Below are 60,948 nucleotides of genomic sequence, written 5' to 3' on the forward strand. Positions count from 1 at the left end.
GAAGGCACAGGACTTGCCCTCCTGTGAATCCCTTGAATTCTACACTAAAAATTCCTTTTGTCCATTTTCTGTGTCAGAATTGGGGTATAAATCCAGATCTTCTGAGTTCCAGTGCCTTAACTCTAACGCCATTCTTCCATCTCCACCCCCTTTTCACTGCCCAGCTTGTAGGAGAAGTGCTATGATTAACATGTTTACACAGATTCCTGGGAGTCCGCCAGGTTTTGTGGAGGCCCTGAGACCTCTCCTGTAGGGAATGGGGGAACCCCACCACCAAAGGCATAATGTATGAGAATCTTTGCAAAGGGATCCTAATTCAGGCTTCCTTCTTCTCAGACCGCTCCCACAGGCTTTTCTGTGGGAGGGAGTAATGTGGGCAAAAGGTGTCCATGCCAATGTATTTACTCTGCAGCATCTTTGACAGCATGAGGTTTGCATGAGTTTTCAGGGGTTAAATTGGACATTAGGGGGTGCCTGAACAGCTGTATGTATATAGTAGAAGACTACTGAAAATAATAAAGGAAAAAAATAATTGAAAAGGCTACAGAATTTAAAACAAGTGCATTCCCAAGTTCTACATACATGCAGTATATGAATGAAAGTCTGATAGACTGTACTACGACTCATCATATTTTGCTTCTTCAGCCAGGAGAATAAAAAGTAGAAGTAAATAGACAATTTCCCCTCATTCAGACTGCGTATATTTCTATAACAAGAACAAGTATTTAATATTTTTTTCATGTGAATTTGGTGTGCACCGATCTCTACGACACACACACACACAAAACATAGACCTGTCATTTGGAATTGTCATGGCAGCACCATAGATTTCCTTTAAAATCTCCTCTCTTACAGCAGCAACGTTAACAATCTGTCACTAACTGAAGACCACCATAGTGTGATACAAAACGTGAGGATGGCTGTCAAGCACCTGAATAGATAGTGAGCCAGATTCGGATCTCATTAGTAGCATTGTAACTTCTGATTCACATTGGTGGAACTGAGATGAGAACATAACCCCTTGTTTAGAACGTTTTATATTCCACCAAGCTGGCAGTTTTCTCTCTTACATAACTGTTCTTATTATAAACAACACCTTGTGGAATACAGAGCACCTTATCCATTCAATGTGAATTGAAGGTGCTCAGGCCTAGATCCTCAAAGGGATTTAGATGCCTCCCCATGAGATTTAGATGCCTTTGGGGATCTGGGCCTCAGAGCCATGTGGGAAGTTCTCAGCATCTCATAGGATCAGACTTTATTTTTGTCTTTACTCATGGTAAAACAGAGAATAAAACAATAAATATTTCTTGGCCAAATCCTGCTCCAAATTAATTAAATCAATGACAAAACTTCTGCTGACTTCAACAGAAGCAGGAACCAGCCCCATATTGAATAAAATCTTAACAGTAACAGATTCTCCAATATTAATCCAAAGGCATAAATTGTCTAATACAATGTGATATTTTTAACTTCCAAAAATGCTACTCTTGAAAGCAACCCACTCCATTTTTAGTTATTTTAGTTGAGGTATCATTTAATGTAATAAAGTCAAGAATCTTGAGCAACTTTCTTTAATGCTTGCATTTCTATGCCATTCAGAAGGCATCTATTTTTAAAAATAGCCTAGCTGTCACAAGCTAACTGAAACAGTGTGAGAAAATGTGCACAATTAATAAAGATACATAATAAGTAACCTGTCAGAGCAGATCTACTTGTGACAATATGTAAATCATATCCTCTTGAGGGGGATATTTCTCTCTGCCATTATTGCTCTCTGAAGTAGACTTCACCCACTCTGCTGCCAGGAAGATTTTGTGTGTGGATAGCAAATTAGAGTGAGACCTATTGTCATTTTTTAAATACAAGTGTTTCTTTTCTTTTAGCAAGGTAGCTTACTTTCCCTTAAAAAATGTTTATATAAATGTAGGACCCCGGGTTTCCCTCTGCAGATTATACCAGAGCAGGGGCGGTTCTAGTAATTTCACTGCCCCAAGCACAGCAGCACGCCGCGGGGGGCGCTCTGGTGTTCACCGGTCCCGCGACTCCAGTGGACCTCCTGCAGACGTGCCTGTGGAAGGTCCGCTGGTCCCGCGACTCCAGTGGAGCATCCACAGGCGTGCCTGTGGGAGGTCCACCGGAGCCGCGGGGCCAGCGGACCCTCCGCAGGCACGCCTGCGGGAGGTCCACCAGAGCCGCCTGCCGCCCTCCCGGCGACCGGCAGAGCGCCCCCCGCGGCATGCCGCTCCAAGAGTGTGATTGGCGCACTGGGGTCTGGAGCCGGCCCTGTACCAGAGTCAAGGAGTAGATACTCCAAGTTGAAACTCAGTTTCCTTCTAGTTCTTCTCTCAGGTAGGAGGAGATGGAGGGTTCTTCTTCCTGGAAGTTGCTTTGTGAAATGGTATTGAAAATGATTTTGTCCTGTCTAAAGTATTTCTCAAATTGTTGCTTAAAACCATTGCCTGTAATGATTCTGTCCCTGCAGTAGTTTCCAGAGGGGGGAAACAAGTGGGGCAATTTGCCCCGGGCCCCGCAGGGGCGCCCACGAGAGTTTTTCGGGGGCCCTGGAGAGGGGTCCTTCACTCACTGTGGGAGCCCCGGAAAACTCTCGCAGGGCCTGGGACCCCGGAGCTTCTTCCGCTCCAGGTCTTTAGCGGCAATTCGGCGGCGGGGGGGTCCTTCCACCCTGGGACCCACCGCCGAAGTACCAGGTGTTCGATGGCAGTTCGGTGGTGGGGCCCCCCCGCCTCCGAAGACCCCAGGCCTCCTGAATCCTCTGGGCGGCCCTGGACTGTGCTGTAGTTTAGAGGGAACGTTAGAACTGTAGAAAATATAGAGTTTGTATTTGTCATACTGCACAATTCAAAAACTTTGTACCAGAGATGAATTGCTTAATGGTCTAAACACAGCTTTGCAGTACTTCGACTCTTTGAAACCATAGGGTCAAATACTAGTAAGGCTGATTCAGTCTTTTAGCCTTCTAAGGTAGTTAAAAGCTGAAGGGCTGAGTCAACCTTGATAAAGAACTGAGTGCCATGAAGATAAGTGTGGGTACGTGTTTTCCAGATGAGACTTGTAAACCTGAGTTTCTTGGTGGACATTAAAGATCGCTGAAGAACATAAGAACGGCCATACTGGATCAGACCAAAGGTCCATCTAGCCCAGTATCCTATCTTCTGACAGTGACCAATGCCAGGTGCCCCAGAGGGAATGAACAAAAGAGGTAATCATCAAGTGATGCATCCCCTGTCGCCCAATCCCAACTTCTGGCAAACAGAGGCCAGGAACACCATCCCTCCCCATCCTGGCTAATAGTCATTGATGGACCTATCCTCCATGAATTTATCTAGTTCTTTTTTTGAACCCTGTTATAATCTTGGCCTTCACAACATCCTCTGGCAAGGAGTTCCACAGGTTGACTGTGCATTGTGGGAAAAAATACTTCCTTTTGTTTGTTTTAAACCTGTTGCCTATTAATTTCATTTTCTGACCTCTAGTTCTTGTGTTATGAGAAGGAGTAAATAATACTTCTTTATTTACTTTCTCCATGGCAGTCATGATTTTATAGACCTCTATCATATCCCCCCTTTAGTCATCTGTTTTCCAAGCTGAAGAGCCCCAGTCTTATTAATCTCTCCTAATAGGGAAGCCGTCCCATGCCCCAATCATTTTTGTTGCCCGTTTCTGAACCTTTTCCAATTCCAATACATCTTTTTTGAGATGGGGCGACCACATCTGCACACAGTATTCAAGATGTGAGCGTACCATGGATTTATAGAGAGGCAACATGATATTTTCTGTCTTACTATCTATCCTTTTCTTAATGATTCCCAGCATTCTGTTCACTCTTTTGACTCGATATTTTTCACAAGAGTAAAGGTTTGCCCTGGTGTGTGGGACAAAATTTTCCCTCCTTTACCACTTCTATGCACCAGTTTGCTTGTTTCTCTCCATGCTGCAGGCAGTTGCATTTCATTGATGTTGTATGTATTATGGCTTCAGGACATTTGGGTTAAAAGGTGAACATGTAAAATATATTTAGAAAGAACAAAAATAAATGCCACGTTGTACATCTGAATCCATGATCTAGTGCCAGTTATTCATTTATTTGGGGGATTTAGAATGTCAGTTGGTTGCTCTTCCATAGTTAGATTTTTCCAGAATAATAAAAAGACTACTACAGAAGCTTATAGTTAATATTGGTGGTTTCTTGGGTTTTTTGTTTTTGTTTTTCTATTATAGTCTGAACTGCTTCCAGTGTGTCTAGCCTGTGACATTTCCCCACCAATAAAAATAGCAAAAGTATAAAGAAAATAATTTTGATGGCGAGAGTGTCTAATGTATTGCATTGTCAATTGTAACCTTTTACAGAATGACCCCATTTTAACCCCCAGTTCTGTATCAAGAAAATAACAACGCTGGACTAAATATTTTGCTTGTTTATAAGTGTGAGTGATTTCTCTTCATTTTTGCTCTCTTTGCAAAATGGATTTGTTTAAAAATTCCTTTTGTCCATTTTCTGCCTTGAAAGACCACATGGCAGAATAATCCTAAATCTTTCTGTGTTAACCCCATAGGTTGTTGTTATTATTTATATGACAGTAGCACTTAAGAGGCTGTAATTTAGATCAGGGCCTTGTTGTGTTAGGTGCTATATAAGAGACAGTTCCTGCCCCCAAACTCTTTACTAACTAGACAAAGACAGAATTATTATCTCCGCACAGAGAGATTAAGTGACTTGCCCCAGGTCATAAGGAATCTGTGTCAGAATTGGGGTATAAATCCAGATCTTCTGAGTTCCAGTGCCTTAACTCTAACGCCATTCTTCCACCTCCACCCCCTTTTCACAGCCCAGCTTGTAGGAGAAGTGCTATGATTAACATGTTTTGGCTATGTGAGTGTGTGAATATGAGTTAAGAAATTACTGTGTTAATGCTAAATAAGATAAAGGTTCATTTAGTTCTGAAAGTGGTTAGTCATGTTTCTCTCTCATCGAAGTAAGTTCCATAACCTAAGTCCAACACTTGTGAAAGTTCTGTCTCTTTTACTCATGAGCTTTCACATATTGGTCCACAATTTCATGGCTCCAGTAGTTGTTGCTGGAGGTACTGGTTAAATGGAGGTCCTGGCTGTGGATCCCTCAGGTAACCAACCCCAGTCCCACGAAAGGCTTTGAATATCAGGACAAAGACTGTGAACTGGACTCTTTATTCAATGACATCCAGATATTATTGTGATGGAGACCACATGAGCACCTTGGTAGATAAGGACCCAGTGCAAAGGACAGAGTCCCAAGATGATGTGTTCTTGTCAATCTGCACTGCTAAGCAAATAGGCCACTGTGTTTTGTAGTAGCTGAGACATTTTCAGGGTGTACTCTGTATTTTAATGCAACTCCCAGTCAGGTTAGGCAGTGGGAGCCAGTTCCAGAGGTGGTGTGAGTGACAGAGTGTCCCCTTCCTCTCTCATGTGAGTAGCTGTCTTTTGAAGCAAGAGCCACTTGGAGAAGGCGATGCCCCCACGTGCAGATCCATCTTAGGGGCTGTCGGATTCAAATGGGAGCTGATTCCCCTGAGCAGCTGCCACTGACATTCTGGCAAGTTCTAAGGCAGGTGCAGTAGAGTCCATGACACTAATACTTATAAGAAATATCAGAATCCCTATGGAAATAATAACTACAGCCATATGACTCATATAGACACTCAGGGGACTGGTTTTAAGTTACATAAAAATATAGTGATTAAGAAAAAAGTGCAAATACAGGTGTAAAATGTCAGACCAGTACAGGCTTGATGCAGATAATTCTTCCAGTTAAAAAACAAAAATGATCAGACCATTTTACAGAACCAAAGATAAAGAATTGTCAGCAAATTATTATTCCCTAAGAGCTGATGGGAATAGTGAGATTCATGTACAGATTCTTGTAGGGGGTAACAGTTTTTCAGACACAGGTATCTGAAATATGTGTATCTCTTTTTACAACTTTTAATCCAATATTATGGGAACAATTAACCATTAAATATAGGTTTTAAAAAAATTATCTGAAATATTTTTAGTGCATATTTCAACCACCCCCGCCCCCCCCTGCCTCACGGACAAGGAAACATGCACACACATACATCATGCCAAACTGGGCCATGAGTGGTAAACATCACTGTCATTTCAATCTATCCTTGGTGCAGTAAGGATTTCATGCCCTGCCCTCCCCTCCCCTCCCCTGCCCCTGCCCCTGCCCCGCCCCCACCCCCATTCCCCTCCACACAGGGGTGAAAGTAACTTACAGGACTTACCTGTACTGCTGGACTCCTGAGGGGGGCGTGGCCTCATCCAGAAGAGGCGTGGCCTCTCAAGATTTAAAGGCCCTGGTGCACCAGCTGTGGCTGGGAGCCCCAGGGCCTTTAAATCAAACTGGGACTCCCAGCTGCAGAGGTGGCTGGGAGCCCCCAGGGCTCAGGGGCAAATTAAAGGGCCCAGGGCTCCGGCCACTGCGGAGTTCCAGGCCCTTTAAATCCCCACTACAGCTCCGGAGCTGCAGGTGGGATTTAAAGGGCCCAGAGCTCCCGCGGCTGCAGGGAACCCTGAGCCTTGCCGGGCTGGGGCCGGGATTTAAAGGGCCTGGAGCTCCTGCTGCTGCAGGGAGCTCTGAGCCCTTTAAATCCATCCCCAGCCCAGCTGCCGGACTCCCCGCAGCCGCGGGAGCTCTGAGCCCTTTAAATCTGATCCCAGCTCGGCCGCCAGAGCCAAGGGTGGGATTCAAAGGGCTCTGGGCTGCCCAATACGGCGGGGAGCCCAGAGACCTTTAAATCCCCGCCACAGAAGCCGGTGCGGTCCTGAATGGTGTACTGACTCTTGCCGGTACGCCATACCGGGCCATACTGGCTTACTTTCACCTCTGCCTCCACATCTGCATGTTTGGCATTTTCATCCCCTGTGACTATCCCCTCCTGATTTGATCCCTCCTGATGTAACCAGTAATGAAACTTGGACTGCTCCAAAAGCCACTGGGAACATCTTGCACATTCCACAAGCAAGCGCCACTGCCGGTTAGAGGGCATAGAAATGAATTAGAAGCAGTGGGCGCTGGTGACACACTATGACAAACCACAGAAGCTCCTCATTAGGAAGAGAATGGGAGCCTGGTGCACCAGACACCAAAACATGTACTGGGGCCATGTATCACTGGATTGGGGACTACTGAACTGACTACATCTGACTTGAAGGATGCATTTGGCAGAGATCTGCCTTGAAGGATGCATTTGGCAGAGGCAGTGCATTCTTCTAGGCAGACAGCACTAGCTTATTCCCCAGCACGGGTGGGGGGGGGCATCTTCTGCAGGGCTATTTAAGGAGTATATGCTGTGTGAGGAAGGAGCAAGTACTTGCAGGAAGGGAATAGTATTAAAGTGTTAAGTCCTTAAATGCTTCATGCAGCAGCAAATCCCAGCCAGCTACAGCCTGTGAGGCCAGCCTCCACTCCCATCTCCCAGCCCCTCTGAGGGACCTGCCTTTCCTGTGCAGCTGGGAAGGGGGATTGGGTGACAGAGTAGGCAGCCCCCACCCATCCCAGCTTTTGCATTGGCTGGAAGCGCGTGATGGGCAGCTGTGATGCTCCTTGTCAGTCAGCTAGGAAGGGGGATGCGTTCAGCAGAGGGGCCAGCTGAGCCGTGGCGTGGGGAAGGCAGGGTAGTGCCCAGCTGAACGCAGAGGGTGACCCAGGCAGCAGCAGCAAGAATTGCTCAGTGTTGCCGCAGACCAGCAGTGCGATAATGGGAGTGGAAATTGAGACCATCTCCCCCGGAGACGGTAGGGTCTGTCTCTCTCCTGATTTGCTTTTAAGCGGTACTGGGGTGACTGTGATCACAAGAGAGGGAGCCCCCGGCATCGGGCGTGGGGGCGGGATCCGGGATCAAGGGGCCGTGCAGAGGAAGGGTTTCTGGAGGGGGAGTGGGACTCTCGGTTCGGACGAAGAGGGAGCCCAGGGGGTCTCTTGCATCAGGAGAGTGAGAGAAATCTGAGATCAGAGGCAGCTCCTTGCCGGGATACTCTGGAATCAGAAGAGGAAGGAGTCCAGGGGTCTCTGGCTTCAGGAGTGGGGGTGGGAGGTGGATCAGAGAAAGGATGGATGTGTGGTCAGAGCAGAGGGGGCAGAAGTACAAGGGTGCTTTGCATTGGGGGTGGGGATATGGAATCAGAGGAAGCTCGGGAGTCTCTGGGTTTAGGAGCGGGATCTAGCATTAGAGAAGACAGTGAGCCCAGGGTCTCCGGAATCAGGAAGGGTTATCTGGAATCACTGCAGCCTCAGGGGCTCTGGCATCAAAAGGTGACATGAGACCAGATGAAGGGGAGCCTAGGGGTGTCCAACAACTGAAGAAGAAATAAAAGACTGCAGGGTAGAAAGGGGTGTGGGTGACATCCCTAGTATCAGGGAGGGTTAAAGCCTGAGGGTTCTGGGATTAGATGTTTGGGGGGGAAGGTCCCTGGGATCAGAGGAACAGAAGGAAAGCCGACTAGGTACTCTGGGATGAGTAGGCTGCAGTGTCTGCTGCTCCTTTGGTGGCAACAGCAGAGGCAGTGAGTGGTTTGGGATATTTAAATGGCATTTGCTGACAGCTGCATAAATCGAAGTGCAGTGAAGTAATTTAGTAACGAGAGCAAATTATACTCCAGTGCACACCCATTTTAAAATGTGAGCCTTAGCAGTCAGCAGCGAAAGCAGGTTCACTTCCGAATCGCACACTGGATCAGGCATTATTGGGGTAGCAGCAGCAAGACAGTTAATTTCTGTAGAGGATGGAAATCAACAAAATAAATGATTACTGATTAGTGTGGGTGGCTGTGGCAAAAGTTGGCACTTAAGGTGCACAGTAACAAAGCTTCCCAAATTTATTTCCAAACCTTTTCATGAACCATAGGCCATTTATGTCAGAATCACTTCGGATAGCACCAGCATTTTGACTGGACTAGCTGTTTTCTCCGCTTTTAAAATACTATTATTGCACCTATAACACTTTATAATGGCTCCAGATTAAAGAGTGTATTAATCTTTGATTTTTATGGGATCATTTTTTCAGAGTGGCTGCTCCAATCTGGTGTTAGAACATCATACCATAACTCTTGAAGACAAATGTCATTACCAGGAACTCTACTTTTCTGTGATAATAACTCCAAAATTCTCTAATAAAAAGATAAAAATCCATGTTTTTCCATCATTAAAATTAAATGCTGAACTTTAGTTTCCCGAGCCACAATATATATAGCTATCAGTTGAACACAATGTTTTATAAATATATTTACAGCTTTTAAACTGTCAGACAGAGCCCTGCCACCCAGGGCAGAGAGCCGGAGCCGCGCCCATTCTCCTGATTAGCTGATCTGACCCCAGTCTCAATTAGATTGGATAATCAGGGTTCTGCTATACCTGTTTTTATCTTTTCACAAAATGTAAAAACTAACGATTCTCTGTAAAAATGTAAATCTCTAATTTTTCCATGGCAAACGGATTTCTAGAATCTCTTGCCATTACTAATATAGAGCCATACGTATCTATAGAATAGGCCAAATTCATCCTCGGCTTAACTCTGTTGGCCCATCATTTCCTGCCTTGCTTAGGCCTTTTAACTGTCTTCTCCATCTACCTTGTTTAACTCTGTGGGCCAAATTCTGCTCCAATTTATAATGCTGTAAATTCAGAGTAACTCCACTGATGTACGTACTGTTATTCTATTGTAAGTGTAAGTAAGGGCAGAATTTAGCCTTGTCATTTTATTATTAATCTCTAGAGTGTATTGGGATATGGTTTGTCTGAAAGATGCTCTTCAAAATCAAGTTATAAATGTGATTTCTTCTGGTTGCAAATCTTAATCCAATCCAGTTGATTTAAACAGTGTCATTAAAACCAAAACCAGTAAGCACTATTGCCTTCAGATCCACTCAGAAGTCAATTTGCTGTAGTGACTCGTTGATGGTCTTAACATCTTTGGGCCTAATTCAGCCTTGGTATAAGATGATGCATCTCCATTGGTACAGTATTACACCAATTTATGCCAGGGTGGAATATGGGCCACTGATCACTTGTATCACACTCTTTCTGATCTACTTCCACGTTGAATGGTGTATCGTACCTGGTGCTGTTATTAGTTGTGATTTTACAGTAGTGCCTATTGTGATCGGGGCTGCATTGTGCTAGGCTTTGTACAGACAGGTAGAGTACATTTACACTGCAATGTAAGCCCAGGGTTAGTGGGACTCGAATTCATGGACCCTGGCTTTAAAAGCTCAGGGTTTGAGCATCCACACTCATTGGTGACTTTAGGGAAGAATTTTTGACCCTGGGCCCCACACCAGGGCTCCAATCATATCCCAGATTACCTATATCCCCGAGTCCAACCAATCATATCCCAGACTACCTAGCACACTCCTGAAATATGATCACTCTCTAGCCCTTGGTGCTGCAGCATGGGACAACTTGACTGTCCACCCCGCACATCACAAGAAGTTGCTGCAGCTCACCAACACATTCTGCTGAGCTGTCCTTTTGGTCTGCACACTCCCAGCAGTCAGAACACGAACATGGAGTCATCGTTTGAAGAACCTTTCTTGCTTGGGCTTTTGCTCCTGTTTCAGGAAATGGGCAGAGCTTTCATGAGATGCTGGTGGACATTTTGGTGGCATTTTCTGACCCATTGAAGGCACCTGCCAGAGCTAATGATGGAGAAGGAGGAGGAGGATACAGACAGGGAAAACTCGAACCGGCTGATGCTCCTCATGACTTTTGGTATAGCTGCTGATGCCCTCTATGTACACCAGTGCTTCTGGAGCTGGGCCACAAGCCCAGATTGGTAGGATCACATCATCATGCAGACCTGGGATGATCAGCAGTGGGTCCAGAACTTTTTCATGAAGAAAGCTACATTTCTGGTGCTTTGTGAGCAGCTTGTCCTGACCCTCCAGCATCTCAACATGCTCATGAAGGTGGCCATATTGGACCTGACGCAGGTTGTTATAGCTATCTGGAAGCTGGCTGCCCCAGACTGCTATAGGTCTGTTGCGAACTGTTTGGTGTTGGAAAGTCAACTCTGGGTAAAGTGGAGGCAGAAGTTTTTGAGGCAGTCAGGCATGTGGTTTACCCAAAGGTGATGGGCATAAACAATGGGCAGCAGCTGTGGCGGAGATCCCTCGATTTGAAGATGATTGCTACCACGGATGTACATATGGGTCCTGAGATGACTCAGGAGTCCGATCTTGGAACCACAGATCCGCCCACAGTAGGTGCAGACATTTCCTGTCGGGCCAGCTGCCTTCTGGGAGAAAGTTCTTTCTTTTTGCTTCCTTCTCTCCCTCTTTCCAGCTTTGAGGGTAAAGTGCTTCTTCTTGAAGCGGGCCACTGCCTGATGGAGGATGTGGCACCATTGGGGTTGGTTGGTGGCTTGCTCCTCCCAGCTTGTGATGTCCACATCAGTTTTCTTGAGATACGGTTTTAATGTGTTTTTGTAATGATCTCTGACTGTAGGTCAGCTGAGAGTAGAGGGCTTGTTTTGGCAGGTGAGAATCTGGCATCCACACACAATGTCCAACCCAACGGAGTTGGTGCATAAGGATCATTCCTTCAGTGATAGTGACATTGGCTTCAGTGAGGATGCTGGCGTTAGTGCAGCGAGCTTCCCACTTGATGTGAAGGGTTTTCCACTGGTCGATAGTCTACCTTCATGGACAGACTGGGACACTATTCCCACCAAATGGCATTGTCATAAATGGAGTTACTGTCCCTCACTACTATTCTGGGGAAACCCTGCATACCCCCTTTTTGCCCTGGCCTAGGAAACCATATACTGATTTCAGAGGTCCTGGCAAAAGAAAGTTTAATTACACTCTCCGAAGGTGCAGAATGGTGGTTGAATGTGCGTTTGGCAGCTTGAAATCCTGGTGGCATGGTCTATAGACCCATTTGGATTCCAGTGTCATCAGTGATGTCTGATTTATTGTGCCTTGCTGGGCTCTTCACAGTCTTTGTGAGGTCAAAGGGGAGCCATTTGCCCCTGAATGGACCTATGACGGTAATGGACTGCTGAGCCAGTACACTCAACCAGAAAGTGCACTGGTCTCACAGCTGGAACAGGCAACGGAAATCAGGGATGCCCTGTGATCCCACATTATGGACTTGCATGGACCAGTGGAAGAAGGAGAATAGTACATTTATGAATGTTTTTTAATGTTTACAGTAAATGAGGCACTATCACACCATTCAATGAAAGGGGGTGCACTGTCACTGTACACAGTGAATGGGGGAGGTATTGATTGTCATGAATTTTTATTTCGGATGACATGACTGTTAATGTAATGTGTGTGGGGGAGCAGTGCATTTACTGCTGATTGCTGTACATAGCTGTATGGAGAAATTGTTTGGATACAACTTTTGCCTTACCTTTGGTTATCTTTATGATTCAAAATACACATTATAAGATGTGATGTATTGAGCGCAATAAACTTTCCTAATAAAATACAAGCCTATATTTGTATTATAAAAATAACAATATTAGAGCATTGCCAGGCAGGCCTGCATACCAAAACAACAGTAAGAAACCAACACCACCCAACCATGGAATTGTCCAAAGTGCTCCTGGTATGCAGCTCATGGTACTGTAGACTGGACTCACGCCACGGTGTGGGCACAGCAGGAGCCTGCAGTCTTGTGACCATTAGCGAAAACAGCCACTCAAACAGGTTTTTCTGCTGCGCTCTCACATCCTCCTTCAGCCGATGTTCTTGTTCCTGGGACTGAAATGCAGGAACCGTGCTGCAATTCTGTCGTGGGCATGTGTGCTGCTGAAGTATGCAAACTTATGGTAACTGAACAGCACATCTATGAGGGGAGTGGCTGGTCAGCTACCGAGCTGACCCTGGAAAATACATCCTTCCTCAAAATCTGACTACCTATCTGGAGTTCCTGCTATTGGAAAAATTTGCAGCTATCATCACCCAGATTGCCCCATGCAGGACCCTTTCACCCCACACCTGGATCCCCCCACACTAAGCCCCTCCACACTTTGATCCTGCCAGGCTGAGCCTGCCTGCCCACACCTGGATCAGGAAAGAGGGCTGGGCGTGCGTGTGAGACTCTGTCCTTCTCGCTCGCTGTGCCCAGTAAGGAATCTGTTTGTCACAAAAACATTTCCTGAATCTTTTTTGTTGTCTGTATTGTTACAGACATACTTGCTGACAGGTATTTTGAAAGAAATTATCAAAATAATTGCAAATGGTGTGATTATACTTTGTTATTTTGACAAATAAAATATTCAGAATTTTGCAGAATTTTAAAATATTGTGCACATAATTATTTTTTTGGTTTAGAATTTGTAATTTTTTTGGTGTAGGATTCCCCCAGGAGTAATCTGCCAATCTAAATAGGCCAGACAATAGGTTGTCAGGAGCACCACCACTACCATTTTGTATTGTGATTCTCTGGTGAACCTACCTGTCTCAATGCTTTGCCTATCATAGGCTTTGTCCTCCTGCCATTTGCTGTTCATGGTGTTTGGCTTTGGCACACTACCTTGTTATGCATTATTGGGTATCTCAGCTCATAGCCTATATAATGCACAACACATTAGCACACTACATTCAGTCAGAAGAGGCAACAGAAGACAGGCGGGATCAGCTCATGCTCCTACCTGAATCCCCAGTTCATGGTTTCCTGACCTTGCTATTCTGTAGTGGTGGGGCCTTCTGATGGATTATGGATCAAAGTTCTTTTGAATCTGGGGCCTCTGTCTGCCAGTTCAGATACACAAATCAATGGTGCCATTACTAGGAGGGATTTGGGTGCATCCTGAAAAATTGCCCTGTAGCTGTATTTTAGCAGTATATAGAGTGGGAGGATGGAGCGGGTAACTCTTATCAGTGGCAGGGAAATCATTCAGACCTCTTTCCCACGGTGTCAAAATATTAACAAGGGGCTACCAAGATCTCTCTTCACCCATCACTGCTTTACTATCTCATGTGACTGCAGATCTGAAAATGCATTTGCAGTGTATGAGATAGGATTTTTTTTTAAACCATTGCCGCTTGCTAATTATATGTGTTCTTATTAAAGTAGACTTAAGTAAAAGGTATTGGAATTATGAATACAAACACATTACCACATCTTCATAGTGTAATCTTATTCATTTGTGAACAATAGCAAAATATAAATTCAGTGAAGTTAAAGATTATTATAATTAAGGCTAAGATTTATTCACGGGTATTTTTGGTAAAAGTCATGGACAGGTCACGGGCAATAAATAAAAATTCACAGGCCGGCCTGTTCATGACTTTTACCAAAAATACCCCAGACTAAATCTCTACTTCTGGGGCCCCATTGCTGTGGGAGGCCCCTGCTGGGGAAGGGCCCTACTCCAGTGCTGGGCGTTGACTGCTCGGGTGGTCCGCGGGGCCAGCTGCAACGGCCGCTGCTTGGGCAGTCCCCAGAGCCAGATGCCCAGGGTTTCCTGAGCAGTGGCCAGTGCGACTGGCTCCAGAGACCACCAGAGCAGCTGGTCCTGGGGCACTCCAGCAGCGGCCAGTGTGGCTGGCTGTGGGGCACCTGAGAAGCTGTCCCAGGAGCCAGCTGCTTGGGCAGCCCTGAAGTCAGCTGCACCAACCGCTGCAGAAGTCATAGAGGTCGTGGAAAGTCATGGAATCCGTGACTTCCCCAACCTCTGTGAAAGAATCGCAGCCTTAATTATAATTCATTATGTCTTTCCAAAGGCCATTCCCCTGCAGTTGTAGGATGTAATCTGCTGTCAGAGGACAAATCAGATGTTAAAGCTAATAAGAAAAGATATTAGACTTGACAGAAAGGAGAAACCACATTAATATAAGAAAACACGTCTTCCTAATCTAAATAGGGGACCTTTTATCTTAAACCATTTCACTCCCATCCTGAATATTGGTGACTAAGATTAAATGACACCCAGACTCAAAGCAGCCCTAGAGTCAAACCTCAGTTAACCTCCTGAGCCCACCTCTCCTAAAAGCTAAACTTTCCCACACAGGATGGTTAATCAAAGACATATTAAAAATATACTTTTCTATTTTTAACAGGACGGACATTTCCAAAGAAGGGTCAGACGTGCGTGGTACACTACACAGGTGAGGCGTGTTCTGAATGTTCTGTCCAGACGGCTTTGCACTTTGGGAGCCGTTTGTCATTTCAGATTTCATGATCATATTTTTTCCCCTTCCTTTGCCCCTTCTTGGCCTTTTAATATTTTTCTGTTGAGTTTCCTGAAGGCATCACTCTTGACTGGGCAGCTCCAACTACAATACCTATGTGTACAAGCTGTTCTTTGCTAAGTGGAATGTTTAATAGCGTATGGTTAATAAATGACACCGTGGGCCTGATTCTCTGCTCCATTACACTAGCCATTGAAGGCAAGTGGAAAACACGTTACACAGCGGAGGATCAGGCCCTCTATCTCCATCATCTTGGACCCTGAGGTCATTAATTGAGATGCAATGATATTCCTTCTTTCTTTTGGCTGTGTATAAGATAAAAGTATGTATCCCAGACATTAGGGCTAAATTCACCCCTGTGCGGGGGAGTTGTGGGGGCAGTACAAAGTCCTACTTTGAGGACTTAAATGGGTTTTAATGTTGCCTGTTGATGCTCTTCCATTGTGTATAAATACTTAAAGAGTCATTGGGCTAAAGAGAGTGAGTATGATTCTGTAGCCTAGTGGTTAGAGAACCCATCTGCGATATGGGAGACCTGGTGTTTAGTACCCTACTCCAATGACTGTTGTGTCTTGTGTATTTAGAGTATATGCAGTTTGGGCCAGGGACTGTCTCTTACAATGTGTATGTGAGCACCTAGCACATTGCCCTGGTCGCCGTTGAGTTTGCTAGGTCATACTGTAATATTGATAATAATAACAATAAGGGAATAACAGTGGCCTTAGTACTGGTGTATTTCAACATTAGGGAGGTATTTTTCTACAGTTCAGGATAGTTTCTTAAGATTAAATTCAGTGAGTTCTTGGTGTGGGGAATCTGTAGTGTCAACTCTTCAAAGCAGGCTGGCTGGAGGTAGGGTTGCCAACCCTCCCGGATTGGCCGGGAGTCTCCCAGAATCAGAATCCATCTCCCAGTGGCTATTGAAACCAATCCAGGAGATTTTAATAGGCTGCAAAAAGTCCAGTCGGCAGCACAACGGGACAAAGGCAGGCTCCCTACCTGCCCTGGCTCCACGTGGCTCCCGGAAGTGACTGGCACATCCCTCTGGCTCCTAGGCACAGGGTGGCCAGGGGGGTCTCTGTGTGCTTCCCCTGCTGTGTGTGGCGACTCTGCAGCTCCCATTGGACGGGAACCATGGCCAATGGGAGCTGCAGGGACGGTGCCTGCAGGCAGGAGTAGCGCACAGAGCCTCCTGGCTGCCCCTGAGCCTAGGAGCCAGACAAGCCAGTTGCTTCCAGGAGCCGCCTGAAGTAAGCGGCGCCTGGCTGGAGCCCGCATCCCTCACCCCCTCCCACACCTCAACCCCCTGCCCCTGCCCTGGTCCCCCTCCCACACCCAAACTCCCTCCCCTCCTGCACCCCACATCTTCTCCTGTACCCCAGCCCCCTGAGCCAGGCTCAGCCCAGAGCCCTCTCCCATGTTCTGAAACCCTCAGGTCCACCCTCCAGCCCAGAGCCCGCACCTCCCTCCCCTCACCCCAACCCCCTGCCCCAGCCCAGTGAAAGTGAGTGAGGGTGGGGGAAAGCAAGCGAGAGAGGGGAGGACGGAGTGAGCGGCGGGTGGGACCTCAGAGATGGGGCAGGGCAGGGGCAGGGCCTCGGGAAAGGTGTGGGGCAGGAGGCGGGGCAAAGGTCTTTGGGATTAGACAGTTGTCAACCCTAGCTGGAGGTGATGGAAGGTGTGGCTTTCCATTAAACAAGATCTCTAGAAGTTCTAGTTTTTGTCACATTTGTTATGACTTTGAACACTTTGTCTAGTGACTACAGCACAGGATTGGGAGTCAGGAATTCTGGATCCTGTTCCTGCCACTGCTGCTGAATTGCTGTGTGACTTCAAACCTACATGGGCCCAAATTCAGCCTTTAATTATAGTGGGGCAACTCCTATTCACAATCATTGTAACTGAGGGTAGAACTGAGCCCTTAATCTCATCGTACCTCTGTTTACGCATCTGTAAAATTGGGATAATGCTGCAATTACCCACTTTGGAGGAATATTACAAGCCTCAATTCATTAATGTTTGTGAAGTGCTGTGAGGTTTTTGTTTGAAAGGTGCTATAGCAGTGCACATTATATTATTATTTATTTATGTAATTAAACATCTTTCAGAGCAGCATTTTGCTGATGGTCACAGACCTAATTAATGTCCAGTGGGAAATCAATCTGTTTCTTTTTAAAACACTTAAGATCAGATAGATCTTCAACTGGAGTAAATCAGTGCAGCTCCATTGACTATTGACTTCAATGGAGCTACCCAAATTGGCCCTGTATTTAAATCAGAATTCAGAAATGATGCTCTTGTCTTTTTTGTTGTGGCTTGCACTAGTGATCTGGGGGCACATTGCTGTCGTTCCTTTTGCCATATGTTACCAAACATTTTGTATTTATGTATACATTATCAAACGCTTTGTAATTTTTGTTTCTGATGTTGGGAGAAAGCCATGGTTGCAATTGTGAAATTGCACAAGTCTGCTGCATAATGTGCAGATTATTGGTAGTTTACGAAATGTACTTGATTTATCATGATGAAAAAAGAAAAAAAATCCATTTAACATAACACAGATTTCTGTGGAATTTGATTATATGGCTCTGCCAAAAAGAGAAGAATTTTCTATGTATTTCACGGGCCAAAATCAATACAGCCTTAAAAAAAAGTATTCTCATTATAATGGTTGGAAATCTGTGGGCCTAAGGCCAGATTCCCATCTCAGCAAGACTGATGTAAATCAAGAGTAATGCCACTAAATGGAATGGAGTTACACCAGTCTTTCTAGATGAGAATCTGGCCAATATAGCTTAATGTTTGCATGGTTTGATACACGTTCATCCAATCTGGAAGTGCTGTGTGTCAGCATAAATGCAAAAAACTGATATTAGCCCAGTCCTGCTCTCAAATAAACACATCAACACCCATTGACTTCAGTGGGTATTGTGCTTGTGTATCTGAGGAAAGAATTAGGCTCTAAGCAAGGAATTTAATCAAAATTCTTTGTCTTTAATTAGCTGTCTGGGTGATTTTGGAATAGATAGGGAAAACAGAAATTAGAGCTAGCATGAATAAAAACTGTGGTGTAGAAGACAATGTAACTGAGCCTTGAATTATAGGCAACCAAAACTTGCCTAGCTATAAGGAACTTAATTGATTATAAAGCCTTTCCAAGATATCTTGTACCATAGGATATGATGTCTGTTCATATGGTGTGATGCATGCCAATTCTTTGTATTTTCTAGTAAAAGTCATATGCGTCTTTAAATTGCCATGGCTTGAAAAGATGGATGCTTGTTACATTGGTGAAGATCTTAGGCCTGGTCTACACTGGGGGGGGCGGTGTCGAACTAAGGTACGCAAGTTCAGCTACGCGAATAGCGTAGCTGAACTTGAACTACCTTAGTTCGAACTACTCACCCGTCCAGACGCCGCGGGATCGAAGTCCGCGGCTCCCCCGTCGACTCCGCCACCGCCGTTCGCGGTGGTGGAGTTCCGGAGTCGACGGGAGCGCGTTCGGAGTTCGATATATCGCGTCTAGATGAGACGCGATATATCGAACTCCAAGAAGTCGAACGCTACCCGCCGACCCGGGCGGGTAGTATAGACGTAGCCTTAGGGCTGGTCCACACTAAGAAGCGGGGTCGAACTAGGGTACGCAAATTCAGCTATGTGAATAGCGTAGCTGAATTCGAAGTACCCTAGTTCGAACTACTCACCTGTCCAGACGCCGCGGAATCGAAGTCCGCGGCTCCAAGGTCGACTCTGCCACCGCCATTTGCAGTGGTGGAGTACCGGAGTCGACCGCGGCGCTTCCGGAGTTCGAACTATTAAGTCCACATTAGACGTGATAGTTTGAACTCCGAGAAGTCGAACTCACTGCGTCGACCCGGCTGGTAAGTGTAGACTAGCCCTTAGTGGCAGCTGAGACCCAGTGAAAGTGTATCTCAAGTCTTCTCTGCTTTTTTTCTGTGAATCATAATTGCAAAAGGTAGTTTGGCTATTCAGTGTGAAACATGCTCCTCTGAGACCGCACAGACACAGCTTGCAAATGTTAACATCCTCTGATGAAGTCAGTCAAGTTTTCACTTTAGCTCATTTACCATAGATCAGTTAAAATATGTGGGAATATTTTAATGGAGAGGTTGTTGTATAGTGACTGGAGCCTGAGACTAGGAATTAGTGGGGAAGAGGGTTTTGTTCCTTGCTATGCCACCTATTTACTGTCTGACCTAGGGTAAGTGACTTATTTCCTCTGTGTCTCAGTTTTGAAATGTGTAAGTAATGGAAATAGTGCCTCACAGGATTGTCATGAAACCTAAATAATGTTCACAAAATGTTTTGAGTTTCTCGTGTTAAAAGAGACTATAGAAGTGAAAAAAGATTGAGCTGGTAGAGAGCATACACAGATCTTGTAAGCAAAATATAGTAGCTTCAACAATTAAATGCATGAGTTTGAGTTGAAAATCTCAGTTCATTTCCTTGTGGAAAAGGGTCCACATCATAAAATTGACTCTCAGGTTGCCCAGTTCTTCCACACTTACTATGCAATACCTTACTATGCAATAGTCCTATTGGTTGAAGTGAAATCACTTGCAGAGTTAGGTACTACAGGAACTCCTCACTTAAAATCGTCCCGGTTAATGTTGTTTCGTTGTTATGTTGCTGATCAATTAGGGAACATGCTCATTTAAAGTTGTTCAATGCTCCCTTCTAACGTCGTTTGGCAGCCGCCTGCTTTGTCCACTGCTTGCAGGAAGAGCAGCCCGGTGGAGCTGGTGGGGGCTTGGAACCAGGGTGGACCGACAGCCCCCCATCAGCTCCCCACTCCCCTAAGTTCCCTGTGCAGCAGCTGCCCAGCAGGCTAGCAATTGCAGCTGTCCCTCCCCCCACTGCCATGAACTGCTCCTGCCCTCTGCCTTGGAGCTGCTCCCTGAGACTTCTGCTTGCTGTGGTGGGGCGGGAGGAAGAAGGGGGGCTAATGTCAGGGTGTCCCCCTCCCCTCTGCTTCTGCACCCCGCTTACCTCATCTTCCATAGAGCAGGGGGGACACACGACAGAGGGAGCTTCCGGGCAGCAGCAACTGCAGCTGCGGTGGGTCTCAGCTTGCTGATCTAATTAACAAGGCAGTGTACTTCTGACCCCACTCTTCATACTTAAAGGGGAAATGCGCATCTCTCTCTCTCTCATACACACACAGGGTGTATGTCTCTGTCTGCCCTCCCTCCTTTCCTGCTGCCTTGTACAGTAGACTGTGAGAGTTAACCCTTGATGGCTTAGCCAATTGCTAGTTCATCATTTAGCAGTAAGGCATTCCCTGGGAATATCCCACCCTCTGACTCCTCCACCTCATCACAGTCATCATCACTATACCAGTATTAAATTGTTTGTTTAAAACTTATACTCTGTGTGTGTGTGTGTGTGTGTGTGTGTGTATATATATATATATATTATAGTCTTTTGTCTGGTGAAAAAAATTTCCCTGGAACCTAACCCCCTCATTTACATTAATTCTTATGGGGAAATTGGATTAGTTTAATATCGTTTTGCTTAAAGTCACATTTTTCAGGAACATAACTACAATGTTAAGTGAGGAGTTACTGTACTTAACATAAATAGGGTAATAGAATTAGACTCAGAATTGGTACTGGACAGCAACCTTGTTGGCATCCCCTTAAAGATGATCTCTGCAGGTCAGAGTTTTGATACCTGGTCTGCATGGTGAGAAGAAGCTAGCACTGCTGGTAGAGCTGGTTGGGATTTTTTTGACAAAACAGTATTTTGTCAGAAAATGCCAATTTGTCAAAACCAACATTTTTCACAGGAAAAGGTCGACTTCTACAATTTTTTGACAGGAAAGGTTTCTCAGGTCCACAGTGGAAGTTAGAGAGCAAGAAAGAATCTGAGTCAGAGCAAGCAGGGACTTGAAAATAGGCCTCCTGCTTTCCTGATTAGTACCCTAACCACTGAGCTATTTGCTTTTTTGGGGGTGTGTTTCTTGGTTTTCTAGGAGAATTTTGAATGGTCTCACTATCATCCCAACATGGAACAGCAAAACTGGTGAAATCTCAAAAAAAAAATAATTGCAGGATGGGAAGACTGTTTCTCATCCAGCTCTACTGCTGCCTGTTCTATGGATAAATAGAAGACTTCAGTCTCCACGACTGCTCTGTAAGCCCAACAACCTTAAAACTAATTTGAGAAAAACAAAGAACCTAGTTTCTTTTATGCAGATTTAAGAAGACAAAAGAGATATTTCTTCAAGACAACAAAAAAAGGGGCTTTCTGCTCTGTGAGTGACTTTGCTGTCATTGGAAGACAGCTTCCACGGTTTGGAGACTACCAGTCTTCTGTGCTGATGGAGCACCCATTGAACTCAATAGGAGTTCCTTTCCCAGAGGATTTGCTGCATCAAGCTGCCTCCCTGTGTGCATTGAAATTAAATTGCTAGAAAATAATTAAGCCCCCTGCCGTCTAGTCCATGAAAAGCTATAATAAGTTGATATTAAGTCAAGAAAAGTTGCAAAGGAGCTTATGTAATGTAACAAAGAAGTAATGGTCTCTGTTCGTCAGGCTTTTTGAGCTCAGTACTAATCTGGGGCAACACACACTTGCAGAATAATTGACTGCTCTTTCAGACTGAGGGTTGCTGGCTCCCATTTGCACATGTTTACAGTGACCACAATTATGTTCACTCTGCACATTTCTAGCTCATGTAAATTTAATGGCCAGGATCTGAAAGCTTTGTAATAATTGATGCCGATTAGAATTCCAGATTCAGAGCTTCGCCAAAATGAAATAGATTTCTAATGGGTTTATATACAAAGAGTTCCACAATTATTCATACTTCTGAGTCAGTACTGAACTAGTGCCAGCATGACATTAAGGGGCTTTATATTGAAAGTACCGTCTTTCAAAGAAAATTTAAAATGTAGTCCTAGCTAGTTGAGGGTATTATAAATCCTACATTACTATTTCCTAAGAATGTTGGACTGAAAGTCTGTGTTCCCTGCACATCACATGGCACAGAGAATCCTTATGACACCACATGTATGGGATTGCTAGGCAGTGCCAGGGGACCAATATAATCAGAGGGCCAGTGGATCCAGATAGCAGCCAACACCTGTATCCATCACCCAAGCAGGGACGCAGTAACTGTTGGGACTACAGAAGCCTGGAGACCACAGCAGCTGTGAACTATCTCTGATTCCACACTGTGATCTAGGTGGGAATATTCTATCTCCCCCAATCTGTGCCTCGCTTTTTAGTCCAGCTCTTGCTCCCCCTTTCTGACTTGGCTTGTTAGTCCTATAATATATAGGTTCTTATACTGTCCTCATCGCCATGGTATCTGAGCCCCTTCCAGAAGTGCATATAATGATCTGTCCCATGTGGGTTGTTCTTTCTCTCATCCTCTCTCCAGGGAGAGAGTTGTGTGTGTAATGTAATGTATTAGTTTGGTAGGTTTGTTTTGTTTTATTTTTAATATACAATGGAGAATGCATGCTAGTTTATCTAGTCCATCTGCTAGTCCAGCATTGTTCTCTGCAGTATATTTGCTAGTGCTTTGTACAGTCTAGTTTTAAATCTCGCAAGTGATAGCTACTTATGCTACTTCCAAACCCTTTAAAGTTGGTGCTGATGCAGCATTCTTTGGAAATGAGACAAGGACACACTGGATTTTCTGATAAAATCATGGGGAAAATCTACTTGCACCCACAGGACTTATGACTGAAAGCAGTGGACACTGACCATGGACTCTAGGAAAAATTCAGTCTGACTCCTCCACTGGCAAGAAAACTTGACAATGTATCTTGCAGCGAGGGAACAGCCAGACTCAAAGTCCTCGATATGAACTCCCCTGAACTTCAGGAAGAAGGGCTGGTTGAAAATTTTCTGTCAAAACTGTTTTTCGGTGGAACATTCGGTTTTTGACTAAACAAAACTTTTCATGAAAAATACCTGCTTTCTGTGGAAAACTTTTTCTTTTGATTGAACAACTGAAAATGTTTTAGTTTTTGGCCAAAACCCAAATAATTTTATTTGGCAATGTTATGGCTGTGTCTCACAGGAGTTTTAGGTTGAGTGCCTCATGCCTCCATTCTCGGGACTGGGCTGGATTTCCTAGCCAGACTACATCTCCCATGATGCACCATGGCCAAGGACTCACATAATGTGCCACAGTAACTCAGAAAGATGAGAGATTGGAACATCATGGTAGATGTAGTCTGTCCAAGCAACTTGGGCCAACGAGGAGAATGGAGTGTGAGATACTCAAACGTCAGTTCCCATGAGACACCACAGTAGCATTTCCAATTGAAATAGGTTTTCAGATGAAAGTTTTTGACCACTGTTTTGTTTGTTTTTTCACTGAAAATTCAACATTTTCTGCAGAAAAATTTGCACTTCCTGACAAACTCTAGGAGGAGGTCCAGAATCCAGGTCTAAAATTCATTAGTTGGTTGCTCTCTCTATAATGGTCTGAGTTAAAACCCTGTATCTGAACCTCATACCCCAACTATCAGTTTTTATTTAGAGATTTGGATCTGCATTTTGCAATTTAGTGTCATCTCAAATTGCAACCCCTGATTAATCTTGCATTGTTCCTGTCCGTTCGTCATAGGGAGAAATGAATTTTTCTTGTTCAGTAATGATCCCATCTGTCCCATCAGTTTAATCCTTTCATGTTTGTTTTGCTAAAAGTTATATGAAATTGTGGCAGCCCACTAGACATTCATTATTTTACTCCCCATTCACTCTTCCTCTCTCTCATCCCCACAATCACTACATAAATGTATTTTATATATTATTCATTGTGTCCATTTTATAGGTGAATATAGTCATATGTCCTCTTCAAATTCTAAAAGAAAGTGTATTCTTCAGTCTCCTGGTCTTGTAGCTGCAATAGGGAAATCAAGCTATAATGTGTGCAGTACTTCAATACCCTGAGCATTAGTCACTCATGTTATATATATAATTCTACTTTTATGCTCTGATTAATCTTTTCTCATTCTAAAAGGGTTCTCCTTTTTCTTTGGAAGGGATGTAGTGAGTAGCTGGCAACAGCTCTGGAAAGGCTACAGCTGCTTCCTCCCTTATTCTGCCAGGGGAATTTTTGGAGCGGGTGGACAGTGGCATTGATAGCTTGCACCTTCAGGTTTATGCCCTTCCCTGATTTTTCAGTGGTGTCACTTGCACCTTGTCGCCAATCAAGTGAGCAGCGAGGCAGGTGCACAATTCCTGCCCTACTCCCCGAGCCAGTCAGCAATGCTTCTGCAGCGCACAGCTGAGTGCTATCGTCTGCGTTATCTAAGTGATTCCCTTTTTCAGAGTGTCCTATTCACTTCCTGGCCTGAACCCAGAGACATGATCCTGTTTCTGAACCTTGATTTCCTAAGTCAGTGCTTCTAGTACCTAGCAGGAGAGGCGGTTAAAGGGCCACCATGTCAAAATGAAGAGCACATGTTAAAAATGATCCTTAGCTTGGTTACTAATAATACCTTAGATTGTTTGACGTGAAAGCCTTTAAATATCTAATTTCCTTTTCCACATTTGTGCTTATGATTCAAATTCCTGGATTCAAACAGAAGTTTTAAACATCAGCAGGTCAAATCCAAGTACTGGACCAAATTCTGCACTGATGTAAGTGGGCACATTTCCATCGTGGGCAATACAGTTGCGCTCTCTTATGCCAGCAGTGAATTTGACCATTGCAATAGTAACGTAAAATTTAGACTTGGATTTCAACCCCCCCCAAATTCAAGCGTGTGCAGATCTGGCATTTTGGTTAGTCCCATTACAATACAGATACCATTTCATCTATGTAGCTAGGTTCCTTTACCATGCCCAGCACTGTAGTATCTGAGAACCTGAGGTACAAAGCTCTCATCCATATCTAGAGTCTGGATCACTGATTATGGTTTTTGTTTACATTTCACATTTCTTTCAGTTTAGACAGTGGAAATTAAACTGTTCAGATTCATTTCCTGGGTCTTCTCTAATCACAATAACACTTAGCTCTTACACAGAGCTTTTTATCGGTAGATCTCAAAGCACTTTACAAAGGAGTTCCGTATTATGGCCCTCACTTTACAAATGGAGAAACTGAGGCACAGAGAGAGGTAAAGCAACTTGCCCAAACTACCCTATAGGTTAGTGTCAAAGCTCGGAATAGAACCCATGTGTCCCAATGCCATGTTCTACTCACTAGGCTACATTGCCTCTTTCAAGCAGTTCCTTTCCAGTCCTGCAGTGAATGTGTAATGCTTCGGAACAAATTATTTAAATTGAAATGGGCTGGCAGGAAAATTACATTTTTATTCTTATTAGATTTTGTGGGTTTTTTTAAACCAAACCTAATTTGGGGGCCAAATTGAAATGGAAATTATTGTTTTTATGGGTTGTAAACAGATGAAGGGCCCGATTCTTTCTTGTTAAAAAGAATAATGAGGCCATGTACAATAATGATTCAAAACACTACAAACCATAGCTAAAGCCATTACTTTACTTCACATTACATTACCGGGACGTTACTGAAGAATACTGTACTGTTTTCAGTAAGGTCACCATCAATGCACACTCAAAGCTCCTGTTGATTTCGTGGAAGTTTAGGATGGGTAAAAATAAATAACAGAATTGGAACCTTAGTGAGCTAGAAAATATAGATGCAGAGCCAGGGGTGATGGAGAGATGGAAAATAGTCGGAGACGTTGGCTCTTACAGAGAGCAGAGAAATTATAGTTTCTAAGGGACTTCACACAATAGGGGTGTGAGGAGAAATTTTAGATAACTGTAAAACTCCACAGTTCAGTGAGGGAGATCTTATTGGCTCCTCCTGACTGGGAAACCTCCCTCTGATTCATTCTGCCACTGTTGGGCCAGCCCATTTGTAGACCACAAAGCATTTAAACGTTGCCTGTTGTGTTAGTGAGTAATGGACATTGCCAACCCATTGTGTTTACAGTGGACAGCCAGATAAGAATAGCAACAGCTCTTCAACACTTGCCACATTTATTTTAAATTTCAGGCACCTCTGTACATTTTACGGACAAGTAGCTGTGTTGAAAGAACAAGGGTACTGGGGCAACAGCTATCTGAGCCTTTCCTTTTCCCCTGAGAAACCAATGTACAATGCAGCCTACCAGGGTGTCAGCTGATAAAAGCCAAACAGATGTTTCTTGTGAAGTGATCTCTGGATTTGGTGTCATGGAGCTGGCTGTGCAAGTGAAGCCAGACATTATCCTGAAGCACAGTGAATGAATGAATAACTCTGACCTGGATGCTTCCATTGCACCATCCAGTCTGTCTCTCTAGGTTCTCATACTGTGCCCAAGAGCACCCTCCCTTGTCCATCCCCATTCCAGGGCCTTTAGGTTACTATAAGCTATTTTGGAGAAGTCGGTTGATTATTGAAGTAGATCTGAACACTTCCAAATTTTGGGGTAGTGTGGTTCTGAATTTGACCTCTGGGCATTATAGGCACCAATCCCTATAATGGACTGAAACTCACCCTCAAACCTGAATCCCCCCTACATTTTGGAAAAGTTCTCATCTAGTTATGAATTTTGTGGGTTGGGTCCATCTATAACTGACTAGAATAGAACAAACGGAGAGGAAAAATGGAGCGGAAAATGGGAGGCAACATGGTCTAGTCAGGGTACAATAGTCTTCTGTGAATAAGGACATTTGAGTTCTATACTGCTCTGCTACTGATTCACCATGTGCCCCAACCCAGTCACTATCTATTTAAGTCTTCCCATTTGTAAAATGGGTATAATAATGTTCTGAAGCTTCACAGAAAGTGTTTGTAAAGCTTCATTAATATTTGTAATGCCTTTTGAGTGCTTCTAATGGAAGGCATTAAGTACAAAGAATTGCTAAATTGTGATATGGGAAAGTATGTGTACTCCTTTAGGATGGGGAAAGAAAAAGCAAAGAGAAATAACATTCTTTGTAAACTTATTTATTTCAGTGAAAAAACATGGGCATAAGAGATGTGACTGTATATGCAAATATTTATAGACATTTTGAGGTGACTGGAGTCACTCAAAATTTAGCTAAGCCAGAAAAGAATGACTATTAAATTATCAGATTGTAAATTGTATAGAAAGGGTAGATTCAACCAGACAGGAGGGAACATTACATTAGAAACCAAAGAGAATATATTTATATCTGAAGAAAGAAATGATGTGCAGGCTTACAACTGTAGGAAGGTCTGAGATTTTCTTCTTTAAATTGAGTCTGAAGAAGAAAATGACTTATAACCCTTCACTAATATCTTCCAGCAGACCTGGGAATTGCTGCTGGATGAGAATGCAGTTTGAGGAGTGTTTATTAGAATTGTCCAAAACTCATCCATTTTAGTTCCCAGTTTGCCAGACTTTTGACTCATGATTTGGTACGGAAAGAGAGTGAAGTTTCATCTATCCTCCCCCTCTGAGTTTCATTTTGTTTGGATTCAAAACCTCTGTAAGCAACACTTGAGCAAAAATGATGTGATTTGCCTGGTTTCAAGTAGATTGATCACTAGCAACTGCATGGAAGGAGAGTGATGGCTTCAAACTTGCCACAGATTTGTTCTCAACGATGGGCAAACATTTTAACAAACAGGGGCTGAATTTTGGCTTGTTAACTCAGGGTTATAATCAGGGGCGGCTCTAGCAGTTTTGCCGCCCCAAGCATGGCAGGCAGGCTGATTTCAGCGGCTTGCCTGCAGGAGGTAGGGTGACCAGATGTCCCGATTTTATAGGGACAATCCCGATTTTTGGGTCTTTTTCTTATATGGGCTCCTATTACCCCCCACCCCCGTCCCGATTTTTCACACTTGCTGTCTGGTCACCCTAGTGGGAGGTCCCCAGTCCTGTGGATTCGGCGGCATGCCTGCGGGAGGTCTGCTGGTCCCATGGCTTTGGCGTACCCGCCGCCAAATTGCCGCCGAATCCACAGGACCGGCAGACCTCCCACAGGCGCGCCGCCAAAGGCTGCCTGACTGCCGCCCTCGCAGGGACTGGCAGGGCGCCCCCTGCGGCTTGTCGCCCCAGGCACGCGCTTGGAGGCTGGTGCCTGGAGCTGCCGCTGGTTATAATGAAGAACTTATACACAGAGCCGGCTCCAGGGGTTTTGCTGCCCCAAGCAGCCCAAAAAAAAAAAAAAAAAAAGCCGCAATCGCGATCTGCGGCAATTCAGCGGGAGGTCCTTCGCTCTGAGCGGGAGTGAGGGACCCTCCGCCGAATTGCCGCCGAATAGCTGGACGTGCCACCCCGCTCCGGAGTGGCCGCCCCAAGCACCTGCTTGCTAAGCTCTAATATTTATGTTAATGTTTTGGTAAGAGAAAGCCTCCAGGAAAAAGTACCAGGACACTAACTAGACCAGGACACAATCTGTGTAGCTCCTACTGCCATTCGTAGTCCTTGCATGAGTTACAAGCCTTGAGAATCTTTTGACTTCGGTGCCAATTGGCCTACTTGACTTCATAGAAACATAAAAGGAAGAGCAACTCTGCAGGTGGTATCATGGCTCTGGATTCTTATTTTACTCAGTGATGTTTAGTTAATCCAGCAAGGTCCAAGTTCTATTTTAGACTTGCCGTATTCCTAGAAAATGTATTGGACATAGTACATAGGAGATAAGTTGTTGAGTAATTGGTCCTAATGTTGCCATCAGGTTTGGGATATTTGTGAGGGTGTTCTGTGAAGCTGATACATATTTCCACCAACTGCTCTCCCTCCCCATTCCGTTTCCACAGGGATAGCCCATACATGAAAATACTTCACAGTGTGAAATGAATCTGTGCCATGCCGAAATTAGGTTCCAAAGTTGCTGACATGTAAATAATTACTCATGAGATTAAGTGCAGCAACTTGTCTTTTTCCCCACATTATTAGAGTCATACAGTATTTAACAGGTGCAGCTGTCACATATGCAATCATTGGGGCAGTAGAACAATGGAAAGAGATAAACTTGCCAAGAGGAATGAGGTGGAATACTTCTGATTTGAGATAAATCTCTCCTTCTTGCCTTCCTGGCCTCTGAAATCTCGTGGGAATGAGCCACCCTGGGGCTCCTGCCATTACAGGCTCTAATCCATTTGTTGGGGTAAATACTGTGAGAAAAGTGTTTCCTTTGTTAGCTCCTTTTCAATATTTTACATTGTTGTGGCAGGTGTCACCAGCTGGCGCTATTACATATAGGCTCTCACAAGTTCTTTTTCTACGTGTTACTCCTGAAGGAATTCTGCAGCAAAAAATAAAAATTCTGTGCACAATATTTTAAAATTCTGCAAAATTTAATTGTCAATAAATAAACGAGGAGGCTCTAGCATGGCAGTGGGTCCAGGCCACTGGCTGCACGGAGGTGGGAGATCATCCTGCAGCCCCGTGCTCCCCCGGCCCCGGACAAGGACTTGGCAGTGAGACTGCACCTGACCCAACACAAGGGCTGGACCTGCCCCAGAAACACCCTGGAGTCATGCCCCTCCATGCCAGGCACATGAGGTGTGGGCAGGCAGGCTCAGCCCAGCAGGATCCAAGTGTGGAGGGGCTTAGTGTGGGGTGAGAGGGTTCTGTGCGGGACAGTCTGGGTGCAGGTGGCTCAGTGGTGGATCTGGATGCACAGGAGCAATGGGACTCTGCAGGGGGTCCAAGTGAAGGTAGTTGGGGTTCAGCAGAGGTGGGCTGGGTGTGGGGTGATGTGGCTCGCTGTGGGAGTCTGGGTGCTGGGGGAATGGGGTTTGGTGGGGGTCTGGGTGCAGCTGTCTGGGGATCAGTGGGGTGGGGGTCCAAGTTGCTCGTTGGGGTGGTCCAGGTGCTGGGTGGTAGAGCTCGTTGGGTTGGGGGTTCAATGGGCCTGCTTAAGGGGGGAGCCCCAGCTGCTGCAGCTGCCACTGAGGGGACGCTGCGTATGAGGCTCCTGCTTCCCCCCAATTTCCCTATCCCCTTCTCTTCTGCATCCCTTCCCCAATGCCCTCTACCCCATCTCTTCCCCTCACTCCCACATCCCCCTGCCCTACCTGATGCCCCTTCCTTCTCCACTGCCTCTTCCCTGCTTCCACCCTTCCCCCCCACACTTCCCCTGCCCCACCGCAGGCACTCACTGTTGTACAGAAAACCATACAGCACACATAGAAGGGGAAGTCAACTGGCACTAGGTCCCAGGAGGCAGCATCCAGCTGCAGAGTCAGGAACCAGAACAGCCACCTTCCCTCACCTGGGCAGCTCTATGCCTGCAGAATTGGGGGTGGGAGGCAGTGGTGCATGCCCTCCCATGCCTCACCTCTGTTTGGGGGGGCATTACCCCTCTCCAGTGCTCCAGTCACTGGAAACCAGACACCCGAACTGCTGGGGAGGGGCGCCTGACTACTTTTGCAGGTTCTCTTTGCTTCCCTGTCATTTTCTGCAGGGAAGGAAAAAATCCGCACAGTGAAATGATTTCTGCGCCCGCGCAGTGGCGCATAATTCCCCCAAGAGTATCAGTGTGCAAGTAGCATTTGAAGAAATGCTGTGCAATTAGGCAACATCTTCACTATGAACTAGGGGTGTGATTTCCAGCTTATCTAGATGTGCTGGTGCTAGTGCTCATCTGACCTAGCATGCTAAAAATAGTAGTGTAGCCGTAGTAGCATGGGCAATGGCAGCACAGGCTAGCCACTTTGAGTACAAACCTGCCTGATCCCTGTGGGTACGAACTCAGGCCTGCTAGCGTGTGCTGCTGCCTATGCCTATTTTTAGCTTGCTAGCTCAGATGAGAGCAAGCACCAGTACATCTACACAAGCTGGCAATCTCACCCCTACTTCATAGTGTAGACATAGCCTTAGTTTTGTGATGCACTGTTCTTTTTGTGATGCAGTTTCTTTGGAAGGTGTTGTTGCAAACAGAAAGACAGTTTGCGCTTTTCCTCAGTCTCTCTAACTAGAGTCAACTTTTGGTGCGAAGTTGTTTCCTGGGAACTGGGTATTGGTTCTTGGGCTGTGACTTCTGAAAAAAGGGAGTGCCTGCATGCCATTTGTGGCCCCCTATGTTCAAGGATTGGCTTATAAACAAACAAATTACACTGAGAAAATACCTTGACTTTGTGCCACTGATTTCTTCTCCAGTAAGAAACTAACTACAAAGCCCTGAAATCTGCTACCACTCAGCAGGATGGACACAATATTTTTCCAAAACAAAACTGTACATTTCCAATCGTATTACATTAGCATATTAATATCTTTTGCAATCTATGAACAATTGGTATGACTATTTAAGATGTTTACAGGTAAGATTCTCTAATTATGAAGAATAAACTGTACATTAAAAATGGGCTCTAGTGAATGAGTTTATTAACTTCCCAACTTCTCATTTCGCTTAACAGCTCTTTGACTGACCTTTGTCATAATAGAAAAGAGGAAGGATTTTTTTTTTTTGCAGTTAACATACTGTACACCTATGTATTGTTGACTTTGGGTGAGATCTTCAAAAGCATGTACACCCAGATCTTCAGGTCTAAAATAGAACTTGGATGAATTAATTGCCAGTGAGTAAAATAAGTGTCTGAATACTGGTGTTTACTATTTTATCATAACTAGCTCGATTTATCTTAGTCTATGCCCCGGTCCACTGTAAAAGTTTTGCCACTGTCTTCTGTGGAAGCAGGATTTGGGTTTATGGAAAATAGGTCTTGTCAAATTAACTTGATATCACATCCTCTTTGAATGGCCTTTTCTTCAAGAAAAGCAATCGTAGGTTTTCCAGCTCTTTCATAGATTGAGAGATCTTAAAGCTAGAAGGACCATTAGGTCATCTAGTCTGACTTCCTGTAAATCACAGGCCATAGAATGTGGCCCAGTTAACCCTGGTGCTTCATTCATATAAATTCATTCCTGTGGGTTACCTTTCCTGTTGTGTTTCTGTAGATCTTTTCTTCGTCCTTCCTACATAAGGATGGATGAGAACCAAAACCTTAATTCCAAACAACCAGGAGAACTCTCTCTGCTCTTTAGAACTACTTTCTGTCCCTATAATGGGTCAGATCAAAACTCTGGATCTGCACACCCATGCAAAGCTCTGGTGCAAATTTTGCAGGTTAGCTCCATCTCTGTACCTGCATTATGGTACCAGAAATTGGGAACAGAAACCTGTATGGGGCCAGCGATCACCCAGTCCTGTGTTGTGCTAAGTGTCCTCGACCCCAGAGGGAGCTGACTTCAATGGAATCTAAGGGCCCTCAGCATTTTGCAGGAAGTGTGCCATACGAGGAAGGATTGGGCCCATACTGAGCACTAGACTCATTTATGTTCACTTGCAATCTGTTGCCCAGCTTGTATCTGAATTGGTCGCCTCTTCTGGTAAGAAGTAATTAGAGCATAATGCAACCAAAAAAGTACGTCTGAGAACTGCCAACTCCGCAAAGCAATATCACATTTTTCATTGAAGTCATTTTCCATGCTAAGCCAAGGGGTCATAATTGTGTTTCTTACATTGCTTTGGCTGATGTAATTTTAATGAACTATGCTTATTTTGCATTTTTAAATAAAAATAGCTGCTGTTTTTCTTATTACTTTTACATTTGCTTTGGTTTCCTGGGATTTCCTTCCCTTCTCCCCTGCCTCACCATTGCTTTAGGGATTTATATACAGGGGTGTCAGAATTATTATTATTTATGCAGGGTATTACCACAATACTAATGTAACCATAAACTCCTTTATTAAATCCAAAGGCCAAATGGTATTTATGCAATTGCTCTAAAGGTGCCTAAAAAGCCTAAATAATAAGCAATTTACTACATCCAAACAGTAAAAAAACTTTGATAGGCATTTGATCAAGATATTTACAAATGGCCTAACCCTACGGGTGCTCAGCCCCATATTGGTTGGCTCCAGTGTGGTCACTAGCAATGAATCCTTTAAGAGTTTACTTTTTAATATCCTTTAACAAACAAGTGATGTCATTGCCAATTATCAACTTCAGCTAAACACCAACTTGAGACAGTTCACCCCTTACTTCCAGTCTTAATCCAGCTAAGATTTACAACCTCCTTTCCCCCCAAGGCCTTTCCTCCCTATCTCTTCCCCTCCTTTCTGACCATCAGTTTTTCTCTTGCACCTGCATTCACGAAGGCCCTGATTTTTGAGATAACACTGGTATAGGGGGTGGAAAGGTCCATGCTGGTTCCTTCTAAGACAAATTGTCTTTGTCTTATTTAAAACCATCTGCAGTCATCCCATCAGAGGCGTTCTTTTTAAAAAACTTCCCCTTATTTCCCAGAACCCCCCCCCAATGAGCCCCACTACCGCTGCACCTGGACCATCTCAATGAGCCAAGCCACACCCTGATCCCAACCCTACCGTGCCCCAACCAGCTGCACCTGGAACCCACCCCACTGAGCCTCACTCCCCCAGCATCTGGACACCCCCCTACTGAGCTCCCCACTCCCAGACCCCCCCTGCCGAGCTGTATCCCTTCCACACCCTGACCGCCCGCTGAGCCCCAAACACCTTCACCTGGACCCTCCTGCAGAGTCCCATTACTGTTACACCCAGAACCCCCCAACAAGCCCCTGTGCATCAAGATTCACCCTGCACCTGGATCCCCCACTGAGCTGCCTGCACCCAGATTGCCCCATACAGAACCCTCTCAACTCACACCTGGATCCCCCCACACTAGACCCCTCCACACTTGGATCCTGCCTTGCTGAGCCTGCCTGTCCACCTCTGATGCACCTGGCATGGAGGGGAAGGGACCTGGGGTGTTTCTGGGACAGGCCCGGTCTTTGCGCTGTGTCAGGGTTGGGTGGAACCTCACCACTGAGTCTGTGTCCCAAGGGTGGGGAGGTGGGGGAGCAGCAGAGTGATCTCCCACCTCTGTGCAGCCAGTGGCCTGTGCTCCCCACTGCCAGGCTGGAGCCTCCACATTTATTTGACAAATAAAATTTGCAGAATTTTAAAATAGTCTGTGCAGAATTTTGAACCTTTTGGCGCAGAATTTTTAATTTTTTGGTGCAGAGTGCCCTCAGGAGTAAATCATTGTGGAACAGTCACTAAGGGCCTGATTCTGCCATCTTTACTCACATTCATGAATACTTTATTACCTAAGCAGTCGTGTTGGAATGAATGGGATTACTACCACAATAGGGCACTACTAAATGTGAACCAGTGTGTTGGAACCAGGCCCTTAGACCCACTCAGTCTGAGTTTCCCTCTCTCTGTAATGGTATTATATTCCTTCCTTGCGTCCCAGAAGCGTTGTGAAGATAAATCAATGGATGTTTGTCAAGTTCACTGAGAAGTGCAAATTATTATAAGTATAATAACTAATAATAAAGTAAGTATAATAATAGCAAACAATATGCTCTAGTTCAACTACAAGATATGGACTTCATGCAGGAATTACTGGGTGCATTATTTGGCCTGTGCTAGTCAAGAGGTCAGACTACATGGTCAAACTGAACATTTCTACCCTTAAAATCGATGAGTATATGAAACTATTAGAGATCCTGAGTATGAGATGGCAGTGCTGTTTGGAGAGATTATCTCCAATCTTTAGTTTATAGCTAACAAAGAATGAGGGTTCAGATGCACTTGCCATTCACAGAGAGGAAAGCAATTTGTGTAATCCCCCTCACAACCTGCTGGACAAAAGTCCCCTCTCCCATGCACGATCGCTGACTTGACATTTCACTGGCCTGTTTTTCTGGAAGACTTTTTAAAAAGAAGTTTAAGGAATTTTCTGAACTGTTCTGCATCATCAGTTTAGTGCAGGCACAGTGAGTTCTAATGTTTCTGTAGCAGTTGCTATTTTCAGTAGCTAATTTTAGCTGATTGAAGCAGTGTTGTACCTTCAGCTCCGCTTTGCAGCAGTATTGGTTAATGTGCAGTACGGCGGGGTGCTTCCAGACGGAGCGTGCTTGTTTAGATGGGTTGCATCTTGCACACACGTTAGTGCCGTATCCTGTTATGGGAAAAATCATTCGTTTTAATAGTTTATTCTGGTTCAAGGATGGTTGTGTACAATAAACATGCCTACTATGGATAGACCACTCAGCAATTCACCAGAGAGTTATGAAATTGAATGGTCACAATTGAAAAATGTTATAGCCGCTAAAATCGATGGTCATTCAGGATTTAAATAACTGGTAATGTGGGAAACTAGTTGGGGGCCAGATCCTCAGGGCAGCTGAGCAGCTGTGTATTGACTTCAGTGGGAGATATAGGTACTGAGCACCTTAGCACCTCTGCAGTTTTAGTCCCGTATATGTAAGAACACGTGGAGGTGCAGCCTTATAGCCAGCGCCTGGATATTTATGTCAGAAGTTTCCCACACTCTCATTAATGTGTAAATTGTAAACCACAGCATTGAAGATCATCTGATTTGTACAGTATAAGCTTATCAGCAGAACCCATGCATAAAAACACAGCTTTGTTGTATTGAGTGTATAGAAGATTTTTGTTTTTGTTTTTTGTATGTTTTTATATGTGTATATATTATATAGAAGGAGCAGCCTCTGTGTAAGTCAAGTTGTATGTTATACACAGGCTTATATGAGACACAAGCACATTCTAGTGCCTGGAGCAGCACTGTAGTTTCAAAGACAGAGTCAGCCCTCTAAACTGTAAGGTTAGTTGTCAAGATCCAGCCATGTCATGTGACCAGGGAAATTCAGTGAGTAAATGATGAACAAGTCAAGGGAGTGAGAAAAGCCCCATGACCTCTGCTTGCACCAGCTATAATTTTGAAGTTCTTCGTTGGTGATAATCCCCACTGGCTCTTGTGCTGTCTGGGCTCAGGCTGGTCAACTAAAAACTGGAAATATTTCACTGGGGAACAAAAACATTGACTATAATGAAAGGAATGAAACGCTTACCTTAGAATTAAAATCTGAGACGGATTCAGTTTGGCTCATCGAATGTAATGCTCCCACAGCTTGGAGTGCAGTTCACAGACTTATCATTTAATGGGAAACAGATCGACATATTAGAACATACATTAGACCAGTGAAAATCAACACGTACATCTAGAACCCACCACACAGCTTTCATGGAGTCCACTGATCAGATCTTAGTTCCTCTTGTTTAGCTTGAACGTGGGCAGAACAGAGCCCTGATCACAAGAGTGCCCCTCATCTACTGACCAGGACATGTGAATTAGTGTTTAGCAACTAGACAGCCAGGATCCCTCTTCTCCCCCTCAGGCAGCCAGAACCGGGTGTGGAGGGAGAGGAGGGAGAGAAGACATGGAGTTATACAGTACCATAAAATAGTCACAGTAAGACCTTGAGGGCACTTTGCAATGCGATGTGTTAGTCACACAAGGCCAACATTGCAGTGGGTGGTCAGCACATTGGCCTGTGTTTGTTTTGTGTCCCTCAGCAGGGCCATGCAGTGATAGGGTGACCAGATGTCCCGATTTTATAGGGACAGCCCCGATATTGGGGTCTTTGTCTTATATAGGTACATATTACCCCCCACCCTCTGTCCCGATTTTTCACACTTGCTGTCTGGTCACCCTATGCAGTGACAAAGCGTCTCTTCAGCTCTCCAAGGCTGAATGATACCACTGTACACAGTAACTTTTTGCTAAAGCATTTTATGATTTTTTTAAAAAGAAAAGATGAATATAAAATTACTCACTTGTACATAATGAGCTGGATCAGAGTTCAGGGTAACTTAATCAGAGCTCAAGACAAATTTATAAACTTTATATGAGACACTTTCACAATAACGGACTTTTTATTTTGTCATGATCTCTTATATAAGTGTTTTGCTGAGTATTCCTGTAATGTTTTAGTTATCTGACCTTATGTCAAACTGTTTTTAATAGGTGCACTGTTTTGTTTTAAGTGATTCTAAAGCTTCCAAGGGCAGCAATTCATTTCAGGGTCCTTATTACTAAAGACATGCTGCTGCAGTGATCAGACAATGGTAGTCCATGGACTTCAGTTATAAAGTATCTTTAAAAGCTACTGGCTGTGAAGATCCTCCCCAACACCTCCCCTTCAATTGCCTTTACTAGAACTGGCCCTATCTGGTTTTGTGTATGTGGTAACAGAGTAATCCCTGGTAAGAGTTTAAGAATTAGCACCTTTTAATCACAATAAAACAAAAATTATAAATGGTCATTTGCTTGTTTCCATTTTGTATAGATTTAAGGCAAAATTCTGCTCTCAGACTCATAGGACAGATAATCCCTAAGTGCTATTTCCACACATTATTCTCCTTTCCATCTATTCATAGCACCCTCATTGTCCCCTCTGCAGGGAGAGGAGAATATTATTATTATTATATTTGTATCACAATAGTATCCCAGGGCCTCCTTGTGTGAAATTCTGAACAAATAGGTAATAGGTGAAAGTCCTGGTCCCAGAGAGTGGAGAAGAATGGAGGAGAGAAGGTTGCAGTTGAATATATGCAAATATTAATATACATTTGCTTTTTATTTTTCAAATTATATTATCATAACTAAATAACGTGAGAGCCAACTAGCCCCATCTGCCTCTTAGCCTAGTTATCTATTTCTTGTAGGTGTCATGGCTGATTTCTTGTAGGTGTTATGGCTGAGGTGGGCCTTGGAGAGGGAATTGGCCTCACAGACCAGTTCTGAGAGAAAGAGAGAGAGAGAGAGAGAGTAGTCAGTGCACAGCACTTTGGAGTGAAGGACTGCTGTGTGCCTCAGAGAAAATAGTTTTGTCCTGTGTTTGCTTTGAAAACCTTGCTTTCCGCTGGCAGCCCTGCACATTCCCTTGATGTGGAAATGCTGGTACTACAGTATGTACAGTATGAGCACGCAGCTATTAATACCCCCCTTGGGAAGGGGAGGACTGGGCAGTACAGTATGTGTGAAAAGACATCTTGTACTGGTGGTATCGTGACTTTGTGACTGAGTCATTCCATCCTGGCTGATGCCACTGCAGACCCCAGTCACTTCAGTGATGTAAGCCAACACGAGCCAGCGTTATATTAAGCACCTAGGGCAGTCGCCCAGCTTTCCCCCTTTTGTCTCTCCCCACTTTAGGTCTGTAAATATTTGTACTGTCCGCATCTATTGTTGGCACAGAGGCACCAGAAGAAAGTTCTTTTAAGCCTGTCTTTAAATACTTGGCTGTGTGCCAGTGAAAGTTAAACCCAAACATGTCAGCCTCTCACTGCCCCTGGCTGGTTCTTTTTTCAGTAATAAATGATGTCTGTCTTCAAGACAGGAATTTCCTGAGGGCAGGTTGGCACTTCCTGAGGGCAACTTTCTGTCATACTAGTTTAATAACATGTGCCAGCACAGTAAGCACCAGAACAGATTTTTTTTTTCTCCCATTTGCACACACCATTCTCTTTGCGTCTTGGTACTTTTCCTCTGGCAAGTAAGGGCTGAGGGGCATATGTTTCTACAGTGAATCCATTTGCTCTGTGAGTCAGAGGCTCCTCATGTGCTGTTTGCTGTTGGTAGCAGACCTGCCAAGTTTCCCAATATGAAGGAGTTAATGAGAATGTCACCTACTGGCCAATTAGCACGCAGTGTCATGAAGCTTCCCTGTTGCTGCCCCCCTCAAAATTCACATCTGTGCAAGTATTTACAAGCAACCAAAAATGAAGCTGAATGACACAGATGTGTCAAGGAGGCAGCTCTGCCTCAGACAGTTTATTGTGGAAGTGTCTCAGGAACATGTATGAGCATTTCTATCAATACAGACTCAAACTCGATTGGTTACTCAGACTTGAGTCAAATGGTTTTGGTGAACTAACACAAACACAACAAACCCACCAGAACTAAATCTCCCTGGGGGTTGCTTTGAATTTGGGGTCTGTATGAACCCATAAAATAATTCATTATCATAATGAAACTAGCGAGGTTCATTGCCCTAACTGCCCTCAAAAGACCTCAGCCTCCCTTCCCACCAAATTAATCTTTATGTGCCTACAATGGCATGTCTAGTGTAGTACAAGCCCCCTTCCTCCTGAAGTCTATCAGAAGGGGCCATCTTGCATCTGGGGTATGACTTTGTCAATGCCAACTGATGAAACATCACTATTTTAATGCTTCATGTACAGATCTTGTCTCCTTAACAAAAATGTATCTACATAGATGTAGTATACTGAATATTCTGTCTTTAAAGTGTTATATGGAAGAGTCTGGAGTTGTGTCTTGTCATCTCCCTCCCTTTTCAGAAGGCTATTGATGCCAGGACCAATGAAGGCAGAATTTGGATCCAGCTGAACCACAGTGCACTCATGTTGTTTGCTTCTGTTATTAATCCAGAGTTACAGTTTAAAACATACTCTGCTGTGTCTTTCGTTAGTGATCCTTCCAGGGTTCCTGAGCTCTGGGTTCTGCAGAACACTCTCAGACTACAGCCCATAGCTATTCAGCCACCTGAAAGGACATGACCTGGTGTGAGAGGTTGGCTATGTTAATTTGTCTAATGCGAGAAGTGCAGGTCTTCTTTTCATTTGGCAAGTGCAGAAACAAATGGAAATAGCAAGGAACCAGACAGCAGGTGCAGGGAGCCAGGGTCTCATGCTCTGGGTTCTAGGCAATCAGGCCTGGTGGTTGGAGTAGTGGGCAAGAACAGGTACCAAGGATGGAAGCCATACATAGAGTCAGGACTGGGTCAAGGGCATTGCTGAAACTGGGATCTGGGGACAGGCCATAGGTCAGATTCTGTACAAGCCAAATCAGGATCATAGTCAGAGTCCAAAAGCAGGCCAAAGGTCAAAGCCAGGTTGGAGTCAGTCCAAGGGTCTGGAGGTCAGGAGGTGGGTGCAGGGCTGGAGTGGGTAAGGAACAGACCTGTGTCTGGGGATCATCTGACCTGGACTCTGCCCAGGAATAGGTTGCTGTGGAATGCCTGAGAGATGAGTTGCTGCAGGCTAGGCTGGAGATGTGAGTCATTGTAGCTGAGTGACCAGCCCTGGTCTGGCTATGGGTTCATTCACCTCATACAGGGTGTCTGTGAGCATGTAGGAGAAGTGAAAGTAGAATGTCGGAGTTAAAGGGGGAAATTAAGACCACATCCTAAGATTCAAAGCTGAGGTAGTCACAATTATATGGATCAGTGCATGTTTCCCCCAGTATTGGGCCAGATTCTTGGCTAGCTCTATTTACTGGAGTAAAGCTACACTAGTTTACTCCAGCTGAGAATCTGCCCTGTTCTTTTCAGATAGTAATGTGGAAGACAACTGGAAGAGATTGGAGCAAAGCTTCCTAATCTTTATGAAGGCTTCTTGAGTAGATAAAAAAAGGAGAGGATTTAAAAGAAGCAGTCCTGCTTCAAAGTGTTTAACACATTAGCAGAGCAAGCAGAGGACAATGAACCTACTCTGAATGAGATCTGAACAATGTTTAGGAATTCTTGTAACCTTAAAAATGCAAACAGCATAGATTGTGGCATCATTACTACCTGGAAGCACGTGGGACTGATAAGAAAGCAACAGAATTGAGAGGGAGAGCACAAGATTAGGAATTTGGTAGCATTGTAACCGAAAGACACAAATGAAGATGATAATGGCAAAACATTGATATGCTTGTATAGGGCTATTAAACAAATTAGGGCTCAGGATAACATGCCCTGATGAGAATCTGTACGAGCAAACTGAATATGCCTCAGACTCAAAGCCTATGCCGTGGTTAAAAACAGGGGTTGTGAAGTTGTCGCACTTGGAAACGCACCTGACTCTCCTCAGATGTCACAGCAACAGATCTACCTCAGAGAAGGGATGCAAATCTGTGGCTGGAATAGACTGCCAGCCTGCACTCTTTCTAGGGACAGTGTCGATATAACCAAAGTCCCAGAGCTGATCCAGCAGAAGCTTGGTATTTGACTCCATATTAAGGAGGTTTCCTATACAATTCAGACTTGATACTGGGGCTGAGGCTAATATTATCCCAGCACATATTATAACACAGATTCCGGGTCCAGTCTGCATATGACAGCCTAGTTTTATGCCAGTAACATGTGGTGTCTCTAGGACAGAATCTGAAAGAGAAATCACCTTCACAGCAGAAACAGCCAAGGACAGTTTTTTTACTATTAAAATGTCTAACAGCTATTGGGTAAAGAAGCTGACACTGATCTCAACCTAAATTCAAAGAACTGGAACTGTACGCATCTATGCACAAACCATCAAAGAAGAGCTAGTGTTGACAAAGTATAAGAAAAGGCAAGACCCTTTACATATGTCAGAGGAAGGTATGATCCATCCAACATTGGGCTGGCTACACTCACTGTGCTTGGGGTTTGAACCCCCATGATCGTCATTACTGTCTGTTTCTAGCAGGAAGCTCCATAATGCGATGCCCTCGCTCTCCTGTCTCCCAGGGTTTGGCATGATTTTCCCAATTGCTTTTGGGTTATGTAAACCCCCACAAAATAAAATGGCACTTCAGGGGATTTTAGGGATTGCTGGATTTCTAGTATAGTACATCCCAAGTGAAGCAGCTTTGATGGATCCCCTGAGAAAGTTGCTACAGGGTGACATAATCTGGCAGTGGGCACCATAACAAGACAAGACACTGCAGCAACTGAAAATGACAGCCTGCAATGCACCAGTAGTTGGACTCTGTGATTGTAACAAGCAGCTCACTATTCAAACAGATGCATCTAAAGACTGTTTAGGAACCTGCTCATTGCAAGATGCAGGTTTTGTGCCTATATTATGTAACAGAGGCAGAAAACATTACACCCACATTGAAAAAGAACTATTGCATTTCCCACCAAAAAATGCCACCCCGTACCTAACAAGGTGCTTGTAACAAGGTCCTCTTTCCCTGCCTCCAAAGGAACCACTGCCCTACCCACAGTCTCTTTTATGCAGTTTTGTTGTCCAACCTTAGGTCAAATCAATAAAAACACAGTTTCCTGGGCTACAGCTCTCAGGTGTTTCCCCTCTACAGTTCTCAGGTCCTGTCTACTGCTCCTCTCAGGGAACTCAGGCAGACCTTACTCAGCTTGGCTCCCTATTCCCAAGGAGCAGGTAGTGGGAGCCCCATGTCTACTCTCACTGCCTCTTCCTGACTCACCCAGGCTCCCCCTCACCTGGTCTTTCTGTCTCTAAGCCCAGGTGTCCTATTTTAAAGCTCAACTGGGATCAGCTGATCACTCACAGAGGCACTGGCCTTGTTCCTTCTTAAAGGGCCAGTGTCACACTGTGATAGTGCTGAAATCCAAGTTCAATCGGATCATAGAATCGTAGGACTAGAAAGGACATTGAGAGATCATCTAGTCCAATCAACGGCACTCATGGCAGGACTAAGTATTATCTAGACCATCTTTGACAGGTGTTTGTCTAACCTGCTCTTAAAAATCTCCAATGATGGAGGTTCCACAGCCTCCCTAGGCCATTTATTCCAGCGCTTAACCACCCTGACAGTTAAGAACCTAACCTAAACCTCTCTTGCTGCAATTTTAGCCCATTGCTTCTTGTCCTACCCACAGAGGTTAAAAAGAACAATTTTTCTCTCTCCTCCTTGTAACAACTTTGTATGTACTTGAAAACTGTTATTATGTCCCTTCTCAGTCTTCTCTTTTCCAGACTAAAAAAACCCATTTTTTTTCAATCTACCCTCATAGGTCATATTTTCTAGACCAGGGGTAGGCAACCTATGGCACAGGTGCCGAAGGCGGCACACGAGATGATTTTCAGTGGCACTCACACTGCCTGGGTCCTGGCCACCGGTCCGCGCAGCTCTGCATTTTAATTTAATTTTAAATGAAGCTTCTTAAATATTTTAAAAACCTTATTTACTTTACATACAACAATAGTTTAGTTATATATTATAGACTTATAGAAAGAGACCTTCTAAAAACGTTAAAATGTATTACTGGCATGTGAAACCTTAAATTAGAATGAATAAATGAAGACTCGGCACACCACTTCTGAAAGGTTGCCAACCACTGTTCTAGACCTTTAATCATTTTTTTTATTGTTCTCTGGACTTTTTCCAGTTTGTCCATTTCCTGAAATGTGGCACCCAGAACTGGACTCAATACTCCAGTTGAGGCCTAATCGGCGTGGAATAGAGTAGAAGAACTTCTTGTGTTTGCTTAGAACACTCCTGCTAGTACATCCCAGAATGATGTTTGCTTTTTTTGCAACAGTGTTACACTGTTGACTCATATTTAGCTTGTGGTCCATATGACCCCCAGATCTCTTTCCTCAGTACTCCTTCCTAGGCAGTCATTTGCCATTTTGTATGTGTGCAACTGATTGTTCCTTCCTAAGTGGAGTACTTTGCATTTGCCCTTATTGAATTTTATTTACTTCAGACCATCATAAATCACTTGAGACCATATTCTTTAAACCCCTTGGGAAACACCTTGAAACTCCTGCAAGGTAACAGCACATGCTACTTCAACTACAGAGAGATGATCTGAAATTTATACACACGACTGGTAAAGAAATGCTGATTTCAAAACACACAATCTAATGCTGTAGCGCAGCAATCTGCAGAATCAGATTCTGAACTCCTTGAAGAGAAAGCTGTTTATGATACTGATGTCACCTTGATATTAAGTATGGAGATGCTACACAGATCACGAGAGGACACATTAAAAGACACCCATCCGCAAGCTTTGGAAAAACCCGTATGCAATGGTTGGCCATGGAAGGAGGAGACAAGTCAGTCCTAAACTGACGCCATATTGGGCTTTGAAACACATGATTGCCAAACAGATAATATATTGCCCGAGAGTGGCCCAACACATAATGGTACTTATCGAAGTATGCAACGTATGTTAAGAACACAGGGCAGCCGATCTGAATCATTACGGCCTCACTAGATTCCTAATACATCAGCGCACAAAATAGTTGCAGGTATCTTTGTCTTCAGCAAATGTTTGTAATGATATTAATGATGTAGCACATGCAGCGGTTGTCATATTTATAACTCCAGGTATTCCTAGGAGTTAGTGCATGATCACATTCCACGTGTAAGCAAAGAAATGGGTAATGTTGCAAGATCTTGCAGACTTGCACTCACATTCCAATCCAAGATATCTGCATGGCATGGCAGAGAGAACCATTCGAATAAAGAAATCGGTGTTTAACAGAATGACTGCATCATGTAACGTGCGACACTCAGCTCTTTTCAAGTGTGGAATGGAGTGCTCCCGAGCACAGCTCTGATGCTGAGAACAAATCTTCCCTCATTATGTGTTACTAGACCTGAACACCTCAAAGAAAGCTCTTGCCTCACTGAAGCCATTGCAAAACAGGTGGAAAAAACCTAAAGAGCAGATAGCCATACTCCTACCTGTCTTCCAGCTAGATTAAGAGCCCCATTCATGTGGATGCTTGTCTGATAGGAACTGAGATCACTAACTTGCTTCATATAGGACAACCTTCAAATGGCAATCACTTTCAGTCTCTACTAACCTGGGGTGATAAAAACCAGTGACTTATCAGTCCATAACCAGTCCTGTGAGTGGATGCAGAATTTTCCCATCCCTCCATATTTTCATTTAATGTCATCATCCATAAATTGTTTGTTTTGGAGCCTGAAGTCTTTCTATCTCCCATTGCATCAACTGGTGTGTTGGTCCTGCTGTTTGTGCAACACTTTCCCATTGTTCCTGCTGAGCTCACTCGCAACAGGTGTTTGTTTCTGTTTTCCCCTCTGTTATGCCACCAAGATATTTGCTGTGATTTTGTCTTTGTTGTTTGTACCTGCTATTACTTCCATTGAACTGAATTCCCATACAAATGCCCTTTGTTTCAAATGATGCTAAGGATGATGGCACTTAGTTTTGCTTTGAAAGATGGTACAGCTTGTTCACATTTTATTCCTATTGACGCCAACGGAAGTTTTATCTGGCTAAACAATGCAGGGTTGCCCCTATGTTATGTCAGTCACAGCTCAACTTTGGATTTAAAGAGCTACTGAAAATAGGTGCTGGGGTCTCTTGTACACATAACACCTATTACTTCCTGTCCAGTGTGGGTCACAATGTTTGTCCTTAAATGTGATCAGAGGGTTTTTGAAAACTGAGTCTTTACCAATTCACAGTACACCTCTGATAATTAAACATAGCTTGCCTTTGATTTTCAGTAACCTGTAGGAAACACTGAAACACAGTAAAGTTATTTGTATTATATATATTTGATTATTCTTTAATTTTTTAAAAAGATGGTTTTACAGTAAATTTTGTAATTCTCCTTTTTCTTTTGGATACAAACACTTCCACATTGAAGGGACATGGTCAAGATAAAAAAAAATCAGTTTAAAATAAAATGTTCTCCTGCAAACATTTCTCTTCATAGGGAGCCAAAATTTCAAAAATTGCCTCTGTTTGTACCTGTGCAGTTTTGTCCACACAGTCTCTTGCATGCGCTATTTTTGAGCACTCTGACATATCTGCACCAATGATAGCATTACAAATGTGAGCCCCATTTGTGTGCACAACCGGAGGGCAAATTTCCTAACTAAGATGTAGCCGTATGTGGAAAAGTCCTCCTAGGAAGTGGTGAAAGCTCTATTGCTTGGGATCCTTAGGCTAGTCAAAACACTAGCGAATGGACTGTAGGGAACAGCCCTGTAGTATCTGGGACTGGGTGATCCAACAGGTCTTTTTTATCTCTAGATTTTATGAATCTCCAAAGGGAATTACAAACAGAGGCTGGATTGAAGCCCCTTTACAAATTTGCCCCTTCCTAAATTTGGGACCCAAACTACTCAACAGTTTGCCCCTAAAATGTTTATTTTTCATTCTCTTTGCTTGTGATCTCCTGGTTAGTCTAGAAGAATCTGTGTGGCTTGTTAAGAACATGAAAATAGAAACAAGCGCTTAGAAATTCCTATTGTTCTTCAGAGAGCCTACTGTCTAATGTCCTGCAGAGCTGTGCCTGGGTCCCATCTGTCAAGATAACAGCTGCCACTTTTCCCTGAGTTAGTTTGATAAGATCATAGAATCAAAAGTTACAGCTGGAGAAGATCTATTTATAACAACAATCAGTGCTGCCATAGCCCCTTTCAGCTGAAGCTCTGAAGGCACTTGAGAAGTATTCCTCAATTAAACCTCCCTAGACCCCTGAGTTAGGTTAAACCTCATAATTAATACTGTTATTCCTGGTTGTGCCACCGATTCGCTGTCTGACTTGGTCAAATCAGTAATCTCTATTTTATAGAAGGGCAAACTGAGGTTTGGTTACTTGGTCAAGGTCCCACAGGTAGTTGATGGGCAGAACTAAGTCATTAAGACTCTCACTCCCCTGCTTTGATCACAGTCCCACACAATGCCATCTCCTTTCAGGATTGCTCTCTACAGAATACTCTCTAGGGCTTGGTTCACTTTAATATTACATGATTTTAAGCCAGATCCTCAGCTGGTGTGAATCTGCTGACGTCAGTGGAGCTGTGCCAGTTTACACCAGCTGAAGATCTGGCCTTTTACCAGCAGCAACCTGGTCAAAATGGCATAAAGAGATTGTCTCAGCTGACAGTATTTCAGCATGTAGTCTGAGAGTTTACTGGCAGAGGGATATATATAACACTGCTGGTGTCTGCACTGGAGCACATGAAGCACTGTTTACATTGAAAACAAGATTGGGAAACACTAGTCTGTGTGAAAGCAGACTTGTTCCTAGCATCTGGGAAGAATAAATTATACACAGTTTAACAGATTTGCACCTTTGATCAGTATAACCTATATTTTTAAAAAAGATGATAGATTTTGTAACAATCTGGAAAAATAACGGGCTGTGAGTAAGGCGCTCCCTGGAACGTTGGTGCCAATGACAAAGATAAAGGGTGTAGATGTACTAATGTGCAGTCATAAAGCAGGATGACACCTCTGACCATAAAATGCTGATGATATTGTATATACTTTGTTAATAAACCCTTGGCAGGGTTCACACAAAGGCTGGAGTTAACCATTATCACATATTATTTATAGAGTGCTGTCAGTATGCACATTACTGTGCAGTAAGTGACTTCTTAACAGGTCCCCAAACAGACAGTCTGAAGGACCTGAGGCAGAATGATCTAGAGGAATAAGTTTGGGATGCAAATCAGGAAGTCCTGAGTTTTAAATCACACTCTGCCTGTGACCCACTGGATAGCCTTCGGGACGTCACTTAGGTAGGTCTGCACTGCAATAAAAGACTCGCAACATGGCTGCGGCTGGCCCGGGTCAGCTGATTTGGACTCGCAGGTCTTGGGCTCTGGGGCTATAAAATTTCAGTGTAGATTTTGTGCTCAGGCTGGAGCCCAAGCTCTGAAACTCTGCAAGGGGGCTGGGGTGGGAGAAGAGGGGGGTCTCGGAGGCCAGGCTACGGCTTGAGCCAGAATGTCTGCACTGCAGTTTTATGGTACCACAGCCCGAGCCCTGCAAGCCCAAGTCAGCTGACCTGGTCTCTGAGACTCGGTGCTCTGGTTTTTTATTTGAATATAGACAAACCCTCAGGGATGTCTACATTATACACTAAACCCTCTGACTCAGGTCTGATCCCAAGCCTTTCTTCTGTCCATGCACAAATCAGTCTGACTCAGGTCAGCAAGCACTCATGGCCTGGGTCCTAGGAACCTGCTAGGGGAGGGGATCAGAGCCTGAGTCCTGCCGTGACTTGGGTCGAGACCCGTCATTTTACAGTATGGTTGCAGTTACAGTTGGGTCAAGCCGCAGACCCAAGTCAGAAGGTCTGCAGAGTACAGTATGGACGTGTTAGCATGGCTGTGAGAGCTGGGTCCAGCAATTGTAAGCCCAAGTTTACAATGCAATGCAGATGCTCAAGTGTGGGTTTGGAAACACTGAGTCCACAAGCCCAAGTCCCACTGACCTGAGTTTACAATTCAGTGTAGACATACCCTTAATGTCTCTGTCCATCCTTGACCAGGCTATTAGGGCCTTACATAAAAGCAGTGATCTATTTCACCCTTCTGCACTGGAAACTGTAGATATTTGTGCTGAAGTGAGGGTAGGGTTGCCAGTTTTGATTGGATGTATTCCTGGAGATTTCATCACAGGACATAATCTTTAATTAAAGATTAATCTTTAATTCCCGGAGACTCCAGGCCAATCCTGGATGGTTGGAAACCCTAAGTGAGGCACCATGAAGTCCTGTGTGCTCTTATCCCACTGGTGCCAGTGATATCATGTCTTATTTTCCAACATGGAATCTGTGACTGGAGGAGATGGTGTGTTAGTAACTTTCAGGACATTTGCAGGGGAGAGGCTATTGCATAACACCTGCTAATACTATTATCCAGTGACCTCAAAATAAAATACATTTCTGAGATAATTTCCCAATACAGATCAGAGTGCTGGATGCCCAAGATAATTATACTAGTGTTTGACTTCTGCACTGTGCATATTTGATAGATGTATGAGATCATGTTTGAACTGCATTGTCTGCGTCTGACTTATTTAGAGTATTAGTGACCTTGCTGTATTGACTGTGTCTTCTTTCACGGCTGAGGCAGTTGGCTCCCTTTTCTGTAAATCATAACTGTTTCTTTCTAACATTTGCCTCTCTTTTCTTCCCATGTATTTGTCTTGCTGTTTCTAAAGAGTTTCTCTCTGTTGCACCCAAATACTTAATAGCTCAGTGGTTGCTAAATCCTTTGCAAGGTGTTAGATGGTTGCTCTGTTTGACAGCAATAAGGTTTCAGTAAGATGATCTTCCACATTAGAAGCATAACTATGTTGTGCATAAAGTAAATTGAATGTAACAAAGAACTTACCAGCAAGGGGGCTATAGGAAAGAGGGCATTCTTAAGACATTCACTTGGGGTATGGGAGATGGGTATTTTAAAAATAATGAATGCTCCCCAGGGTCAAAATACCATGTTAACAGATTGGCACTAAGGGGTAATTCATTAATAATATTTCTTTTCATGGTCAAGTTTATTGTCCCTGAATACAGACAACCTCTAAATCCAGTACCCTCCCTCCTAGACATACACAACCTTTGGGAAGCTTGTCACTAGCTTTGGCAAGGGAATCCAGTGTGCGAAGTTGCCGCGTGAAGCTTTCAGCACAGCCTGTATTCAGAAGGGAGTGCAACCAGTGTGAGAAGGAGATTTGGTAAACCAAAGTGTTGCCAATCCCGCCCAGAACAATAAGGTCATTGTAGGTTATATGACATTCTGGCGCACTATCATGAAAAGAATATGTAATAGAATCATTGCCAATTTGTATTAGGAAGTATATCCACCAGGATTAGTAACTGGAGATGCTCACCCATGTGTTCACACATACACACACACACGTACCATAGTGGTGAACCTATGACACAGTGTCAAGTCCATTGGCAGGATACCTCAGTTGCAGGCATGTGCATCTACGGACAGGAGGAAGATCAGGGTGATTAATGTGTACATGAGGGTGAGATAGCGAGACTGAGAAGGAAGAGGATGCCTGATTATATTGTTATTTTATCTTGTTTGATTAGATGTTAGAGGTGTTTCCTTTCTTTGGGCCAGGTTCTGCTACTGACATTCACATGGTGCAGTACCTCACTCCTTGGGTAGTCCCACCTTGAATCCCCGCCACACTCCTCGATTGTACTTTGTATTCCTTGGCCACAGCCAAGGATCTGGAACACAGAGCCCTACCCCAATATAATATAGTATATTACTGTGTAATCTGCTACCACTGTATATTTGATATTTATTGGGTAGATGCAAACTATTTCCATGGCTGTACATGCTGTTTAAAATATTGATATAAAAATGTATTGCATGGTTTTGTAGCATGCCCACTAATGGCCCAACTAAAACACCCTTACTCCCATAAAGTAGTACCTTACTCTGCAAGTCATCCCATTGATTGCAATGGGACTACTCATGGAGTAATGCACTACTCAGCGTGAGTAAGGGTAGCAGAATTAGGCCCTAAAACAATGTCTTAATTTTAGGCCGGGGGCAGTAGAGGATCTGTAGCTATCCTTACGGTTGATATGGAAATCCTATGAAACTCATTTTGGCCTTGAAGCCAAATCTACGCTTTCTTCCCTTTTGAAAATATACAAATCTATAAAGCAGTTAAGACAGAATAATGTCTTCCTATGGAATGAACTAGACATTTGCGTGTCATTCCCTTGACTATGAAGCCAACCAACATGCAAGGCTCAGTCATTTTGCCTTGTGGTTGTACATAACACTGATATATGGCGTACTGTAATGCATTATTGAATAGTTGTCTATTGTGTCCCTGTTGGCCAATGTCAGCTGCATATTAAATAATTAATTGTGTTGCTCTCGCTCTATATTCAGTATATATAATATGGAAAGGAAAGGAAAGGACAGGAAAGGAAAACAGCTAAGCTGCCTGCATTTGCCTTTTAAATATCGACCTTGATTTAAATATATAGTGGCAACAGAAGCTCAAAAGTAACCATCAGTCTTTACTTCTCCTGTAATTTGAGTTAGTAATTGTCTGTCATGGCACCAAATGCCAATACACATCTCTCCAATCACCATCTCTCTTGTGCTAAAATTCTCTCAGAAATACTTAGGAACTTTTCTTAGGTGACTATAAACTGGTGGAACGACTCAGTGGTGAAAAATACAGTCACAGTCAGCTAATCTTTTTCAACAAAAGATCATGTTTATTCCTAGGGGGTAAACATGTTAACCTAGGCAGGAAAAGAAATAGAAAGCTGCTCAAGTTGGGGTTCATGTCCGGACTACACCTCTGGGTATGGAGCCTGTCCTTCCCACAAGCATTCTCCCTTCACTGTCTCCCAAGCAGCCATGCTCTCCAACTGCCAAAGCCCAAATATGGGACAGAATCAATGTGTGACAAAGACCCACAGTGAGGGGCACAAGAAATGATTCATGCAGAAAATTTGAAATTCTGTGGGATTCCTCCCATTGGTGTTTGTAAGACTTTTGCTGTAACCTCTGTGTGACGGGATGGATCACAAAAAAACCCTGGGGGCTGCCAGTTGATGTGCCAAGACTACTTCTGCCCCTGCTTTCCCTGCCAGCTTTGGACTCCAGCACCCTGTCTTGTTGAGCCAGATACTCCCGTCTGCTCCAACACAGACCCAGGGTCTGAACCACTTACCCCAAAGCTGCAGACTGAACTAAAAGCAACTTGAGAAGTGTTCCTGTCTTTAACACTCGGATGCCCAACTCCTAATGGGGTCCAAACCCCAAATAAATCCACTTTACCCTGTATAAAGCTTATGCAGGGTAAACTCATAAATTGTTCGCCCTCTATAACACTGATAGAGAGATATGCACAGCTGTTTGCCCCTCCCCCCAGGTATTAATACATACTCTGGGTTAATTAATAAGTAAAAAGTGATTTTATTAAATACAGAAAGTAGGATTTAAGTGGTTCCAAGTAGTAATAGACAGAACAAAGTGAATTACCAAGCAAAATAAAATAGAACACACAAGTCTAAGTATGTCTCATACAGTAAGAAAACTGAATACAGATAAAAACCTCACCCTCAGAGGAATTCCAGTAAGCTTCCTTTTACAGACTAGTCTCCTTCTAGTCTGGGTCCAGCAATCACTCACACCCCCTGTAGTTACTGTCCTTTGTTCCAGTTTCTTTCAGGTGTCCTTGGGGGTGGAGAGGTTATCTCTTTAGCCAGCTGAAGACCAAATGGAGGGGGTCTCCCATGGGTTTAAATAGACTTTCTCTTGTGGGTGGAGACCCCCTCCTCTCTCCTATGCAAAGTCCAGCTCCAAGATGGAGTTTTGAAATCACATGGGCAAGTCACATGTCCATGCATGACTCAGTTTTTACAGGCAGCAGCTGTTGTTTACATGCTACCCTGAACGTCCTCAGGTAGACTTCTTATGTGGATTGGAGCCTTCCAAGGTTCATTGTCCTTTAAGTGTTTCTTGATTGGGCACATAATTTGCACATTCCTTTCTCAAGAAGCTGACCAAATGCTTTACTAAGGCTACTTAGAAATCAAGCAAGTACGCAGCCGATATTCATAACTTCAAATACAACAATGACACATGCATACAAATAGGATGAATAGATTCAGTAGATCATAACCTTTACAGAGATATGTTACATGACATATGTAGCATAAAACATATTCCAGTTATGTCATATATACATTCATATGCATATTTCCATAAAGCCTTAGGGGTGCACCGTCACACTCTATACCAAGAGTGTTTATTTCTAATGCAGATAATTTTCAGCAGTTAAAAAGTGAGGGGTCATGAAGTTTGGGTGGCACTGAGGTAACTTTGGGGCTGAGATTAGGGACACTGAGAGGTATGCATGCACCTAAAGTATAGTCCTTCCCCCTGGGCAAGAGAAGAAGGAAGATGCTGAGCTTAATCTGTTGTTTACTGGGGAGCAGGTAGTGCTCTTGCCTGACACAGTGAAAAATTCCTGGCTGTGAATCTATGTGAACTGTACCTTTGCAGTGATGATGAACTGGCGAATGAAGGTGTAAGATGAGTGGGGGGGAGTGATGACTTCTCTACCTACACACATACACTGTGTGTGCCTTTTTGTTTTTCTCTTTCTCAAGTACAAGAGACTGACTGAAAGAAAAAAAAAAAAAGAAGAGAAAGAAAGAAGAAAAAAAAAAGAAAACTTCAACTCCTGTCCAACCCTCCTGTGATGCACAATGGTGGAATGGAATATGGTTCTCTCTAAATTTCTGCAACCAGCTCTAATAATTTGAATTACTCCTATGTACAACGAGGCAAATTTTTTGTTAGTTACTCTGGTGCAGAATTCATAGAATCATAGACTATGAGGGTTGGAAGGGACCTCAGGAGGTCATCTAGTCCAACCCCTTGCTCAAAGCAGGACCAATCTCCAACTAAATCATCCCAGCCAGGGCTTTGTCAAGCCAGATCTTAAAAAAAAAGATTTTTTCACCACACCTCCTAATAACCCCATTCAGTGCTTCCACCCCCTCTCCTAATGAAAATTTTTTTAATCCAACCTAAATCTCCCACTGCAACTTGAGACCATTACTCCTTGTTCTGTCATCTGCTACCACTGAGAACAGTCTAGATCCATCCTCTTTGGAATCCACTTTTAGGTAGTTGAAAGCAACTATCAAATCCTCCCTCATTCTTCTCTTCTGCAGACTAAATAATTCCAGTTGCAGTAACAAGTCAAGAGAATTGCTCCCTATTTACACAGATTTAACTGTTGGCACATTTGGCTCAAGGTTCCTATGGCAGAAGGTTTGCGGCACTACAATTAAATGTAATATATGCCCTAATTCATTGGTTTTCAACCTTTTTTCATTTATGGACTGCTAAAAAATTTCAACTAGAGATACGGACCCCTTTGGAAATCTTAGACATAGTCGGTGGATCCCCAGGGGTCCACAGACCACTGGTTGAAAACTGTTGTGTGGTAACAACAACCTTTCGTGGACCCCTTGGACATCGTCTGTGGATCCCCAAGGGCCTGCTGACCATGGGTTGAAAATCACTGTCCTAATTCAAAGGCCACTGAAGTCAGTGAAAGGACACCCATTGACTTAAATGGGCTTTAGCTCAGGACCACACATAGCAACATTCACCTGGCTATCTATACTGCATATGATACACATAGTATTTTGTATTAGTAGTTATGCTTTTAATATTGTACCTTAACAGAAACACTATGTACTTGACCTACCATTGCTATAATATTGCCCTTTTCCCCCCTTGCGATTTTTCGGAAGAGGGTGATTTGAGACTGAAGAAACAACAGTTTTGAGAGGGTTAGTGAATTATCTATAGGTGCATGTGATAATAATCTTGGTGGTGTTTATGAATATTTCAATTGCTTTATTTATTTGTTGTTTTATTGCAGGGATTGTGTAGATTTTAAATGTTGTAAGTTTGGCAGATGTGGCAATTTCCTGCAATATCTTTGGGGAGATCTTATTGTATTAAGTTTAATATAATGGGAGGGGAGGGATAGCTCAGTGGTTTAAGCGTTGGCCTGCTAAATCTAGGGTTGTGAGTTCAATCCTTGAGGGGGCCACATAGGGATATGGGGCAAAAATCTGTCTGGGGATTGGTCCTGCTTTGAGCAGGGAGTTGGACTAGATGACCTCCTGAGGTCCCTTCCAACGCTGATATTCTATTCTATGATTCTATGTATCATTGTGGGCCAGGGATTGTATGTAATCCCATGGGAGAGGATGACCTCAGCTCCTCCAGGAACTAAGAACAATGGGGCAGGGTTGGACAGTGATTAGGCAAATTCACTCAGGTTGTAGCACCTCCAGAGAAGTACCATCCAGTGGAGAGATACACATATATTAGTTCAAACTGGATTTTCCAGAGGCCAACAGACAAAGAAAGGGCTTTTGGATAAATAGCCTGAATTTAAACTGACTTAGGGCCTTCTTTCTCATTCAGCAAACAGACAGGACTTTCTGTCGAAGCCCCCCTCCCCCGCCGGTTCCTTCCTGGGAAAGATTAGTTGCCACTTGGAATGTTGTGCTCTAGCCCCCACCCCCACCTCCTGCACTACTGAGCTGCCACTTGTCCCTGGGGAGCAGGGCTGAACCAGAAAGAACCTTTCCACCACTGCTGTTCATTTCCAGTTTGGTGCCTCCATCAGGTGGTGGCCCCTGTGCAAAGTAGGCTCTGAGCTTCCTTCCTGTTCCCTGTTGCCGGAGCTTGGCTGCGCACACCAGAGAGCTGTTGCGGCACAGGCATGCCCTGGCAGGTATATTACAGCTGAGCCCAACCATCTTCTCGCTATTTCGCTGAAGGGGTCTCTTTGTGTGTGGTCTATACCCAAAAGCTAAGAACTAGCAGGGTGGAAACCATTTAACATGAGAATGTTGGTTTCCAAAACTGATGGAGGTGAAACTTGTCACCTGTGGCAGGGTGGGTCTCAGAACTGACTCAATCAACACTGACAACGGTCGACATCCACACTAGGGAGGCGACACTCTGCTAGTGTCTCCTTAAAAGTGTCTCCTTAAAAGTGATCCCAGCTTTCTGGACCGGACCAGTGCTGCAAGGACTGACCATTGGGTGAGAAATACCGTACTTGACAGGAAAGGAACTTGTTAATAAGTATAGGCTCTAGAATGCATTTGATATTTTTCTTTTACCTGTAACTCTTATGTTTCCAATCCTCTTATTTGAATCTTTAATTCAAGCTTTGGTAGCTAAACTTTTATTTGGTTGTACTGTAGACACGTCTAGTGCCTTGTGCTAAGTCGAGTGTTGGACCAAGGTGAAGCCAGTAAACTGGGGTGAATGGCTTCCCTGGAGACAATGGATCGGTGTACATTGTGGCTGTCCAGGAAACAAGGAACTGGGCGTTCTAGTGTACAAGGTGGGGTGTGTAAATCTCTAGCCTGCAGAGGGAAAAGGTGGGGTTTATGGAGCCCACAGTGGAGTGCGTGTGTTGCCTGCAGCTGGAAGCTTTGGGAGAATGCCCCAAGGTGGGCAGACAAGACTCCCTCATGCTGTAAGCAGGTGGTAGTGATTCACCCCAGACACCATGTCACAGCTGCCATTGGTGTGGAGTCTCTGTGGATGGTCAGGTCAGGTCCCAGAGGGAGCTGGGGCCTGTGCATTTCCTGCCAGAGGTGACACACACGAGAGTAACCAGCTGGTCCCAGCTGCTGGTGGTCCCACCTTGGCCCCAGCTTCTCCAGCCCTGGGGACCATGACAGCGGTGGCCAGTCCTGGCTACCAGCTTCACACCCACATCCTACTGCACCGGACCTACATGGAGCTCACAGTGCAGGTGGACCAGCGATTGCCATGCTCTGACTCCCCTGCTTTGCCCCCCTGCCCTGGAACCCCACCTACGGGACACCGGCACTAAAGGAGGGCCCCACTCCCTGCCTGTGAGCCCAACCCCCACGAGCCCGTCTCCTCATCCCAGGGCCTGTGAGATCGGGGGATGGGGACAAGACGTCAAATGCAACCACACCTCTACCCCGATATAACGCTGTCCTTGGGAGCCAAAAAAATCTTACCGCATTATAGGTGAAACTGTGTTATATTGAACTTGCTTTGATCCACCGGAGTGCGCAGCCACACACCCCCCGGAGCACTGCTTTACCGCGTTATATCCAAATGTGTGTTATATCGGGTGGCATTATATCGAGGTGGCGGTGTACTTTGTGGAAACAAGCTCACTCCCCCCACTGATAAGATAGGAGTGGTGGCTACTGACACAACTGATAATTGTTTGGTGGTCTGAGTTCCCTAATGAGTTTACCTAATGTCCAGGTAGTGTTATTTAGCTGCTGCAATGTGTGTGCTTTGAACAGAACTGTGAACTAACGCAGGAGGTGCTTTATGACCTTACTATAGCTCTATTGCTCAAAGCCCTTTTACTTTATTACTTGTACTCTGTGGCATGTAGGACTCTCAGTTCCGTGTGTTGCCTTTGGAAGCTATGAGGAGGCGCAATTGCTTTTGTTTCGTAGCTTAGGGAGGCTCGCGATGACAAACTTTGAGAACCCCCGCTCTAGGGATGAGGTCATTGGACTGGGCGAGAGATCTGGGCTCTTATCTTAGTTCTGCCACAGACCCGCACTCTGACCTTGGGCAAATGGCTTCCCCACTCTGTGCCTGTGTTTTCTGCCCACTCTGTGTCCCCTTGGCATTTAGCTTGTAAAGGCTATTTAGCTTTAGGTGTGTTTGTACAGTGCCTAGCACAACAGAGGCCCCAGACTTGGTTGGGGTTTCTAGCTGCTACTCAATACAAATCATCACAATACAGTTTTACACTCAGTTACTTCCTGTTAGAACCTGTGATGCTTGAGGTTCTCTTGCCTTATAAATCTTGGATTAGCCTTTTTTAAAAAAGGAAATATTTGATTGATCTGACCAGCACATCAGTCTTCACTCCATCCCCTCAGCACTTAACTTCAAGCTTAGTTGGGACTGAAATCGTTTGTGTTGTTTTGGCAGGGATGCTACAGAATGGAAAGAAGTTTGATTCCTCCAGAGACCGAAACAAGCCTTTCAGGTTCAAGATCGGCAGACAAGAAGTCATTAAAGGATTTGAGGAAGGAGCTGCACAGGTACAGAAGGATGATGCTGGCTGAATTTCAAATTAGGTGGAGTGCATGCCAGCATGTTCAGTACAATAATGATGGTTTAACATCCGGGTAAGCAAGTGAAAATCACAATCTATAATCCTGGATGGTTTTTCTGATGGTGAGGTGCATACTAATGTAATATTTCTTAGTCCTCCATTGATTATCCTAATAGCGATGGCCAGAACTCAGGGGTTGATCGTGATGGCTAGGCTTTGCACATGCTTCTCCAGGTGGGCTGTGGAGGATGGAATCCTCTCCTGTCTGTAAATCACTCAGCATCCACAACCTCCTAAGCTCCCCCTCTACAAGGTGAGCGGAGGGTTGGCTTATAGATCCACCTCATCAGTGCAACCCACCCAGCCCCTACAATGATCCAGCATGGTAGTGTGTCATGGAGCAGCATCCGTGCAGTTGCACAGTAGAAGGCCAGTCCTGCTGCATTTGATGCCTTCCACTGAATTTGACCCTCTCTGAATAGGATACTGAACTGTGCTGTTAAGTCTCTATGACTTTCCACTCATCACTGCACCATGTAATGTTCAATGATCAATGTTAAACCAAGGGCAAGGAAAAAGAAACTGCCCTCAAGTCATTAAGGCTTCAGTGTCTGTAGGCTGCATGGCTGTCCCTCTCTGTCAGTCTCTGAGGGAGGCCACACCTCCACGCTGTCGCATACCTGTAAAGGTGCTCAAAGGGGGGAGTTAGCTTCACCTAGTGCTCCGTCTGTGAGCCCCAGGCCCAGTCAGGGTGGGGCAGTAAAGCAAGGAGAGGGCTCTCGCTTGCAATCAGGACAGCATGGCTATGCAGTTTGTGAGCCCCAGTAGGGGTGAGCACCATAAAGTCGAGAGGCTCAGGTAAGGGTGAGCACCCAGGGAGTCTAGGGCAGTGGTGGGCAACCTGCGGCCCATCAGGGTAATCCGCCGGAGGGCCGCCAGACAGTTTGTTTACATTTGAATGGCTGCCTGCAGCTCCCAGTGGCCCACACTGCTTCCCGCAATTCTCATTGGCCGAACCCTTGGGCTTTGGCTTTGCCCCTCCCCCTCACCTGGGGCTCGGGCAGGCTCAGGCTTCGGTCCCCCCTCCTGAGGACATGTAGTAATTTTTATTGTTGAAAGGGTGCCGCGTTGCAATGAAGTTTGAGAACCCCTGAACTAGACAAATCAGGAAGGGAAATAACACACAAACAGAGTGAATAATGTGGTGGTTTGCAAATGTCCTGTAAGTGCCATGCTTTTTGCTTCGTGATGTAGATGTTGGCACAGAGAGACGAGATGTGTATATGCTTAGTCCTGGGACTAGTATGAAAACTCACGATGGGCTCCCAAAAATAGCATGAATCTGAAAGACCATTTAAGGTCAAAAAGGGGAACAGATTTATCCCTGTTAGACGCCGACTCAGCTAAAGCTCTGGCAGTGATTCCACATAAGTCAATTTATAGCCTCTCAGATCACCCCGACTACCTTCCCTACATTAATTATGTAGCCTAAATCCTTTTCAATAATCTGCCTAGAAACAAATTACCCTCTAGCTCCACCTAGTGGATTGTTACACTGGAATTAATAATAATTACTGAACACTTTGACAACACCTTCCAGGTCAGGATCTCAAGGTGCCATGGGAACATGAATGCATTAGCCCTTGGAACACACTTATGAGGGCGGTTGGTGGCATTATCCCCATTGGATAGATGGGGAAACAGGAAGAGAGAGGTTAATGGGTTGAACATTGAAGACAATGATGTCAACAAAAATGGGAGATGCAAAGCACTCTGGAAATCACATGGTGGCTTCAGCAAAGCACTTCTCCACATGCATCCCAGGCAATTTAAGCACATGCTTACGTGTCTTACTGAATTGGGGCCTTTCTGAATCCAGAGCCTTGATCCTGTTAGGTGTTGAGTGCCTCTTGTGACTTCTCAGGTATCTGTAACTCCCGTTGCAGTCAGCAGGTTTTGCAAGAGCTCTGCAGCTCAGAGGAGGCCTTAATAAAGAAATAATGTGGGCCTACGCTGGCACAAAAGGGTATTCTGTCGGGTTACAAAACTGGCACTAGAGGATTATTATATATTGCCAATGAGAGGCTGTTATCCAGTGGTAAAAGAACAGGACTGGGAGCCAGGAAATCTGAGGCTAAATTGTTGGGACCAGATTTACACAGGTATTTGGGGCCTAAAGATGCAAATAGGACTTAGTGAGATTTACAAAAGCATCAAGCAAGTTAGGGACCAAACTCTCACTGACTTTGCAAATCTGCTTCTTAGTGACTTGACTATTGTATTTCTCCTAACACATTCTTTCCCCTTCTCCCTCCCCCCTCTCCAACACCCAAACACTAGATGAGCTTAGGACAAAGAGCAAAGCTGACCTGTACGCCTGACATGGCGTATGGAGCCACAGGCCATCCTGGAGTCATCCCTCCCAATGCTACCCTCATCTTCGACGTGGAGCTGCTCAGGTTAGAGTAAAGCCTTTCATGGGAGCCGGGTGAAGACATCTGCTGATAATCATCCATTCTTTCCCCCTTCCCTATGGTAAGAGGAGGCTGCACTGGAATCGCAATCTTCCCTGCTTGAGCTGTCATGCCAATAGCGCCTGCCCTTAGGTTGTTTATTCCTTTCCTTCTTTTTTAAAGTTGTTGTGTCCGTATTTGTCTTCTATTAGAAGCTTCTTTGCTCTGAGAAAAATTTCCACCGTTGTAACATTTTTGAGTTGTACATTTCATTTAATTTGCATGTGATTAAAATTCACAATGATAATTAAATATATATATATATATTCCTTATGGAAAAACCACTGCCTTACTGTACACAAACCAAGACAAACAAAAGGTGCTCAGAAATCAAATGTACATCTCGTACATGAAGGGGCATTAGCCAAACGGAGTTACCTGCGCTGCCACTTTTTTCTCAACTCGTACGTGCTTGCTCGCTGCTGTTTTAAACAAATGTCTCGTTTGAAAATTTAAAAAAATATGGAAACAATAAAATCTTGATACTTTACCATTTCTGTGCTGTTTCTTGTCCTTCACTTTTAACGTAGATGGGCATTTTTTCTAATACAAAAGTTCTTCTAGAAACTACTGATCTTCCGGTTTGTTAATGATTTCTTTTCTTGTATAAAATATGCTTATGGCATGTTACAATACTGTTAAAAATTACAGACCGGACTGGTGTCACTGTGGAGACCTGTGGGCTCAAGAAGAAACAGGTCCAGGCTATAGTGAATCTAAAGGGGGTTCTTTGAGGCTGCCGGACAGTCTTTCTGCTTGTTCTGGCTCTCCAGCTCCCAGACCAATCAAACAGAATCTGTGCGGTTCAATGCCCCTCAGTCCTGGCCAGAAAAGAGACCACGGACCATGGGTTGCATTTTTCAAGAGCACTCAGCCCCCAATTTCAGTGGGAGCCAGGCAACTAAATACCTTTTGAGAAGCTAATGTGTCAGCCTAATTCTACTCCTGTTGAAGTCCGTGGGAGTTTTACCGCTGATTTCAGTAGGAGCTGAGTTAGGCCAATGCTGAGTGTTTTTTAAAATCTGCATGGAGATGCCTGACCACTAAATCCCCAGGGCCTCAGGATTACTGGAAGAACTTGCTGGGAACCTGCATATCTCCTTATGAAGCACTCTGTGGTTTAGCCTCCTTTTCCACCAGACTTCTCCCCTTGGAGTACCTACAGGAAGCTCTAGAATACCACAAAGTAATCAGACCAGCTGCCCCCTCCAACACATAAGTAGTTAACCTAATCCATGTCCAACCCATTCTTCCTTGAGTCCCCCCCCTTCCCCAGTGACATGTTCACCTCCAAACCATCTAACAGTGACACATACCCCAACCCCATCCCAT

General features: G+C 44.4%; 1 protein-coding gene across 1 annotated transcript; it reads left to right on the forward strand.

Annotated features, from left to right (window-relative positions):
- The first annotated feature begins 7,629 nt into the window (after window positions 1-7,629).
- FKBP1B (FKBP prolyl isomerase 1B) lies at window positions 7,630-60,081 on the forward strand. Its single transcript, XM_039531616.1, has 4 exons — window positions 7,630-7,803; window positions 15,079-15,126; window positions 56,977-57,089; window positions 59,444-60,081. Exons 1-4 carry the CDS (start codon window positions 7,767-7,769, stop codon window positions 59,570-59,572), a joined length of 327 nt encoding a protein of 108 aa, XP_039387550.1. The 5' UTR covers window positions 7,630-7,766; the 3' UTR covers window positions 59,573-60,081.
- Window positions 60,082-60,948: the final 867 nt, after the last annotated feature.

This window comes from Mauremys reevesii, linkage group 3 (assembly GCF_016161935.1).
Source record: "Mauremys reevesii isolate NIE-2019 linkage group 3, ASM1616193v1, whole genome shotgun sequence".
Classification (NCBI taxonomy): domain Eukaryota; kingdom Metazoa; phylum Chordata; order Testudines; family Geoemydidae; genus Mauremys; species Mauremys reevesii.

Excerpts from the sequence above, each read along its gene's own strand:
- FKBP1B (XM_039531616.1), top strand. The coding sequence starts at position 7,767 with ATGGGAGTGGAAATTGAGACCATCTCCCCCGGAGACG. Across the intron at positions 7,804-15,078 it reads GACCATCTCCCCCGGAGACG|GACGGACATTTCCAAAGAAG; the intron begins GTAGGGTCTGTC and ends TATTTTTAACAG. Across the intron at positions 15,127-56,976 it reads GTGCGTGGTACACTACACAG|GGATGCTACAGAATGGAAAG; the intron begins GTGAGGCGTGTT and ends TTGTTTTGGCAG.